General features: G+C 44.9%; 2 protein-coding genes across 3 annotated transcripts; both read left to right on the forward strand.

Annotated features, from left to right (window-relative positions):
• The first annotated feature begins 27,713 nt into the window (after positions 1-27,713).
• Positions 27,714-30,271, forward strand: fgf19 (fibroblast growth factor 19). Its single transcript, XM_078221401.1, has 3 exons — positions 27,714-27,981; positions 29,053-29,156; positions 29,972-30,271. Exons 1-3 carry the CDS (start codon positions 27,714-27,716, stop codon positions 30,269-30,271), a joined length of 672 nt encoding a protein of 223 aa, XP_078077527.1.
• Positions 30,272-57,141: 26,870 nt separating this feature from the next.
• Positions 57,142-69,309, forward strand: lto1 (LTO1 maturation factor of ABCE1). 2 transcript variants are annotated; one of them, XM_078221313.1, is made up of 5 exons: positions 57,142-57,363; positions 61,157-61,262; positions 66,017-66,087; positions 66,575-66,692; positions 68,304-69,309. In XM_078221313.1, the coding sequence occupies exons 1-5, from the start codon at positions 57,170-57,172 to the stop codon at positions 68,367-68,369; spliced, it is 555 nt and encodes a 184-aa protein (XP_078077439.1). In that variant the 5' UTR covers positions 57,142-57,169; the 3' UTR covers positions 68,370-69,309. The 2 variants fall into 2 exon arrangements, with proteins under 2 accessions (XP_078077439.1, XP_078077440.1); XM_078221314.1 differs by having other exon boundaries at positions 57,276-57,363; positions 65,996-66,087; positions 68,304-69,274.
• Positions 69,310-72,089: the final 2,780 nt, after the last annotated feature.

Here is a 72,089-nt window from a genome sequence, read left to right on the forward strand (position 1 = left end):
ACATGTGAATAAATAATCCTCTTTGTTTGAACCCATGGATAGCTTGCTGCTGGTTATTCGATGTGACCATACACCCAGGGGTTAAGAAACATTCACCTTTCCTTTTCCAAAACATATTGAATTTGGACAGTAAGGGAAGCGAATAAGGGTTTCGGTTCTTTCTCATCCCTATCCATAACACAGCCAATGCTGGATTTTATGTGGGGTCTGAATGCAGATGTTAGTCCTGGTCCATGAGATGGTGTGTAACATTCCCAACAAGGTGGCTTTCAATTTGACAAAGCATGGAAGGGTTTACGATTCACAGGTGCATGCATCATCTCACCTAGAGAGAAAAGAATGCTGTGGCAACTTGGTCCCACAGTATTGCAGAACATTTCTCAATGTACATATATCTGTTTAAAGGATATACTGACACTGGAAGGGGTGCAGAGGAGATTTCCTGGGTTGATTCTGGAGTTGAGAAGGTTGGCTTATGAGGAGAGACTGAGTAGACTGGGACTATACTCATTGGAATTCAGAAGAATGAGGAGAGATCTTATAGAAACACATAAGATTATGAAGGGAATAGATAAAATAGAAGCGGGGAGGTTATTTCCACCGGCAGGTGAAACTAGAACTAGGGGGCATGGCCTCAAAATAAGGGGGAGTAGATTTAGGGCAGAGTTGAGGAAGAACTTCCTCACCCAAAGGGTTGTAAATCTGTGGAATTCCTTGCCCAGTGAAGCAGTTGAGTATACCTCACTGAATGTGTTTAAGGCAAGGATAGATAAATTTCTGAACAGTAAAAGAATTAAGGGTTATGGTGAGTGGGCAGGTAAGTGGAGTTGAATCCACAAAAAGATCAGCCATGATCTTATTGAATGGCGGAGCAGGCTCGAGGGGCCAGATGGCCTACTCCTGCTCCTAGTTCTTATATTCTTATGTTCGCATAAAGTTTAAATATTCCCCACATTACCACAGTTGCTATGTAACAGTGATTTACAGATGCTACTGGATGGTTTCTTCCACTTTTTTAGCTTAAGGGGAATATGAGATCCTCAAAGAAGTTAACATATAAAACCCCCCAATAACACAATGACTTTGGAATTATTGCGTGGGATGCCAAGCTATCAACACTTGGGTCTATATGTCTAAAATTTCTCTTCCTGACATTTTAGCAGAGGCATTAACTTATTTATTTTAAGTCACATAGTAGAAAGAGGAATTTCAATTGAACGCATTCAACATTCATCTACCACCAAAACAAATTACTCCAACAACCAAATACCAACTATCTCCACATGAAACACATTTTTAAATTTCTTCTCATGACTAATTTCCAAATTTATCACTGGGAGTTCTAGTCAGTATCACTCCTAGAAATTAAAATTGTAGGTGGGATTTTATGGCCTCGCTGGACCTGAGACTGGAAAATCCTGCCTGAGGTCAACGGACCTTCCCATTGTCTGCCCCTCGCCCGCTCCGATTCCCGCGGCAAGCGGGGATGGTAGAATTCTGGTGCAGATGTCATGAAGTGATATTAGCATCCAGTTTCTTTTTATTGCAAAAGTCACGTTGATTTAATGAGACCTTCACCAAGCAAGTGTGAATGTCTGTTTCCTGTGCCTCTGACAGAATATGGACATGGATATTGAGGTGGTAATGGAAGTGAAGCCTTCACTATCATCATACATTTCAACTGATGGGAACCTCTGGGTGGGATTCTCCCAAAAAGTTCTAAGGGCCCTATTTTACCATTTTGATTCTAAGTGCTGGGTAGACTTGAAACTGGGAGTGTTTCAGATCCGACTTTTAGATCCGTTCTGAGGCGCCCCTGTACGCACTCTGCCCTGAAAAAATATCAGCGAGTCCGAATCACTGCACAAGCCTGTGGGCGGGGCTTAATGCACCCGAAGCCCAGCAGCTCCAATCGGAGCCTCCAACTGCGCATGCGCAGAAAAAAAAATGACAGAATGCTGCTCCCCTGCCACATCCCTCCCGGGCCAGGTAATGCCTCCCTCTGGCCCCACAGAGATTGCCCCTCCTCCCCATCGATCTCAGGCAGAGTGATCCACCCTCCTCTTCCCCCCACTGATCTCAGGCAGAGTGGCAGCAGACCCCCCTCCCCCCTACTGATCTCAGGCAGAGTGGCAGCAGACCCCCCTTCCCCCTCCCACCAACCTCAAGCAGAGAGCCATCGGACCCAACTACCCCTCCCCCCCACCCCCAGCCCCACCGATCTCAAGCAGAGAGCCGTCGGACACTCAACACTTCTCTTTTCACTAACGGGAGTGCCCAAATCGGACTTTTATGGAGCATGTCTGTTTCGCGCTGATTCTGGATGGGCGAAGACGGTGGCAAAGGGGGAAGTGCTGATGAAGTTGGGCGTGCAGCCCATTAAGTCAATTTAAATGCATGAAAATGCATTTAAATGGCCGTCGCGCCCGTTTTGGGCACAGTCCCGATCATGGCCATTTTCGGGCCTTGGTAAAAGAGGAACCGCCGCAGAGGCAGGCGCGGATCACGCTACTTGCCTCACGCCTGACTTTACCAAGCCTGAAAACAGGCGCAACACGATGGTAAAATCGAACCCTAAGTGTCGAATTTGCTGAAAAACTGGAGTAAATCATGCTGGTTTTTTCAGTGGGATTTTCAAAATGAATCTCCCACACTCTGTGCACTGCCGAGTGCACGAGCATGAAACTTATTAAAAAATCAGTGGGATTTGTGGTATTTGGTTGTTAAGAGTAATTCATTTGGTGGAGGATGAATGTTGAATGCATTCAATTGAAATTCCTCTTTCAGCGACGTGAGCCTAAAATAAATAAGGTAATGCCTCTGCTAAAAGGACAGAAAGAGGAACTTTAGACATATAGGCCTATTCCCGCTGGAGAGGCCGGCAGCATAGTGCTGAGCGGGCCATAGTGCATGCGCCGATTTGTTAGTGCCAAGATCCCACACTGCTGGCCTCTCAATCACTGGCCAGCTCGATCGCTGGCTAGGACAGCAATCCCCATCACTGGCTCTGTTAAACCGCCTCCCCCAACCCCACTCCCACCTCCCGATCGGTGCTGGCCCCCCGACTGTGTCTGGGCCAGGCCCGACCACCCCCCACTCCTTTCTCCCAATCCGTCTTGATTCCCCCATCGCCCCTCCGGCAGTCCTGATCTCCCAAGCCCTCCCACCAGTCCCCACGCCGAACCCCCCTCCCCTCCCCAGTCCTGACCACACCCCACAGTCCTGACACTGCCCACCCGCAATCAGGGTCACCCCCCCACAGTCCTGACACCCCCCAGGCAGGCCGACCTCCCACCCCACTCCTCCCCCCTCCGCCCCCCCCACTCTCCCCACCCCGATGGCCAGCCACAATCACTGGCCTCCCTCCCTCTGTCACTGCTGAGTGGCAGCGGGACTCCCCGACCCCACTGATCTCCCCGCCCCCCCTCCCCCCCCCAAAGGCTCCATCCCCATTAGACCCTGCACCCTTGGCACTGCCTTATGCCTGGTGGGCAGTGCCAAGATGCCCCTGGGCATTGCCACTTTGCCTCTTGGACAGTCCAGACCTCCTTCACTTCAGCGGGATCAGGCCACCAGCTCACCGCAAGTGGGAGGCTATTGTAAACCCCGTTGGCGTGAGCCACTCCTGGCAGGGGGGGCATGGAGAGATTCTGGCAGGCCTGGAGACTTTGATCTCGGGCATGCTAATGAGATTAAAATGGTCATTTCCATAATTTATTCAGCTCTGTGCCAATATCTGGCGGGAGGCCTTGGCACCCAGCGGGGAACCCGCTACATGGCCTCTGCTTGAGACTCCCAGCCCACTGTACTGGTAAAGTATCGTCCCCCTGAATTGTGCACATGCGCAGAATAACACAGAAATCCACAAGTTGCTGTCAGTGCTTCCATGCTTCCCCTGCAGTTATTTACCTCTCCAGTTTTGAAGTTAGTACATAAAACAATGTAATGACATGAACTTGGGCTAATTGCTCGCTTTTTATGAACCATTTTTTGCCAGACAGATTTAACATATGTGAGAAAACTGAAGGAGATTCTTCTGGCATTCTGGATATTTACATTGTGTCAGAAGGAGATTTATATGGAATACATTTATTAACGGGGATGTGGGACTCAGCTATCAGATCTTTCCATTTCCTTTCATAGTTATATGAATTCATTTACATTTTGTATTATGTTTTTAAACAGTTTTGTTCACATTTAAATCATATTTGACAGTAATTTTGCTCCCAGTTATATGATGGTTCAAATTTTGCTTTTTATTTAAAAATTTCATTCACTTCCACAGACTTTGTGAATGACTTTTTCATTTATGTCATCTGTATTGGGAATGTTTTAAGAAGTTTCTAAAGACTTCAGAAAGTTTTCCAAAATGTAAATATTTTAAATTCACTTCTCTGTAAAGTCCAGGCTGAGTTTATGGATAGTTACCTGACTTGAAAGATTTGTCAGAAGTTGTGGGCATGTCTTCTCTTGACTCCTCCGCGAGTTCTGACATTTGCAGCCATGTTAAGCAATGTTGCTCACATCTGTGGAAATTGAAATTGTCAACAACCTCTCGGTTATTTCATAAGGGTTTCGACAGAAGCGCGCACAAAGTTAATGCGCGGTTTTCTTTGCGGTCAATGGTGAGTGCTGTTGGCCCATCGCTGACCACAAAATATGCACCACAATTGTGCACGAAACCTTCGCACTCATGCAAATTATGGTTACCTGCCCAAGAAGTGTAAATGGGAAAGAATTCAAGCTGTAAGACATCAAGAGGAAAATATTGTAGATGCTGGGAATCTGAAATCAAACATAAAATACTGGGAATATTCAGTGCATCTGGCAGTATAAGTAGCGAGAAAAACTTTTTCTTTTCATTCTTGAGGTGTGCGTCACTAGCAAAGCCAGCATTTGTTGCCCATCCTTAAATGTCCTTGTGGCTTGCTAGGCCCATTTCGGAGAGCAGCTAAGACTCAACCGCATTGCTGCAGGTCTGGAATCACATGTAGGCCAGACCAGGTAAGGACAGCAGATTTATTTTCCAGGTGAGTTTTTAATGGCAGTTTCAATGATAGTTTCATTATTGAAATTAGTTTTATCTTCCAGATTTCAATTTTAAATTCTAATAGCTACCATGGTGGGGTTTGAACCTTTGTCCCCAGGGTGTTAACCCAGGCCTCTGAATTACGAGTCTATTTACATTATCGCTACACCACTGTCTTCACCCACCAACGTAATGGCCGAAATTCTCTGGCTGTTCATGCCAGCGGGATTCTCCAGTCCCGCTGCAGTGAATGTAGGTTTTGTTGGGTGCCAAATTCTTCGTCCTTGCTTGCAGCAACGGTGGGGCATGAACTTCTGGAAAATTCCAGCCAACACTTCTGATTAAAGGTCATTGACCTGAAATGTCCACTCTGTTTTTTCCTCTCCACAGATGCAGCCTAGCCTGATGAATATTTCCAGCATTTTCTGTTTTGAGACCAGAAGAAGTCCATTTGTGGCAGCAGTACGTGAATTGTATTCCCGCTGTCATACAACCAAGGTCAAAGTCAAGATTTGGGAATATGATTTGCTGTGTTTCATTTTGTATGATGCAGTGTATAAATGCTATTCTACATGGTCGTGCCTCAGGATTGAGATTCCGTAGCAAAGGAAATGAAAGGGAAGAGAAAGAATGACAAGAAGAAAGTGGGGGGAAGGGTGGGGTGTAATTGGGGAAGGGTCAGACCAAAACATTTGCTAGTTTTTAAACAAAACAACATTTAAAAAATTTTGTCCACCAATTTTTCCCTCTTCTGCTGGTTTCTGCATTAACAATGAAACCCATATCTTTCTGAATACCATCTGGTTTCATTTTAAAAAGTAATTTGCTTTACTATTTTCCCACCAATGTGGATAACTTCACATTTCTGCACATTATATTTCTCATGCCCTGCTCTTATTCATTCACTTGATCTGTCTGTGTCCCTGCGCAGCCTCAGAGCTTACTTTCCCTGGTGTCCTTACGAGTATTTGGAAGGGATTATCCAGCCCTTCCCACCAGTGGGATCATCTAGTCCCACCGAAAGCAATCCCACCACCCCCAATTGACCATGGCGGGTTCCCTGGCAGCAGGACTGGGAAGATCCTGCCAGCAAATAAAGGTGAGCTGCTGCCAGTGCTGGAAAACACTCTGCTGGGGGAGGTGGGGGGGGACCCACTTGTGGTCCTGCAAGGTGCCATATAATTGGAAGATATTCCTTTTTTTCTTTCTGTTTACAGAGGGGTGATCTTATGGAGGTCTATAAAATAGTGAGAAGCACAGATCAGTTCGATAGTCAATATCTTTTCCCAAAGAAAGGGGAGTCTAAAACTAGAGGGCATAGGTTTAAGGGGAGAGATACAAAAGTGTCCAGAGGGGCAATCTTTTCACACAGTGGGTGGTGAGTGTCTGGAACAAGCTGCCAGAGGTAGTAGTAGAGGCGGGTACAATTTTGTCTTTTAAGCAGCATTTAGACAGTTACATGGGTAAGATGGGTATAGAGGGATATGGGCCAAACGCGGGCAATTGGGATTAGCTTATGGGTTAAAAAAAATGGATGGCATTTACAAGTTGGCCGAAAGGCCTGTTTCCATGCTGTAAACCACTATGACTCGACTCTATGAAATAAACCATTGAATGCAATGCATTTTCATAAATGGGATTGTGGTCGGTGCAGACTCGATAGGCCCAATGGCCTCTTTCTGCACTGAAGGGTTTCTATGATTCTAAGTATGAGCCCTTTATGTTCAGAGGCTTGGCACATGGGTCTTTTTTTTTGCCATGACGGACCAGCGGCTAATATGTTTTCAATTCAGTGTTCCTCCTCTGAGCGATAAGCTAAGTGTAACAAAATGCCAACGCTGAGGGAAGTCATTCAGACTGATCGCCTGAGATTTTCTATGGTAAGGGGGAAACAAAGCTCGTTATTGCTGACAAATTGCTTTTGACAAATGCTTTTAACTCTTGCTCAGGGTGAAGGGGGCAGCACAACAATGGAAAGTGTATGTAGATTCTGTTACTCGCTGTTGCCTCTGGTACCTGTTGATGGGAGGCTTTACCTTAATTGATGTTAATTGTGCTGCATGCAGTTCTTGCCCTGCAGCAGATGTGGATCAGCAAGCAGCGAGGTTTCCCGAGTGGACATTGGATTGTGCATCAGAAACAAATTACTTTCAATCACTCCAACATAGATAAGAACAGCCACCCAGATGATCAAACAGAACTAATGATGTGATGTAGGTCCTGGTGATAATCTATGGGTCGTGAACGTCAGTACATTAACCCTAACAAATATTTCTAAAATGCAAGATACACATCACCCTGAAAGCTACTGCTGATGATTTCTGCAGCTATTGTCAACTTGGTCTTCTCGTTTAAATTTGGACATTTATTTTATCAATGTTTCTGTCATACATATGCCTTCGCTCCCTAATATCCACAATAAGAAGTCTCACAACACCTGGTTAAAATCCAACAGGTTTATTTGGAATTAGGTCTATATATGCTGTGTTTGTGAACCTACCTCTCCACTCACCTGATGAAGGAGCGGCGCTCCGAAAGCTCGTGATCCCAAATAAACCTGTTGGACTTTAACCTGGTGTTGTGAGACTTATTACTGTACCCACCCCAGTCCAACACTGGCATCTCCACATCATTAATATCAGCAACAGCAATATCACAACTAGAATGTTATAATCAACCTGGATGCAAATATGAGACAATATTTCAATTGACCAAAAAGTTGCCTAATACAATGGCAGGTGAGGATGGAACTAAACCTGCTTGGCAGTATATTCTTGCAGAAAATTAATTGTTCTGGCTTTGACGATGTTTAATGCAAACATGTGTAAAATAGCAGAATGAAGTAGGCCCATTGGTCCCACGAGCCTCCCCCATGTTGTTAAACAATAAAAAATATTTCCACAGCTGCTTCCACCTTGCAACACTCTGAGATCTCTTTCCTCTAAGGGAAGGCGGATGGCCCAGAAGTATTATCGCTACACTATTAATCCAGAAATTCAGCTAATGTTCTGGGGACCCGTGTTCGAATCCCACCACGGCAGATGGTGGAATTTGAATTCAATAAAAATTATCTGGAAATATAATCTACTTATGACCATGAAACCATTGCCAATTGTCGGAAAAGCCCATCTGGTTCGCTAAGGGAAGGAAATCTGCCATCCTTACCTGGTTTGGCCCACATGTGACTCCAGAGCCATGCCAGTGTGGTTGACTCTCAACAACCCTTAGGCAGCTAGGGATGAGCAATAAATGCTGGCCAGCCAGCGACGCCCATATCCCATGAGTGAATAAAAAAACTCCTCCAATTCTGGCCTCTTAATGCATCCCTGGTTTCCTTTGATCCATTGTCAATTGTGCCTTCAGCTGTCTGGGCATTAAGCTCTGGAATTCTGACACTGAACCACCTTGTAACTATTTCCTCCTTTAAGGCACTTCTTTACCTAGCTGGTGGTCACCTGGTCCCAGTATCTTCTTCTGTCAAATTTTGTTTGCTATTCGCCTGTGAAACACCTTGGAATGTTTTATTACACGAATGATACTATATAAATCCGAGTTGTTGTAAATGCATGAAATTGGTTACTCCATTGACAAATCTTTTTTAAAGTTAAAGTTTATTTATTAGTGTGACAAGTAGGCTTACAGTAGCACTGCAATGAAGTTACTGTGAAAATCCCCTAGTTGCCACACTCTGGTGCTTGTACAGGTACGTTGAGGGAGAATTTAGCATGGCCAATGCACCTAATCTGCACATCTTTGGACTGTGGGAGGAAACCGGAGCACCCGGAGGAATCCCACGCAGACACGGGGAGAACGTGCAGAATCCACACAGACAGTGACCCAAGCCAGGAATCGAGCCCGGGTCCCTGGCGCTGTGAGGCAGCAGTTCTAACCACTGTGCCACCGTGCTAACCACTGTGCCACCGTGCTGAATTTTAATCAAATGCAAGTGCTTTGTGGGAATTCATCCCAGTAAGGGCATCAATGTGGAATGAAGGTTCACAGCAACGTGTGTGGCACAAAAAAAACCTTGATGTGTCACAGGTTCATATTTACTGAACGTGTATGTGTTCATACCCTCTATAAGCAGTTATGAGGTTTCGTTTTTAGTCCAGACCTACCTAACCACTGATATTCAGTGAGGATAAATGAACTTCAAAGTAAGCAACAAAAACATTTTTCAGAAACTAAGATACTTCAATAAAATGACAGCAATAAATCTGAAATACTGAGTCACATGTGCACTTAGCAGAAGATGAACTTGAACCAAATAAATGCATTCAGCACATTGGCATAAGGAAAAAATACAGGACTGCCCGTCATCATATGTAACCTATCAACTTCTTTCCCAGGTTCTTTCATGGTTATTCCTAGTCAATGATGGTCCTATATTAACTAAATAGCCTTTTCTCTTGAAAATAGAATAGTTCTTCTGAGCAATCAGTAGTGCATTAGTGAAATACATGGCATAGTTGGCAGGGTTGCACTATGGTTAGCACTGCTGCCTCAGCGCAAGGGACCCAGGTTCAATTACGGCCTTGGGTGACTGTCTGTATGGAGTTTGCACATTCACCCCGTGTCTGCATGGGTTTCCTCCAAGTGCTCCAGTGTCTTCCCACAATCCAAAAATGTTCAGGTTAGGTGATTGGCCAGGGTAAATTGTCCCATAAAGTCCAAAGCTGTGTAGGTTAGGGGGATTAGCGGAGTAAATGCATGGGGGTTACAGGATTAAGGTCTGAGTGGGATTCTCTGTTGGAGAGTTGGTGCAGACTTGATGGGCTGAATGGCCTCTTTCTGCACTGTAAGGAATCGAAGGTAAATCTAAATCTAAGGTACATCAAATTTGACCTCTCATGACATGTGCCTGTCTTCTCTATTGCAACTAAGTTGCAAAATATAGGTGAACCCTAACTTTGCTGTTCAAGTAATAAGTACTCAGTATTCCTCATTGTGCTTTGAAGTGAGGGGCCTCTATCTTTGTGTAAGCAAAAACATTAAAAAGTTTGCAGGAGCATTTGTATAGCTTTCTATTCATTCTGAGTGAAGTCTCTTGGCTTTCATCTGTCAGCTGATCTCTCACAGTCCCAGCACATAATAGAAGCTTACGTACGACAGAAAGAGAAATATTTTCACCTGCGACTATAAAATACATGATAGATGAGATTAAAGAAGGTTTCTGGTCGACTGAGAAACACGATAGAAACCCTTGGCAACCTTATTTTTTTTAAATGATTTTCTAAACCTTTCATTATTCTACATCAAACTGTTGCTATGAAGCCACAAGAGCCACAGACAGCAATTAAATTAAACTTGGAAGAGTTTTTGAAGTTAAATACATCACACATTTCTATGATGCAGTGGTAATAATAAGCTCAAAACAGTAAACTTACCTACATCTTACCCTTAGCATTAGAGATCTTCATTTCCTCGCATGGTGACATTGACCATAATGGTTCCTAGAGTGTGAAATGTATGTCTTCTCCATGATTGCTACCTTAATCACTTTGAGCAAACAAACAGAACGACTTTTTGTAACCCTGTTTATCTTTTTTATTATTATTAATGTTCTGAAGTTACCTTTGGAACTTGAACTTTTACAATCCAGTCATGAACCTGGCTCAACGTGGTCTCCTTGCTTTGCTTCCCATGCTGGTCTTTTACTGCTGCATAACCTTTCTTTCAAAAAGGTCTTTAATTAATCAACAATGAGTCTTTAGTTAGGAAATCTGATTAGGGATCAGTGCGAATCTCACGTCTTCATTATGTTTGACTGGAAGTCTATTCGATCACATATTATACTGAAGCTTGTCGAGTTGAATCATCTTTAGTCGCCGCTGACAAATTCATACAACAGACCATTACCCGCTGGTGCTTGACCCCAGGCTGCTGATAGTGTGTTATCTTTGATAGTGTGTTAACAAGCATGTGTGCAGGTGGCTCCAAAAGGGGATTGATGTGGATGGGGACACTGATCAGAAACCCATTGCCCTTTTCTGTTGTGAAACTCCCAGGAAAACACATAAAAAAAACACAATTGCCTGTCCAGCTGTCAATAGCTTGACATCAGAAATGTCACCCCATCCACAGTGATTTCCACAAAAGTGGAATGATGCTTGCATTTAATGAAAGCTGCACGTTGTACAAAGGTTAATTGGGAGCACTGCAACCCTTTAGGCATTGCCCTGAATGGCAATAAGCTGTGACCTAATGAACAGTTCAAGAGAGTTAAATACTTTTATTTCAGTTGCATATACAAGCAACACACCAATGGAATTTTATTCACCATCCATCAAACTTTCCAAAATAAATTTTAAAAATGTAAACTGTTAGGAATCCACTCAGGAATCAACAAATTATCACCTACATTTATGTTGCTTTATTAATTTTTCTGAACATTAATAATGGATTAGATATGTGAACAGGTATTAATGGGTTAGACATATGGATAATTAATAATAGGTTACCTATGTTGGTTATGTAATAGTGAACTAAATTTGTGGGATGCCAGTGATCACTTATTAAGCTTCAGTTGTAGACTTTGAGCATTTTAAAGTTTATTTACTAAATTTTAAAGTTTATCTATTAGTGTCATAAGTAGGCTTACATTAACAATGCAATGAAGTTACTGTGAAAATCCCCTAGTCGCCACACTCTGGCACCTGTTCAGGTACGTTGAGGGAGAAGGGGCACCACGGTGGCACAATGGTTAGTACTGCTGCCTCACAGCGCCAGGGACCCGGGTTTGATCCCCAGCTTGGGTCACTGTCTGTGTGGAGTTTGCACATTCTCCCCCTGTCTGTATGGGTTTCCTCCAGGTGCTCCGTTGCCCCCCACAGTTCAAAGATGTGCAGGTTGGGTGAATTGGCCAAGCTAAATTCTTCCTCAGTGTACCTGAACAGACGCCGGAGTGTGGCGACTGGGGGATTTTCACAGTAACTTCATTGCAGTGTGAATGTAAGCCTACTTGTGACTCATAAATAAATAAATAAAAGAATTTAGCCTGGCCAATGCACCTAACCAGCACGTCTTTCAGACTGTGGGAGGAAACTGGAGCGCCTGAAGGAAACTCACACAGACACAGGAAGAACGTGCTGACTCCGCACAGACCACGACCCAAGCTGGGAATCGAACCTGGGTCTCTGGTGTTGTGAGACCTGGCTGGCTGTAGAGATTTGCATTCTAATTAGTATTCTGTAACTTGATTTCTGTGTCTGTGCACTGTTGGAGAACAGATATCCACTCCATCTGATGAAGGAGCTGTGCTCCGAAAGCTTATGGTATTTGCTACCAAATAAACCTGTTGGACTTTAACCTGCTGTTGTGAGACTTCTTATTTTGTTGTGAGGCAGCAGTGCTAACCATTGTGCCACCAATTTTAGCCTTTCGATGGTGGCTTTGTTGGTACCAAAATGCCTGTAATCAAATAGTTTGTCACTAACCCCTTTTAAATCTAAGACCCTCTTTGCCATATCAATGATTTTAATCACATTTGCAGCCTAGATTATTCAGGGCATCAGTAATGTTAGTCATACTTCTGTCCCACCTCTAGCCACATTGAGAAGGTGGTGGATACTAGACCACTTTCAAGAATATTAAAATCTAACCACTGGAATAGCACACAAACTAAATCAGAATCAAAAGTGACTGTTTCCCCGAAGGACTGTTGTAAGCCAGTTAGTATTTTAAAATTATGCTTGTTGATGGTAGCCCACAATTACTAAATTTCTTAAATGCAATGCCATATCTGTGCAGCCTGTGATACGAGCTACACTGCACTACACCAGTAACCATTACGCTAAGTTACCTACACCATTACAGAGTATGACCTTTGGTATTAGAACAGCAAATACAGGCAACACTCAATGGTATCTGTGGAGAGAGAAGAATTAATGAGCCTGATTTTAACTCACGCAAAACTCATACATTTATACAGGGTTAAAATTGGGTCCAATGTTTCAAGTTGGCGACCCTTAGTCAGAACCCATGACTTATGGCATGTGTGTTCCAAACAAAATTGAGTTAGCCAATTACTTTGCATTTTGAAACAATATCCAGAACAACTAAAAGTGTGAAGAAATCATGCAAAGGAAAAACTGCCCAAATGTTTTCCTATTTTGTGACAGTGACTGCACCTCAAAAGTATATCATTTGCTTTAAAGCGCTTTGGGGTGTCCTACAGTCGAAAAAGGTAAAAATGCAAGTCTATTCTTAATAGTAGATTTCCAATTGATGAGAAATGGAATAGGAATTTATAAGCTTTCTATTCTGGTTAGATGCATTGGCCATGCTAAATTTCTCCCTCTGTATACCCGAACAGGCATCGGAGTGTGGTGGCTGGACGATTTTCACAGTAACTTCATTGCAGTGTTAATGTAAGCCTACTTGTGACACTAATAAATGAACTTTGAACTTTATTCAGGAGTGCTGCTTTGATTTAACTGCTTCCTAAACAGATTGGTGTTGAAAATGGAAATGTACTGGCAATGTTTCAAAACAATTACAACTTAGCAAAAAATTAGCTAACAACCATTTCATTCCCAAGAAAAAGACAGTTGCCGGAATTTTACCGGCCCACCCACCACGGGAATCAAAGTGGGCGGACCATGGAAAGGTCTGTTGACCTCAGGCAAGATTTTACAGTTTTGGGACGAGCGAGGCCAGAAAATCCTGCCCAGTATGTTAAACAATTGACTTTCGAGACATGAAGCAAGAAGCAAATGAGACAATTGGTCAATATTATACATGATTAAGGTAGCTAGAAAACAAAATGTGACTTCAGCAATGTTGAACAAATTGAGAAAGAAATCAAAATCAAAGGTTGTCGCTCGAATCAACTGCACCACAAAGCACTCAAGAAAGATTGAAAGCGCTAAATGCCTTTTGGAAATTCAAGTACAACATAACTACTGCTTTCTCTTCATCCACCTTGAATGTTACTTTATCAAAAAACTCTAATTGATCAGCTGAACACAATTTCCCTTTCACAAAGCCATGTTGGCTCTGCCTGACCCAATCATGATTATCCAAGTATCCTGCCTTCATCTCCTTAATTGATTCTCGCACTTTACCTGTGACAGGTGTTAGGCTAATTGGCCTAGTTTCCTGCTTTCTGCCTCCCTCCTTTGCTGAATAAATGTGTTGAATCAGCTAATCTACTGGAACCTTTCCAGAATCTAAGGAATTTGGGAAGACTGCAGCCAATACATCTGCTATCTGTGCCACCCCATCTTTTAAGGCCTTAGGATGCAACCTAGGGCCCATTCTGGGTACTTGTCAGCCTTTAAGTTGAATAGTTTTCTTAGCAAAACTTCCGTGATGACTATATTAAGTTCATCCCTTCCTATCATCTCTTGATTTTCAAAAACCTTTTTGGGGAGTTTTCTAAGTCCTCTACCATGAAGGCAGACACAAAAAACCTGTTCAACATTTCCACCATTTCTTTGTTTTCCATTATCCGTTCCCCAGACTCTCTCTCTTGAGGATCAACACAAGGTTCAGTTACTTATTTCCTATTCAAATACTTGTAGAAACTTTTATCATCTGTTTTTACATTACTAGATAGTTTTCTCTCATACTCTACTTTCTGCCCCTTTGTTATCGTATTAGTTATTCTTTGCTGGTTCTTAAAATCTGTCCAATCCTCTGACCATGACTAATTTTTAGAGATTTGGATAGTGTTTTTTCAATTTAATGCTATTCTTAACTTTCTTTAGCCACAGATAATGCATCTTTCTCAAAGAGCCTTTCCTTCTCACTGGGATACTTTTTTCTGAGCGTTATTAAATATCTCCTTATGAGTTTACCATTGCTTCTCTACTGTGTTACTTTTTAGCCGAGTTTTCCAGTTTACCTTAGCCAACTCTGCCTTCAAACTCTCATAGCTTTTAGGTTTAAAACACTAGTCATGGACCCACACTTCTCCATTTCAAACTAAACACGAAATTCTATCATTCTGTGATCACTGTCATCTAGAGGCTCCTTTACCATGAAGTTAATGATTTAATCCGGACTCCTTGTACATTGTAAGAAGTCTCACAACACCAGGTTAAAGTCCAACAGGTTTATTTGGTAGCAAATACCATAAGCTTTCAGAGCACAGCTCCTTCGTCAGATGGAGTGGATATCCACTCCATCTGACGAAGGAGCTGTGCTCCGAAAGGTTATGGTATTTGCTACCAAATAAACCTGTTGGACTTTAACCTGGTGTTGTGAGACTTCTTACTGTGCTTACCCCAGTCCAACGCCGGCATCTCCACATCCTTGTACATTACCAGGTCTAGGATAGCCTGTTCCCTGGTTGGCTCTAGAATGCACTGTTCTAAGAAATTATCCTGAAGACATTCTATGAACTCATTTTCCAGGCTACCTTTGCCAATCGCATTTTCCCAATCTACGTGTAGGTTAAAGTAACCCATAGTCATCGCAGTACCTTTCTTACAAACCCCATTTATTTATCCCTGTTTGCTCTGGGCCTGCAGTGTATCTACTGTTAGGAGGCCCATAAACAGCTTCCACAAGTATCTTTACTATTTCTTACCTCTATCCTAACTAATTCTACATCTTGCGAGATTCTCTGTCCTCCCCTCAGCACTTTTCTCAGTGGTGGGAGGCAATATGCCATTCGCTGGCAGTGAGATCTTCTGGTCCCGCTGTTGTCAATGGGAATTTCCATTGAAGCCACCCCACGCTGCCAGGAAACCCGCAGCAGGGGGGCGGAGAATCCTGCCGGCATGAACAGCTGGAGAATTCTGACTCTTCTCTCAATACTGAACTAAAGCCATCCTTCATTAACAGAGTCACCCCGCCATCTTTTTCCTAGATTCCTGTCACTCTAATACGTCAAAAACCTTTCAACATTCTGGTTCCAGCCCTGGTCAACTTTCAACCATGTCTCAGTAATGCCTATTGGATCATACATATTTATCTAGGGCGGCACGGTAGCACAGTGGTCGGCACTGCTGCTTCACAGCTCCAGGGACCTGGGTTCGATTCCCGGCTCGGGTCACTGTCTGTGTGGAGTTTGCACATTCTCCCTGTGTCTGTGTGGGTTTCCTCTGGGTGCTCCGGTTTCCTCCCACAGTCCAAAGATGTGCAGGTTAGGTTGATTGGCCAAGCTAAATTGCCCCTTAGTGTCCCGGGATGCGTAGGTTAGAGGGATCAGCGAGTAAAATATGTAGGGATACGGGGATAGGGCCTGGGTGGGATTGTTGTCGGTGCAGACTCGATGGACCGAATGGCCTCTTTCTGCACTGTAGGGTTTCTATCTATATCTGACAGTTCATGCCTTTTAGAAATGCTGTGTGCAATCAGGGCCTTAAACCCTTTCTTTGTAACATTCTCAGCTTCATCTGCTGGTACACTCTTTTATATTGTATGTTCTGTCTCTTCCTGTCACACTCTGGGACTCAGTAGTCAAATTGGTACTTTGTTGTTTCCCTTTACTTGACTTTATTTCCTCTCACATGATCCCTTCCCCCTCCGCGCCCACTACCCCCCCTCCCCCCACTCCCCCACCCCCAATTTAGTGTAATGCTCTAATTTCTACCCCAGTTATAGGATTCGCTAGAACACTGGTCCCAACAGGATTCATCAATCTTTGAACCACACATTCATTTCTCTAATCTTATTTATCCTATACCAGTTTGCTCGTGGTTTAGGTGATAATCTAGAGATCATCACCCTTAAGGTGCTGCTTTTTAATTTAGCACCAAGCTGCTTATACTCCCTATACAGTACCTCTTTCATCATCTTATCTTTATCATTGGTATCTAGACAGACCATGACCACTGGACCCTCTCCTTCCCACTGCCAAGTTCCTCTCTAGACCAGAGCAGGTGTCCTTCGCCCTGGTACCGGGGCAAGTAACATGCCGTCTGGACTCACACTCTCAACCACTGAGAACAGTATCTTTCCTCCTGAATATACTGTCTCCTATCACTTTCACATTCCTCTTTGCTCCCCCCACTTGAATGGCATCCTTCACCACTGTGTCATGATTAGTCTGCCCATCCACTTTGCAGTCCTCCTCATCCACACAGGTAACAAACACCTAGTTTGTACCTGTTGAACAAAGCCAGGTGCTAAAGCTCCCCCATCATGACATGCTGGTTCCCCTTAACTGCCTGATCTCAGTCACATCTTTCTGTCCCTGACCACTGACAAAATATGAGGTTCTGCCTAGCCTAAGGGGTGTGACTATCTCCTGGAACAAAGTGTTCATGTAACTCTCCCCCTCTCTGAAAGCCTGCAATGTCCAGAACTCAGACTCCAGCTCAACAACCTGGAGTTGAAGTTGCCTAAGCTGCAGGCACTTACTGCAGATATGGTTGCCTGGGATTGCAGTGCATTCCATAGATTCCCACATGCTCTAAGCTGCTGGAGTTTTCAAAATCACTACCGCCATCAGAGTCCAAAGCCACTGACGTTATGGCTGCCAACAGTAACTAGCACACTCCAAAATTCAACTCTTGTCACCAGCGTTCATTACACATGTAACCCCCTGCTGATCACTATAAGGGGCTACTATTTAACTGTTCGATTTACAGGATCCTGAATTCCTAGCAGTTGATGGTGAGCTGGCTAAATTTCCTGTTTACCCATAAATGCCAGTACAGGCTTGCATGGAAAGGATTTGAGTATGTTTAGCGCGGTGCCTCCAAAAATGTTATTGAGATAAACCTTATAATGAGAAAAGGTTTGGAACAACAAGGTAAACGGAATAACAAAAAAATTTAATAACAAATATAATTAGCAGATATAAACAAGTAAAGAATCCCAACTGAAGATTTTCCAATTAACAGTTTCAACCTGAGAAATGTTCAGAATATCACCAAGCACTTTGAATTTTAAACGTTGGGGCCCATCCGTTGGTGCACATCTGAAGAAAACCACATTCTGTTACCGTTCCTGTCTGATAGTACTCACTTAACCCCGACACACACACAGTCCAGACGGGTCTACGAGAGGGAAGATGATGGAGCAAGCACACGAGGCAGAGGTGCCGCAAGCTATCTGTGTAGTAACGCAGATCCCGTGCACTGAAGGCTGTCCTCCTCGGCAGTCATGAAAAACCAAGCAGTTCTACCGGAGAAAGATTCACTTCGAACTGACTTTTTACTGCCTCTGAAAAGCTTCTCTTCAAAAAACGTGGCTGTCCCTCTTCTGCACACTCCCTCCTCAGCTCTGCAGCTGCTTCACTTCCTGGCGCCTTTTTTTTTCTCCCACCCCCAGAGCAATCCCATTGGCCCAGCCCACATCACTCAACCAACAGCATCCTGTTCACAGCACCCGCCCGGCAAACAGGACACTGAAACCCACAAGGGACAAAGAACACTGGTAAATGTCTTCCCCACAAATTTTCCTCAGTCCCTTACACACACATGCCAGGAAACTACCTGCAAAGCAACAACAGCAGTCACACAAACAGAGTTATGAGTCAAACCATGTTTCCATTATGGCACTGCTTACCTACACTGGAGAGAGTGTCTTGCTGCTGGCAAACAGTGAAAAGCTTGTGGAAAACTCAAGCACTTTGCTTATGTTTGTCATCAAAATCAACTAAGACCAATCACAGAATCCTACAGTGCAGAAGGAGGCCATTTGGCCCATCAAGTCTGCTCTGCACCGACCACAATCCCACCCAGGCCCTATCCCTGCAACCCCACATATTTACACTGCTAGTCCACCTAGCATTTAAGGGGCAATTTAGCATGGCCAATCAACCTAACGCGGGAGGAAACTGGAGTACCTGGAGGAAACCCATGCAGACACGTGCAATCTCCACACAGAAAACCACCCCAGGTGGGAATTGAACCTGGGTCCCTGGGGCTATGAGGCATCAGTGCGAACCATTGTGCCACTGTGTTGCCCTGTGCTAACCACCGCACCACCACCAGAATGGTGCCTCGTATGTGAATCACAGCAAAAAGATGAATGTAGCCGATGTGGAGGTGAATGACCCTGAATATACTTTTGTGATCTCTCTCAGACGCAGCAACTAGCCACCTGTGACAGTCACCATTGTCCACACAGGCGGAGATGCCCATATTGCTATAGGAGCATCTGTCAATATCATGGGAGACAAAGCATTCAACAAACTTCAGGAGCACCCTATTCTTTGCAAACCAAGAAATACAAAAGATTTTCTTTGCCACAGTAACAAATGCTGAAAATTCTTGGGGCTTTTGAAACAGATATGACATAGAATTCGAATGACTCATTCAAAGACACTCAGATGAATGCTGCATTCCACATTGTATCTGGAGAATGTATATGTTTATCAGTTTCCACACAGTAACAGATCTACACATGATTGATTTGATTTATTATTGTCACATGTATTAGTGTACAGTGAAAAGTATTGTTTCTTGTGCGCTATACAGGCAAAGCATACCGTTCGTAGAGAAGGAAAGGAGAGAGTGCAGAATGTAGTGTTACAGTCATTACTTGGGTGTAGAGAAAGATCAACTTAGTGCGAGGTAGGTCCATTCAAAAGTCTGATAGCAAAAGGGAAGAAGCTGTTCTTGAGTCGGCTGGTACGTGACCTCAGAATTTTGTATCTTTTTCCCAATGAAAAAAGATGGAAGAGAGAATGTCCGGGGTGCATGGGGTCCTTAATTATGCTGGCTGCTTTGCCAAGGCAGCGGGAAGTGTAGACAGAGTCAATGATGGGAGGCTGTTTTGCGTGATGGACTGGGCTTCTTGCGGTCTTGGGCAGAGCAGGAGCCATACCAAGCTGTGATACAACTGAAAACGAGCAGTTACATACATGATTCCTACGCACAGTGGCATTCTCAAATTGTATGCTGCCCACTTCACTGGTATTAGATAACTAAAAGATGTTCATGCAAGTTCTCTGCAAGACTTGAAAGCACGCTAATATTAGTGATGTTATTCTCCCACTGTCTCCCTGAAAGTGAGCTCCAGAGCTGCCTAACAATGTTTCAAACAATGTAACCTCACCTTGAACAAAGACAAGTGCTTGTTCAATGAAAGCAGAATCAAATTATTTCATTGTGTGTTCAGTGGTGAAGAAGTATCATCTTATCCATGGAAAGTAGAAGCTATTGCAAATCCTACAAACATGTAGGAAGTCCTGAGTCTGTTAGGACTCATTGCTTACTGTAGTTGCTTCATATTTGCCCCTCCCCTTATGTGGTCTGACAAAAGAGATCTCTAAGTGGGAGTGGAGGCAATCACACAAAGAGGCTGCATACCAGATCACACAAGAGTGGTCAGCAAGTTCTACCATGCCTATTTCAGTCTTGAGAAAACCACCCAGCTAGTTGTGGATGCAAGCCCAGTTGGCTTAGGTGCAGTTCTCATGCAGAAAGACAAGGCCGGTAACCCATCAACCATTGTGATAACAAGTTGACCACTAATGCCAATTGAGCAACGTTATCCACAAACAGGGAGAGAAGCACTTCCAATCCCCCTGGGTATCTTACATTTTCACTTCTGCGTGTATGGAAACGAGCCTGAAGTAATAAAACATCATAGATCTCTAGTAAACTTGTTTAACAATCCACATTCAAACTACCCAGTGAATAGAGAATTGGATACTCAAATGACAAGAGTACGAGTTCCATGTTGAGTATAAGCCAAGCAAACTGAACCCTATGAACTATCTTTCTCGATATCAATTGCCGACAGTCAGTTCTTCTAGTCGGGAGCATCTTAACTACATAAGGCGAAACATGGTGCTCAAGTTTCAATGACTAAATGACATCAAAGCAGCAACAAAACAAGATGAAGCATTGCAACTATGTTTGATGACTAGGAAAGATGTGATTGAGAGAGCATCTATAAATTAAACCGCTCACACTTAATAGCGTCTTTCCAATGTTCGAAGTGAGCGCAGCGTTACACCCAAATCTGGTCTCATGTTACACAGTAAGAAGTTTAACAACACCAGGTTAAAGTCCAACAGGTTTATTTGGTAGCAAAAGCCACACCTGTGGCTTTTGCTACCAAATAAACCTGTTGGACTTTAACCTGGTGTTGTTAAACTTCTTACTGTGTTTACCCCAGTCCAACGCCGGCATCTCCACCTCATGTTACACACAGAGAGAATACATGTCAATACTGCACATGAAGGTCAGCAGGGAATTGTCAAAACCAAACAACTCCTTCGGGAAAAGGTATAGTTCCCCAGGAACTGACCGTACGGCTGAACACAAAATCACTTAGAGTTTGCCATGTCCAACAACCACAATGTCAAGTCTTTGTGACCCTCACAAGATGTCTGAACTACCTCCAGGTACATGGACTGAGGTTAGAGTTGATTTCACAGATTTACCTGCTGGTGAACACCTGCTTTGTTGTCACTGATGACTACAGCGGATTCTGAGTTGAAGAAATGGTTTCATCCACTTCAGTGAAGGGAGTCACCCTAAAACTTGACCAGATTTTTGCTTTGTTTGGAATCCCTCAAATGGTGAGAAGTGACAATGGACACCTTCCATCAGATATTAAGTCAATAATTTAGCAAACTATTTGGACTTTACTTATCAAAAACATCACACCAGGCTGACCAAAAGCTAATGGAAAGGTCAAAAGATTTTTGTGTACCTTGAATAGAGTGATGGGTATAGCTATAGCTGAGAATTAGTCCTGGAACCAAGAGTTCGAACCATGGGACCATAGAATCCCTACAGTGCAGAAAGAGGCCATCCAGCCCATCAAATCTGCACCAACTCTCCTGAAGAACATCCCACCTAGGCCCTCTCCTCTATCCCCGCACATTTACCATGGCTAATCTATCTAATCTATACATCTTTGGACACTAAGGGGCAATTTAGCATGACCATTTCACCTAACCTGCACATCTTTGGACAGTGGGAGAAAACCGGAGCACCTGGAGGAAACCTACGCAGACGCGGGGAGAATGTGTAAACTCCACACAGTCACTCAAGGCTGGAATTGAACCCGGGGTCCCTGGTGCTGTGAGGCAGCAGTGCTAACCACTGTGCCATGGTGCTTTCTTTTCAATTACTGAGCAACTCCTCACTTGGTTAGTGGAAAACTTCCAGTTCCACTAATTTTGCAAATCCAAAGCAGATGTCAGAGCAGCTTTCTTGAAGGTCAACCCATGGAAAGCAACTGGCCCAGATGGGGTACCCGGACGTGCACTCAGATCCTGCGTGGATCAGCTGGCGGAGGTATTCACAAACATCTTCAACCTCTCTTTACAACAATCTGAGGTCCCGATCTGCTTCAAGAAGACGACCATCATCCCGGTACCTAAGAAAAACCAAGCAACGTGCCTTAATGACTATCGGCTGGTGGCGCTGACATCCATCATTATGAAGTGCTTCGAAAGGTTAGTTATGGCATGAATCAATTTCAGCCTCCCGGACTACCTGGATTCACTACAGTTTGCCTACTGCCGCAACAGGTCCACAGCAGATGCCATTTCCCTGGCCCTGCACTCAACCCTGGAACACCTAGATAACAAGGACACCTATGTCAGAGTCCTATTTATTGTCTACAGCTCAGCCTTCAACACTATTATTCCCACAAAACACATCTCCAAACTCCGTGGCCTGGGCCTCGGCACCTCCCTCTGTGACTGGACCCTGAACTTCCAAACTCACAGACCATAATCAGTAAGGATAGGCAACACCTCCTCCATGATAATCCTCAACACCGGTGCCCCACAAGGCTGTATTCTCAGTCCCCTACTATACTCATTGTACACCAATGACTGCGGCCAAATTCCCTTCCAATTCAATTTTCAAGTTTGCTGATGACACCACCGTAGTGGGTCGGATCTCAAACAATGGTGAGACAGAGTGCAGGAATGAGATAGAGAATCTGGTGAACTGGTGTGGCAACAATAATCTCTCTCTCAATGTCAACAAAACGAAGGAGATTGTCATCGACTTCAGGAAGCGTAAAGGAGAACATGCTCCTGTCTACATCAATGGAGACGAAGTAGAAAGGGTCGAGAGCTTCAAGATTTTAGGTGTCCAGATCACCAACAACCTGTCCTGGTCCCCCCATGTCGACACTATAGTTAAGAAAGACCACCAACGCCTCGGAAGACTAAGGAAATTTGACATGTCAGCTACGACTCTCACCAACTTTTACAGATGCACCATAGAAAGCATTTTTTCTGGTTGTATCACAGCTTGGTATGGCTCCTGCTCTGCCCAAGACCGCAAGAAACTACAAAAGGTCGTGAATGTAGCTCAATCCAGCACGCAAACCAGCCTCCCATCCATTGACTCTATCTACACTTCCCAATGCTTTGGCAAAGCAGCCAGCATAATTAAGGACCACATGCACCCCAGACATTCTCTCTTCCACCTTCTTCCTTCGGGAAAAAGATACAAAAGTCTGAGGTCACATATCAACTGACTTAAGAACAGCTTCTTCCCTGCTGCTGTCAGACTTTTGAATGGATTTACCTTGCATTAAGTTGATCTTTCTCTACACCCTAGCTATGACTGTAACACTACATTCTGCACTCTCTCCTTTCCTTCTCTATGAACGGTATGTTTTGTCTGTATAGTGTGCAAGAAACAATACTTTTCACTATATGCTAATACATGTGACAATAATAAATCAAATCAAATCATTTACTAAGAAAGGGAGAAATGTAGTGTATTGAGAATGGTAATATGCATTCTGTCCACTTAAGGCAGTAACCATTTCCAGGAGAGGGTGTCTAATAGAAGCATAATGTCTTTTAATATCATGTATCCTCCTGATCCTGAATGCTATAGGCCTGAAGCCTGCAGCCACTCTTTTTTGTAATTCTGTATTTTGCATTTTATTTCTGCTTCACTCTTGAGTTTAAGCCTATCGAGGATACTGAAAGTCTTTTGCATTTTCTTACTTGGTAGATATTGATTTGAACCCAGTTATGATTGTGCATTAATTAATCAATAATAATCAGTAGTGTGATCTTCTTACTAGACCTTGGGGGAAATTTCCCGTTCCGCCTGCCACGGGAATTGGAATGGGTGGGGGGGGGGGGTGGACTATACAAAGGTCCATTGATCTCAGACGGAAGTTTCTGGTTTTGGGTGAGCGTGACTGGGAAATTCCGCACCTGTATGTGCCATACAGCTTCTATTTCGGTTATATCTTTGTTTTCCATTTTCAAGGTATAATATTAAAATATATTGTCTTCTGTTTATCAGAGGTACTGTTCGACTGCATTCAGTGACTGTTAGATTACAGGCCAAGTCACTGAGTAATCTTACCTGCTGTGATCATCTGAAACATTAGAAGATGAAGTTTGATTGACGGAAATAACACCTGATTGATAGCAGACGAGAAGACACCATCACAGGACGGTATGGTGGCACAGTGGTTAGCACTGTTGCCTAACAGTGCCAGGGACCCGAGTTCAATTCCGGCCTTGGGTGACTGTCTGTGTGGAATTTGCACATTCTCCCCATGTCTGCATGGGTTTCCTCTGGGTGCTCCGATTTCCTGCCATATTCTGAAAGATGTGCTGTTTACATGTATTGGCCATGTTAAATTTCCCCATAGTGTCCTAATTGTCAACTGGGATTAAATTCTCTAATCCTGGACGGGGGTTTCCTTCCATAACATTCTGATTCAGAGGCAGGAATGCTGCGGTACACTGACACAATTTGGGTGGCAGGGTGGCACAGTGTTAAGCACTGCTGCCTCACAACGCCAGGGACCCGGGTTCAATTCCGGCCTCAGGTCACTGTCTGTGTGGAGTTTAGAGACTGATAGCCAAGTTCCGCACATATGAGGACGGTCTCAAACGGGATCTTGGGTTCATGTCACACTATCTGTAACCCCCACGACTTACCTGGGCGTGCAAAATCTCACTAACTGTCCTGGCTGGAGACAATACACATCTCTTTAACCTGTGCTTAACCCTCTCTCCACTCACATTGTCTGTACCTTTAAGACTTGATTACCTGTAAAGACTCGCATTCCAACCATTATTTTGTAAATTGAGTTTGTGTCTTTATATGCCCCGTTTGTGAACTGAAATCCCACTCAACTGATGAAGGAGCAGCACTCCGAAAGCTAGTGGCTTGTGCTACCAAATAAACCTGTTGGACTTTAACCTGGTGTTGTGAGACTTCTTATTGTGTGGAGTTTGCACATTCTTCCCATGTTTTCTGCATGGGTTTCCTGCGGCTTCCTCCCACAGTCCAAAAGATGTGCAGGTTAGGTGGATTTACCAAGGTAAATTGCCCCTTAGTTTCAGGGGCACTAGCAGGATACATATGTGGTGTTACAGGTGGGATTGTTGTTGGTGCAGGCTCGATGGGCCAAATAGCCTCTTTCTGCACTGTAGGGATTCTGTGATACTATGACAAGTAGACAGAGTAATTCTGTCTTCAACCTATGTCCATATTTCTAATCGAGAAATTTTTATGGAACCAGGAGCAGGAATCCTGGCTGATTCTCTTATGCTTAATGTAGAGATTCTATGATTCTATGAATTTCAGCTCAGATAATCTGTCATTTTCACAGCTCAAAATTAGATTGAACGGTGGATGAATGAAAAAGCACATGGGAACAGAGTGGCTAAATGCGATCAAAGCTGTTTGCTTGCTTAATTCTGACATAGATTAGTTGAGTAGAGTGGTGTCTTTTTGCATTGTGACTGTGATGAAATTTCTATGCCCCATCGAGGTTCAAACATGAAGCATGGCCACATGTACCTGGTCATGGAACTGCACCTCGGCAAGCGGTTTAAAGGGAGATGAGGTAAAGTTGGAGATAAATATGTTTTAAATCAGTGCAAGTGAGATGTTTTGGTCAAGCTGAAGTTGTCTAATGCAAACATGTCATATTAGATGATAATGTGTTTGTCATGCATCCTAGGCAGAACATGTTCAAAGTACCAATAAAGTCTGCCCAGATTATCAATAAACTCTTCTGAAACCAGAAGTAGTGGGGGATTTAGGGGAGGTTTGTTTGTGATAGGGAAGGTTGCTGGAGGGAAGATATCCTGAGATAGGAATCTTAGTCTGCAAACGTGTCGATCTTCAAAAGCATGAATTTATATGGAGAGAGAGAGAGAGAAGCCTAGACAATTGCCTAGGCTGACCAGGTTTCCAAAAAGTGAACAAAGCTGGGGCAGAGGAGGGAACTAATGATGGATGTGAGACAGAACTCAGGAGGGAATACGAGGGAGAAGAACTGAGTGGGCAGGGGAGAGGCACAGATTTTGGAGACAGATGCACAGAGTGGTCAAGCGGAAGGGAAGGAGAAAATGAATGGCATGGAGTGAACAAGATGATCTATGTAAACAGAGAAGGCTGCCAGCAAGATAAAAGAGGCTCCAACAAAGAGACAGAGACTAAGAAAATCAAAACAAAGAGGAGAAAAAGCAAAGAGACCAGGAATCAAAGAGAAAAGGCAAAAAAAAATCAAAGAGGAATGCAGAAAAATCAAAGGTAACTGAGAGACAGGGGACAGAGAAAAAAGAATGAGCTGAAACCATATAGTATGACTTTGCTTTTCTTCACATTTGCTTGTGTTCACTGGGGTGGGATTTTTTTTTCTCTATGCACTCAATTTGGATAAAAATCTCTGTTTAAAGTTTCCCCTCAGTGTATTCAATCTTTGAGTGTGCATAAAACATGCATGAAATGTCCCATCCCCCCCCCCCCCCCCCCCCACCAAAAAGAGGAAAGTACAGTTTGGATGTTCAGGAGATGGTGGGAGGTGAAGGGGGGGGGGGGGGGGGCGGCGGGGGGGAGTTGTTGGGATGAAGCAGCAATTCAGTCCACAGGAAAAGCTTGGATCAGAATCTATGAACATTGCTACATGTGTAACAATACGATGAAAAGCACAACAACCAAGAGGTCGTTGCCTCTTAACCTGTTTGCAACTTTCAGCACTTTTAGTCAGAGGTTTTTTTTATTCCACTGTCTGGGTGTCTTGACTGCTTCTGTATGTTATGACACACCGCCCTCAACAGGCTGGGTGCAGAATCTGACATTAAGTTTTTAAAAAAGCGTTTCACAAAAGTGCTCACCCAGGCATGTTTACATTATTCTGCACAAAGCAACGAAGCCCACTGATTTATAGGCGGCATCGGGAAAGGTTTGCAATTGATTTCTGTATTATTTTGAAAGGAAGAAAATATCACATTGCATGGAGTTTGTCTTTATAATGTTAATTCATTCCCGTTAAGTGAACGATTCTGTTTCTTTCTCTGCGTGAATTAAAGTTTCACAGTGCCTCTCATCCAATAATGACCGTGAAAAAAAATCTTATTATTGCAGTGTCCGGTTGTGATTTTCATGGGGTCCGTGCCAAAACAAAATCAACATACAAACTGATCATTGTTGTAATGGGATTAGCTGTTTGATTCTGGCAAATGCCTGGAATTGTTGCAGAGTGTTTTTATACCGTTACTCTAAAGAAAAAGTCATTGTAGTGTTAAAACAGTTTGTTCAAGGTTGGGATATCCCTAAGCACTCCATGATGCAATGTGTAACGACGCTTGAGTGGGCGGGCATATACAAAAAAAATACTATTATGACTGAGTTTCAAATAATTCTTTTGGGAGCAGGCGTATCGATTTTACTGATAACGGTGGAAACCTTTAAAAGGCTGAGTCCCAGGTCTCTTAATCAGTGCATTAGGGGGGAAGAGAGAGATCAGGGAAACCGGGTTCGTCTACTTAGTCCATCACAGAATTCTCTTGGCTGCACTTTCCCCGGGGAGGAAGAGGATGTCTCTCGACCTGATGGACCGGCTCAAGATGTGGGTGGCGGTGCGCCGGCTGTGTTTCGCCCTGGTGCTGGCCCTGCTGCCCTGTACCAGGCTGGGGCACGCCAGGCCCTCGCCAGACGCGGGGCCACACGTGAACTCCGGCTGGGATCAGACCATCAGGTTCATGCACTTGTACACCGAGCAGGGCACCGGCAGCCTTGCCAGCTACCACCTGCAGATCAATGATGATGGCACAGTGGACGGCAGCGGCGAACGGAGCGCACACAGTAAGCAGACTGAGGGGCGGGGAACAAAACTTGGGGAGAGTTAGCAACAAGAACAGAGGGTGGTGGTGGTGGGGGGCTACTCAGCAGCTAGGCAACATCTATCAGGAGAGAAACAAAGCTAACAAAGTCCACAGACTCTCCAGAAGTGAAAGGAGGGAGTGTAGAAATTGCAACAAAAAGTAGCAACTCCAAGAACAAAACTTTTTTGTTGCAGTTTCTACACTCTCCCTCATTTGTCTGTGAACTCCCAACGTGAACTCTGTTTCTCTCCTGACAGATACTGCCGGTCCTTGTTTCAGATCCCAGCATCCGCAAGCGTTTTGCTGGTTAGCAATGTTTGTTAGAGAGTTAGCAATCTGGGATAGCACGGGGGCGGTAGTTTTTACATCTCTGTGAATATATATTTTTTACATAAACAAAAACGCAGACTGGCGGGGGAGCAATATTTACCATTTTCAACCTCAAGCAAGATTGGGTGAGACTTGACTTCAGGTGGTCCGGGCTGTGTAAGGAGCGGGGGAACTGGTGTGGGTCAGACAAGTACAACCGCTTCGATCTGAACTCAGATATTTACATTGCCACCTGGCCCCAGGCGGAGGCTACACGTGACGGTGTAAGGTTTTTTTAAAGCATTTTTTCAAATGACCATTTGCAACTAACTGAGTTTTATAAAGGGAGAGAGATAGAGAGCAATGTGGGAGTCATGCAGCAATGTGACTGCTCCCCTGTGGTCAATGTCTTTGCAAAGTCTCACTCAAGTTGTTCTTTGAAATTTGTGGATGAAATAGTCTCCCCCACACACAGTAATAGGCAGCACCACGGTAATTGTGTGTGTGTGTTTCTCATGTTTAATGGTTCTATATGTTAACTTGAAATTGCAAGGGGTGGAGAAGATTTTCTCCCCCCCCCCCCCCCCCCAAGAGAAAATATTTTTCTTGCCTCGTTCTTTAGTGATTTGGAACCTCTTGAACACTCAAATTAAAGCCCGCTAAAATGATGCAGCAAGTGTAGCAATGATCAGCAGTGAAGGGACTTGAACCCATTGTTAACCCTGTTGCCTTTGCGTTCCAGGCCTCCTGGAGATAAGGGCAGTGGCTCCGGGAGTGGTGGCGATCAAAGGCTATCACAGCGGCCGCTATCTGTGCATGGAGAGAGAAGGCAGGCTGCTCGGCTCGGTAAGTTCTCACCGGAAACCCCCGGCTCTCAGCTTCCCTTTATCTGACCATTTTAAAAATACAGCGACTGCATCTCCACTGCAGATAAGCAACTGTGTGCTGTCTGTGCGTGCATCTGTGTGTCAGTGTGTTAGTGTGCCTGTGTCAGTTTGCGTGTGTCTGTCATTGTGTGACTGTGTGTTTGTGTATCAGTTTGTGTGTGCCTGTGTCAGTGTGTGACTTTGTGTGTGTCAGTGTGTGACTTTGTGTGTCAGTGTGTATGCGTTGGTGTGTGTGTGTGTCAGTGTGTGTGTCAGTGTATATCTGTGTTAGTGTGCGTGTATGTGCGTATCAGTGTGTTTGTCAGTATCTGTGACAGTGTGTGTCTGTCTGTGTCTGTCAGTGTGAGCGCATTTGTTTGTCAGTCTCTGCTTGTGTCAACCTGTGTCAGCCTGTCTGTGTCAGTGTGTGTGTGTCAGTGTGTCTGTGTATCAATGTGTGTGTCAGTCGGTCTGTGTGTCAGTGTATGTTTGTGTGCCAGCCTGTCTGTGTGTCAGTGTGTGTGCGTTGGGGGAGGGATGCTCATGTTAACAGTGATTTCACCAATTACCTAATGGTCGGGTGCAATGCCTCCTTATCTGAGCATGCTAGCACCAGCAGCAGGTCTATTGTGGGTTATTGACCTCAGAGTTCACTGACCTGCAGATCCACATGGCAGCCCCTGGGCGCCAGTGTTGTCAGCTGTCAGTGTGAAGAATAATGAAAACACATCGGCTAATCACTCTCTTTTTATTCCCTTCTCTCCCCCCCCCCCCCTTTCCCTTTTATTTCTTCAGCTATCTTACAACGAAGCTGATTGCTCATTTAATGAGCGCTTGCTGTCCGGCACCTACAACTTGTACTGGTCGGAGAAGTATGGAGCTGCCGTGTCCTTAAGCAGCCGGAGGCAGCGAGCCCACTCCAGAGGGAGGGCATTCCCTCCCCTCTCTCAGTTCCTGCCCATGCGGAACACGCAGCCTCTCCGGCCGCTTCCCGCTGACCATTCCAGGGAAACTCCTGAACTCGACTCGCTGCCCGCTTCAGTTGTTCAGACCAACAGCATGGATCCTCTGGATTTCACATACGAAGCCAGATGAAGACAATTTCTTTCGACCTGTGATTGCAATTGCACTTTTTTTGACTAATTGTTTGACTGCTTCCTACTCGGCTACCTAGCCCTGCTGAAGAGGACACAGTGCCTGATTATGAGGTCTCTGTCACTTCCGAGTTTAACTTTTTTTAAATGCAGGCAACCTCATTTTAGAAAGAATTTGCAGTATGAATATTGGACAAGTGAAGTACTGAATGAGTGCAAGCACTGGGCCTGCAATGTTACAGATATCATAGAATCCCTACAGTGCAGAAGGAGGCCATTTGGCCCATTGAGTCAGTGCTGACTCTCCGAAAGGGCATCTCGCTCATAGAACATAGAACATAGAACATTACAGCGCAGAACAGGCCCTTCGGCCCACGATGTTGCACCGACCAGTTAAAAAAAAAAACTGTGACCCTCCAACCTAAACCAATTTCTTTTCGTCCATGAACCTATCTACGGATCTCTTAAACGCCCCCAAACTAGGCGCATTTACTACTGATGCTGGCAGGGCATTCCAATCCCTCACCACCCTCTGGGTAAAGAACCTACCCCTGACATCGGTTCTATAACTACCCCCCCTCAATTTAAAGCCATGCCCCCTCGTGCTGGATTTCTCCATCAGGCCCACCATCCCCGCTGCCCGATCCCCGTAACCCCGTGCACTTACCATGGCTAATCCACCTGACCTATACATGTAAAGTGTAACTCTACTTTATGGGTGGCACAGTGGTTAGCACTGCTGCCTCACAGCGCCAAGGACCCGGGTTCAATTCCGGCCTCGGGTGACTGTGTGGAGTCCGCACGTTCTCCTCGTACCTGCGTGGGTTTCCTCCGGCTGCTCCGGTTTCCTCCCACAGTCCAAAAATGTCTGGGTTAGATTGATTGTAAGAAGTTTAACAACACCAGGTTAAAGTCCAACAGGTTTATTTGGTAGCAAAAGCCACACAAGCTTTCGGAGCTTGATTGGCCATGCTAATGCTCCCTCAGGGAGCCTAGCAGGGTAAATGCATGGGGTTACGGGGATAGGGCCTGGGTAGGATTGTTGGATGCAGGCTCAATGGGCTGAATGGCCTCCTTCTGCACTATAGGGACTCTATGATACTGGGAAAAGGGATGCAGCAAATAGGAAATCAGATAAAAGGTTCAATGTAACGGGGTGGTGGAGAGATGCAGTAACCCCTTTTTTGTAAGATTGAAGATTAAAGGTAACTCCCCCATTTTGTAGGATGTTGCTAGAAGGGTCAGTGTACACCTGCACTGTTAGATTGAGGATAAAGGGTACTATATAGAAATCCTATAATAGGAAGAGGAATAATGGCTTCAGTTTAAATCTCCTACAAGGAAGGGGTAGAGAGCAATTTAAACTATCTCTTTTATGAGAGGAGCCAGAGAATGGAGTTTAGACCTGAGGAGTGGGAGTCGAAGGCACAGTTTAAACCCCTGTCACAGAAGGAAGGTTGGAAGAGGAAATTGAAGATGTTTCTAAAAGATGGGGAGTTCAGCTTAAATTCAGTTAAAATCCCATCGGTTAGTTAAAATAACCTTTCTGAGGGAAAATATTCAGGAGAGATTGTGCAGTTTAAAGTGCTGTGGGGAGAGAGGGCTCTTAAAGTTGCAATTTAATTCACATTCCTGGGAAAAGCACGGAATAATTTAAAAAAACCAGACTTTACAAACTGGAATTGTAGTATACGGGCGGCATGGTTAGCACCACTGCCTCACAGCTCCAGGGACTTGGGTTCGATTCCCGGCTTGGATCACTGTCTGTGTGGAGTTTACATCTTCTCCCTGTGTCTGCGTGGGTTTCCTCCGGGTACTCCAGTTTCCTCCCACAGTCCAAAGATGTGTGGGTTAGGTGCATTGGCTATGCTAAATTGCCCCGGGATGCGTAGGTAAGAGGAATTAGCAGGGTAAATATTTGGGGTTACGGAGATAGGGCCTAGATGGGATTGTTGTCGCTGCAGACTTGATGGGCTGAATGGCCTCCTTCTGCAGAGTAGGGATTCTATGGATTCTATGATCTGATATTGCAAACTTATAAGTTGTCCTGTTGAATTTGAAGGAGCTTTGTATGGAGGAAATTATTTGCAAACTTAGCCAAACAAGCACTTGACCATTTCTAAGGTATTTATAATTAACTTATTATATATACAGTGGTTCCCTCTATTTTGTTACTATATTTATGTACATATATTTATACATTTTTTTCAGTTTTGTGTAATTCAGTTTAAAGGAACCTGTGTTCTTAGAAGGCTAATTACCTTTGCTTGATTGATTAATAAATAAAAGCAAATTACTTGAAGTTACATGTGAAGGTTTGTGCTTAGTGCACAGCTTAAGTAGAGTCCATCTCTGGTGTCTGCCAATTAAATGAATCAACCAGTTATTTTTCATAAATTTCATTTGATTCTTCTATTTTGTGACTAAAAGGAGCTTTTCAGTAAGAAATTATGTACCATTTCGTGAATTAAAATAAAGTGTACATAAAATTCCATAATTTTGTGTGCATTCCTTTACTTACACACTTGTCACGCACCACCTTGGAAATATATCACCATTGCTTCACTGTCACTGGGTCAAATCTGGGACTCCCTCCTCAACAATGCAATGGGTGTACCTTCACCATATAGACAGCAGGCTCACTGCCACATACTCTGGGACAATTATCGATAGGCAATACATGCTGATCTATCTGGCAGTGTCCATACCCAATTAAATAAAGGATTGCATAGGATCATTGCCACAGAAACAGTCCAACCAGTCCTTGTTCGTGTTTATGCTCCACTTGAGCCTCCCCCCTCTCCCATATTTCCTCAACCAATTCTATCATTATAACCCTCTACTCCCTTCTCCCTCACATGCTTGTCCAGCTCCCCCTTTAAATGCATCTATAATATTTGCTTCAACCACTCTCTGGGGTAGCGAGTTCCACATTCCCATCATTTTTCAGGTAAGGAAGTTTCTTTTGAATTTCCCATTTTCTTAGAAAACATGGAAAATAGTGACTATTTTGTATTAATGGTCTCTAGTTATGCTCTTTCACACAAAGGAAACATTCTCTCTGTATCCATTCTATCATAACCTTTCATGACTTTAAAGACCTTTATTAGGTTAACCTTCAGCTTTCCTATTTCAAGACAAAAGAGACCCAGCCTGTCAATACGTTACCTGATATGTATACTATGTATATGTCCAAATGCGTAAGCCGTGACAATATTCAGATTTGGGTGACAAGTGGCAAGTAATATTCTCACTACACAAATGCCAGGCAATGATCACTTCCAACAAGGGAATCTAATCATCGCCCCTTGACATTCAATGGCATTACGATCGCTGAATCCCACACTACTATCTACATCTGGGGGTTACCATTGACCAGAAACTGAACTGGACTAGCCATATAAATACTGTGGCTACCAGAACAGGTCAAAGGCTAGAAATCCTATGGCAAGTAACTCACCTCCTGACTTCTCAAAGTCAGGAGTGTGATAGAATACTCTCCACTTGCCTGGATGAGTGCAGCTCCAACAATACTCAACAACCTCGACACCATCCAGAACAAAACAACTTGGTTGATTGCTACCCATTTCACAAACATTCAATCCACCACTGACCTTCAGTGGCAGCAGTGTGTACCATCTACAAGATGAGCTGCAGGAACTGACCAAGGTTCCTTCGGCAGCACCTTCCAAACCCACAACCACTACCATCTAGAAGGACAAGTGAAGCAGGTACCTGGGAACACCACCTCCTGGAAGTTCTCCTCCAAGTCACTCACCATCCTGACTTGGAAATATATCGCCGTTTCTTCATTGTCGCTGGGTTAAAATCCTGGAATTCCCTCCCTAACAGCACTGTGGGTCTACCTATATCTCAGGCACTGCAGCGGTTCAAGAAGGCAGCTCACCAATACCTTCTCAAGGGCAAATGGGGATGGGCAATAAATGTTGGCCCAACCTGTGACACCCATATCCCATAAATGAATAATAAAAACAATACCCATACAGTTCTGGATAAGAATGAATGAATAAAATGAAACATTTTTTCGTTAATTACTTCGAAGAAAAATACAGGTAATCCCTTTTCCATTAAAACATTTGTCCTGGTTCCTTCCTTTCATTTTTCTCCATAAGCACTTTTCTGTTAAACAACAGAATAAACAGACATCAGATTAAGTCTTCTTTCAGACTTTCTCAACTTTATCAAATACAATGTGATTACTTGATTCAATATTATTTCTTAGCTAGTTCACCTTAGATGACAGAGTCTAGTGGATTTCCCGTCCACTTGTGATGGATGACCTGTTGCTTCTAAACATTTGCTCACTATCCCTTACGGTAAAATGCGAAAACAATCTTATCTTTTGTGTTTTAACTCATCAACACAATAAGAATGCTTCTCAGGAGTTCTGTCCTTGGGAGGTCAAAGGGGTTCAGTGGCTGGAAACATTCGGGAAACCCTGGACTAGATGCTTGGTCCACGTTACATTAACCTAGTTAGAGGAGACCGTGTTTCAGGGCAGCAGTTGGCCAAATAGTGGAGAATATTGACAACATGAGGCTAGGAATACTGCGGTGAGTAACTCACCTCCTGACTCCCCAAAGCTTATCCACCATCTACAAGGCACAAGTGAGGAGTATGATGGAATACTCCCTACTTGCCTGGATGGGTGCAGCTCCAACAACACTCAAGAAGCTGACATCATCCAGGATAAAGCAGCCCACTTGATTGGCATCACATCTACAAACATTCAATCCCTCCACCACCGACGCTCAGTAGCAGCAGTGTGTACTATCCACAAGATGCACTGCAGCAATTCACCAAAGATCCTTAGACAGCACCTTCCAAACCCACGACCACTTCCATCTAGAAGGACAAGGGCAGCAGATACTTGGGAACACCACCACCTGCAAATTCCCCTCCAAGCCACTCACCATCCTGACTTGGAAATATATCACCATTCCTTCGCAGTCTCCGGGTCAAAATCTTGGAATTCCCTCCCTAATGTCATTATGGGTCAACCCACACAACATGGACTGCAGCGATTCAAGAAGGTAGCTCACCACCACGTTCTCAAGGGCAACTAGGAATGGGCAATGAATGCTGGCCAGCCAGTGATGCCCATGTCCCACAAATCAGCCCATCATCTGAACCACTCAGCCAAATTTCACCTCCCCTTCACCTCGTGATATTTTCAGCTCAATGGAGCCATTATAGGACAAATATCAGAAAAAAAAGCAAGTTACTGCAGATGCAGAATAGGAACAATCAAAAAATAAGATTGACAACTCCTCTGGCCTGTACCATCATGTTTTTCAAACTGTGCTGAATGTTCCCAACCAATAAATGTACAATGAGACCTGGCCTCCATTCCTGACTGACTCAGCTGTAACACTGCTCCTTCCAAAACCCACCAACAAACCAGTGACCTACAGGATATAAACAGAAAGTTCCAATTGGACTCAAAGGGTCATTTATCTGCTATCATTTACATTACTGAGAACATTTGGCAGATATCTTGCTTGTATTTCTCATTTATTTGGAGATTTTGAATAGTTCGGGGATTATTTTGCTTGCAGGAGCCAGGCACCCTTGAGGAATCTAAAGAAAATGTACTGGGAGCACTCTTTTTTTGCTTGATCATAGACATGATAATGTCACCCTCCCTCAGTCATGCACTAGGGTGTCAGCCTAGACATTGTGTTCTAGAGTGGTCCTTGAACTCACAACCTTCTGACTCAAAGGCAAGAGTGCTACCCACTGACCCACAGCTGGCACCTACCAAGAGCCGAACAGAGGTGACAGGTGCAAGACCCACATAGAGATCCATCTGCAGGAAGACACGAGACAGGGTGCATTGGCTGAAAGTTACAAGTAGCCCATTGGAATGCACGTGGCGGGGGGTGGGGGGGTGTGTGGAGGGGTGGGTGCAGGGTGGCACAAGGTGCAAAACACTGGAGCCCATGTTCTAATGGGGCCCAAGATCATTGTCTGACAGCTTGTCAATTGGTCTACACATTGAAAGGTCTGCTTTTGGTTCCGGGGCGTGAGGATAGTCCCGTCTGATCCATTGGTCGACCTGCAAGAGAAGGGATATGGCATCAGTGCATTACAGAGGATATGAAAGGAACATTGATTATTCCATTTTAAGTTTGTTTATTAGTGTCACAAGTAAGCTTACATTAAAACTGCAATGAAGTTACTGTGAAAGTCCCTTTGTTGCCACACTCCGGCGCCTGTTCGGGTACACGTAGGGAGAATTTAGCAAGGCCAATACCCCTAACCATCACATCTTTCGGACTGTGGGAGGAAACCGGAGCACCCGGAGGAAACCCATGTAGACACGGTGAGAACGTGCAGACTCCGCACAGACAGTGACCCAAGCCGGGAATCGAATCTGGGTCCCTGGCGCTGTGAGGCAGCAGCGCTAACCACTGTGCCACCGTGCCGCCCCACTTGAGACTTGAGGAATGACAGCATGTGTGTTGAGGATTGTCAAATTTTTCTGCTTCCCCCACTTCACCAGCAGCACAGGTACAATCTTCCTCCTCCCCAACCACCTTGAGGGCTCGCTCCTCAAAACAACAGAGGGTTCTGAACTTGGGCATGACTCCAGCTGGCTGTACCCATTCATGCTTGTTGTTGTTGAGTTTGTCCTGCAATGACACAGATAGGGAAACTGTAGGTGGGAGTGTTGACATTTAAGATGGTGATGAGGCATGGCAGGTGTGGGGCTTAGGTGGGAGCTGATGTGTGAGGAGCATAGCAGTTACTGGGGGAACGTGGTGATTGTCGAAGGGAGGGGCGGATTCTGGTACCTGGTGTTGGGAAAGGCCAAGATGGTTGAGTGAGAGAAAGGGATGTGGGTGCGAGGGGTGTGCGAGGGTCCAGTGGGACACTGAGGGTGCTTCACTTACCTTGGCTGAGCGTAGGAGATCATTCAGCCTTGGGTCACTGTCTGTGTGGAGTTTGCACATTCTCTCCATGTCTGCGTGGGTTTCCTCCGGGTGCTCTGGTTTCCTCCCACAATCCAAAGATGTGCAAGTTAGGTTGATTGGCCGTGGTTAAATTGCCCCTGTCAGGGGATTAGCAGGGTAAATACATGGGGATAGGGCCTGGGTGGGATTGTTGTTAGTGTTTGATGGGTCAAATGGCCTCTTTTTGCACTGTAGGGATTCTATGATTCTTTTTTAAAGTTTTAAAGTTTATTTAAACACAAGGAAGGCTTCTATTAACACTGCAATGAAGTTACTGTGAAATTCCCCTTGTCGCCACAGTCCGGCGCCTGTTCGGGTCAGTGCACCTAACTTCTATGACAAGTAGACAGAATAATTCTGTCTTCAACCTATGTCCATATTTCTAGTCGAGGAATTTTTAAAGGAACCAGGAGCAGGAACCCTGGCTGATTTTCCCATGCTCAATGCAGAGACCTTACAGTCAATTGTAATGTCGTCATTGTTGTCTTAGCTGAAGTTAGAGGTTTCAGTCCATTGGGTCTGAATGGTTTTGAGATTAAGAACCTTAGCTCTGTTCGAAGTGGACATCCTAACTTTGATGTACCTCAGTACATAAATGCTCTGAAAACATGAACACATTGTCATCAATGAAACATTGGATATCAAACCCAAAAGCCGACGGTATTCGTCCTTCAGAACGGTTTAGGAACAGTAGGAAGTAATCTGTAAATGAGGGTGTGTGATAGTGAAAGAGAAGATAAATGTGCTGTGTTGGGGTGCTGTTACAATAAAAACTCTTTTGAAAAATGGAATTATGAATCATTTTTAGTTGCTCTTCTGTGAATTACACCTATATATTTTCTGTAGTAAACCAGACATACTTTGCCTATTTGATTGGCAGTAATACAACAACACACTTATCCTAGTTCGGCATCTTATCATGATATTGCAATAACAATTTATAATCTAAAGGTAACTTTCATGGCAACAAACAGCTACTAGTATTACATGACCTCCTGATAATCAGCGATTCCCAACCCTGTAACTTTCACAAGATGGTACCAAGCAAGATAAAGCTGCAGCTTCCTATCCTTGAGCCAGTGCTGCACATTCTTTGATGTTGTTTTCTGTTAATAATTTGTGACAGGCAGTACAAACGTACATGTTATTACTCAGGGGTGGACTTTTACATCATTATTAATTGCCTCAGCTGCCCCAGTAAATGAATTTACGACAAAAACATCAAACATACGCAAGTTTCCTTTTGCAGAACACATCCAGCATCGCCACCCTCACGGAGTGGAAATTTTCTGAAACAGCATGAGGTGTGACTTATGCCATGAGTCAAACATTTGCATCCTTCTTGCGCTAAAATGTTCTAGTAAATCGATCCAGCTTCATCCCATCAAGATCAATGAGCAAGTGGGGACTTTATTATCGCCCAGTCAAACTAGTGATTTGATTTTTGATTTGAGTTATTATTGTCACATGTATTGGCTTACAGTGAAAAGTATTGTTTCTTGCGCTATACAGACAAACATACCATTCACAGAAGAAAAGGAGAGGGTGCAGAATGTAGTGTTACAGTCATAGCTAGGGTGTAGAGGAAGATCAACTTAATATAAGGTAGATCCATTCAAAAGTCTGATGGCACCAGGGAAGAAGCTGTTCTTGAGTCGGTTGGTACGCGTCCTCAGATTTTTGTATCTTTTTCCTGAAAGAAGAAAGTGGAAGAGATTATGCCCAGGTGTGCGGGGTCCTTGATTATGCTGGCTGCTTTTCCAAGGCAGCAGGAAGTGTGAACAGAGGCAACACATGGGAGGCTGGTTTACGTGATGGGCTGGGTTACGTTCGCAAACCAGTCACAAAGCAAGCTACAATTTGCCTTTTACTTAGAACCGTTAAGCATGTAAATTGTCCCAAGACAGCAAATAAAATTTGACACCAAACCACATAAGGAAGTATTAGAGTGGGTGACCAAAGCTTTGAAGAGATTAAAATGGCATCCAGGATGGGTTTCTGGCAGGATTCCTGCTGCCAAGAGGGAGTCTGCCAGCACCTATAGGGGAATTCCTGGTGGAACTGTGTTGGGACCATAGCTGTGGCTCCCAAAGAGGTTGAACGCCAAGTTAATGGGGTGGAAGAGCCATGGAGATGAACAACAAAAATGGTTGTGTTGAGTGGGAAAGACGGAAGAGAGGGGCAGAGGGACTTGCTACTTCTAAGGACGCAACACCAAGTATTTTGAATGCAACAGAGGGAAGACAGTAAACAGGTAGCAGAAATGTCCCTGGACTAGTAATCCCAAAACTCAGACTGATGTTCTGGGGACATGGGTTCAAATCTCAACATGGTAGCTACTGGGATTTAAATTTGATGAATGGAATCTGAAATTAAAAGCTAGTTTCAGTAATGGTGACCATGAAACTCATTTTCTTTTTATTAAAGGGATGCAGGCTTTACAGGCTAAGCTAGTATTTATTGCCCATCCTTAATTGTCCTGAGAAGGTGGTGGTGAGTTGCCTTCTTGAACCGCTGCAGTCCATGTAGTGTAGGTACACCCACAGTGCTGTTATGGAGGGACTTCCAGGATTTTAACCCAGCGACAATGAAGGAACATCAATATATTTCCAATTCAGGATGGTGGGTGACTTGGAGGGGAATTTGCAGGTGGCAGAGTTCCCCTGCATCTTCTGTCCTTCTTCATGGTGGTGGTCGTGGGTTAAGAAGATGCTTCCTGCAGGGCATCTTGTAGATGGTACACATGACTGTTTAAACTTTATTGTTTATTAGTGTCACAAGTAGGCTAACATTAACACTGCAATGAAGTTACTGTGAAAATTCCCTAGTTGCCACACTCCAGCGCCTGTTCGGGTACACTGAGGGAGAATTTAGCATGGCCAATGCATCTAACCAGCACGTCTTTCTGACTGTGGGAGGAAACCGGAGCACCCGGAGGAAACCCATGCAGACACGGGGAGAACATGCAGACTCTGCACAGACAGTGATCCAGGACGAGAATTGAACCTGGGTCTCTGGCGCTGTGAGGCAGCTGTGCCACCATGCTGCCCCACATTGCCACCGTGCATAAGCAGTGGAGGGAGCGAATGTTCATGAAAGGGGTGCCAATCAAAGGGGCTGCTTAGTTCTGGATGTTTTTGAGCTTCTTGAGTGTTGTTGGAACAGCACTCATCCAGGCAAGGGGAAGTTATTCTATTACACTCCTGACTTGTGCTCTGTAGATGGTGTACAGGCTTTGGGGAGTTAGGAGGTGAGTTACCCCACCGCACGATTCAGTGCCTCTGACTGGCTCTTGTAGCCATAGTATTTACAGGCTAGTCCAGTTGAGTTTTTGGTCAATGGAACCCTCAGGACATTGATAGTGATAGATTCAGTGATGGTAATACCATTGAATGTCAAGGGGCAATCGTTAGATTGTCTCCTTTGGAGATGGTCATTGTTTGGCACTTGTATGGAATGAATGTTGCTTACCACTTGTCAGCCCAAGCTTGGATATTGTCCAGGTTTGGCTGCATTTTTACATGGACTGCTTCAGTATCTGAAGAATCATGAATATTGTGCAATCATCAGTGAACATCCCCACTTCTGACCTCATGATGATGGAAGGAAGGTCATTGATGAAGTAATTCCTGCGCCTAGAACACTCCTGTGAGGAATTCCTGCAATGATGTCCTGGAACTGAAACAATTAAAGCATCAATAACCATACCTTCCTTTGTGCTAGGTACAGCTCCAAAAAGTGGAGAGTTTTCCCCCAGATTCCCATTGAGTCCAGTTTTGCTTGAAATCCTTGATGCCATAATAGGTCAAATGCTGCTTTGATGTCAAGTGCAGTCACGCTCATCACACCTCTGGAGTTTAGCTCTTTTGGCCATGTTTGAATCAAGGTTGTAATGAAATCAGGAGCTGAAGTCAGGAGGCGAAACCCAAACTGTGCCTCAGTGAGTAGGTCATTGCTGAGTAAGTGCTGCTTGAATGCATTGTTGATGAACCCTTGTATAACTTTATTGAAGATCAAGAATAGACATCAGATATCAGAGGGACGTTTTTTACACAGAGGGTGGTGGGGGCCTGGAATGCGCTGCCAAGTAGGGTGGTGGAGGCAGGCACGCTGACATCGTTTAAGACAGACGGGGCAGTAATTGGCCAGGTTATTTTTGTCCAGCTTTTTGTGCACAGGATATACCTGGGCAATTTTCCACATTGCCAGGTACATACCAGTGTTGTTGATGTGCTGTGACAGCTTGGATAGGGTTCTGGAGCACAAGTCTTCAGTCCAATTGTTGTAAAAACCATCTGGTCCACTAATGTCCTTTAGGGAAGGAAATCAGCCATCCATAAGTGGTCTGGTCTATATCTGACTTCAATCACAGCATTATGGTTGACTCTTAACTACCCCCTGAAATGGATGAGCAAGCCACTTAGTTCTAGGGTAGTTAGGGATGGACAACATATCTTGGCCTTGTGAGCGATGCCTACATCCCACAAAATCTTTTTTAAAATGTGCCCTTTGGAGAGTCATGATGTGGAGATGCCCATTGTCTGTATGGTCTGTACCTTCAAGACTTGATTAGCTGTAAAGACTCACATTCCAATCATTATTCATGTAAATTGAGTTTGTGTCTTTGTGCCCTGTTTGTGATCAGAACTCCCACCCACCTGATGAAGGAACAGCCTGTTCCGAAAGCTAGTGGCTTTTGCTACCAAATAACCCTTTGGAGAGTCACAGAGGGTGGCTGTTGGTTTATTTAAGAATGACACAAGCTTGGAACAATGTTGATACAAAAATAGAGGAGTACAATGGAAATTGGTGGGGTGGAGGGCGCTGTATTGGGGTTGGAGATTGAATCCAGTGATGTGTTGTAATAGGCATTGGATACAGGACCGAATGTATCATACCACGGGGAAGAATTGAAGCCTGGGGAAACTTGAAAGTGGGTTGGAGGTGAGGCGAGGGAGGGGTATTGGTGAAAAAGGACCTGAGAGGTCATAAACAAACCACATGAAATGGAAATAATGTGCTCACATTCAGAGTGGCAATAAGAATGGATACATGAATGATTACAGAGAATACAGGTTTCTTAAACACCCAGTGATTGGGATCAATAATAATATAAACAGGTAATTCAAGAGGATACTGAGTTCAAGTCTCAGATCCAGTGGTGGGATGAGATTGTCGATGGGGTTAAGTTAACTTTGAGAATTGATGAAGCAATATTTATTTTTTGTGACTGTTGCAGAAAGAGAGGAACTGTGTAAGGGGTGATGTAATGGTAAACATATTGTTGGAGGTTTGAACCAATTGATTGGCACAAGTTTGCAAAGCTTGATATAGGGCTCCTGTCGAGGTGAATGGTAGCCTGAGGTATTAGGAGCGTGCAGCACAGGAGTAAGGAGCAAAACCCAACAACAGAGGCGGCACAGTGGTTAGTACTGCTGCCTCACAGTGCCAGGGACCTGGGTTTGATTCCCGGCTTGGGTCACTGTCTGTGTGCAGTTTACACATTCTCCCTGAGTCTGCGTGGGTTTCCTCCGGGTGCTCCGGTTTCCTTCCACAGTCCAAAGATATGCAGGTTAGGTTGATTGGCCATGCTAAATTGCCACTTAGTGTCAGGGGGACTAACTAGGATAAATGTGAGAGGTTATGGAGATCGGGCCTGGGTGGGATTGTGGTTGGTGCAGACACGATGGGCCGAATGGCCTCCTTCTGCATTGTAGGATTCTATGATTCCATGAACAGAGGTTTGTGAACAGCCTCTATTGTACCTCCAATGAGATGCATCTCAGCCCCTGGACAATGTTCATCAAACATCCATCTTGTCAGCGTAGGATTGTGGAATTTTAGTCCACTCTTTTCTTAGCCAAGACCAGCCATCACTGCAGCCTCCTCAGGAATGGCTAAGCTCTCTTTCCCTCTCCATTCCTCCAGTACCCTCACTGTCTGCGGCCCCCAGAAGCTATTTCTAAATTACCTTTCCCGTTCAAGTCAAAGTTTCTAAATTGCTAGTTTGGAAAGAAAGGACAAAGGGCAGGGTGTGAAAGGGAGGGGCTGTGCTCAGAAAGTGAGAGAGAAGACTCCTCATTACTATCTTCCGCTGTGAATGATCTAGAGAAGGAATGTTCAGGATTGTGTAGGCGCAGATGGATAATCAAGTGGATTTCGCTTGGGGCTAACCTCCTTGGGGGCGGCACGCTGGCATAGTGGTTAGCACTGCTGCCTCACAGCGCCAGGGACCTGAGTTCAATTCCGACCTCGGGTCACTGTCTGTGCACGTTCTCCCCATGTTTGCGTGGCTTTCCTCACAGCTTTGACAAAGGGTCATCTGTACTCAAAACGTCAGCTCTTTTCTCTCCTTACAGATGCTGCCAGACCTGCTGAGATTTTCCAGCATTTTCTCTTCTGGTTTCAGATTCCAACATCTGCAGTAATTTTCTTTTATCCAGGGGATTGGAGCTGTTCTCTTAACTTGTCTTTCCTTCTCAGTCAATTGAACCTTCTCTGGCTCTCAGTGATAGTCTCAGCTATGATGTTGGTCACCCAATTCAGTTTTCCCAACATTTAGTCAGAGAGTTTTCCTGTTCCTCCACCACTGTTCATTTGATTTGATTTGATTTATTATTGTCACATGTATTAGTATACAGTGAAAAGTATTGTTTCTTGCGCACTATGCAGACAAAACATATCATTCATAGAGAAGGGAAGAAGAGAGGGCAGAATGTAGTGTTACAGTCATAGCTAGGGTGTAGAGAAAAATCAACTTAGTGTGAGGTAGGTCCATTCAAAAGTCTGATGGCAGCAGGGAAGAAGCTGTTTTTGAGTCGTTTGGTACGTGACCTCATACTTTTGTATCTTTTTCCCAACGGAAGATGGTGGAAGAGAGAATGTCCGGGGTGCGTGGGGTCCTTGATTATGCTGGCTGCTTTTCTGAGGCAGCAGGAAGTGTAGACAGAGTCAATGGATGGGAGGGTGGTTTGCGTGATGGACTGTTCTTCGTTCACGACCCATTGTAGTTTCTTGCAGTCTTGGCCAGAGCAGGAGCCATACCAAGCTGTGATACAACCAGAAAGGATGCTCATCATACAGATTGATTGGGTTGAGAGAGGTGGTGCGAAGGTAGAGTGGGGGGACGGGGGGGGGGGGGGGGGGGGGGGGGGAGGGGCGGTGGGAGGTCATCGGTGTAAAAATGGAGCATGACATACTTAGGCTGATGGGGAAATAACAAAAAACATTCACACCACACAAGAGCCAGGCAATGACCATTTACAGCAAGAAAGAATCTAACCACCACCCCTTGACGTTCAATGGCAATGACATCTATACGATCAACATCTTGGGGGCAACCACTGAGCAGAAAATGAACTGGATCAGCCCTATAAATACTGTGCTTTCAAGTGCAGGTCAGAGGTTGGGAATTCTGCAGCAAGGAACTCTCTTCCTGTAGTTTCTTGAAGAGAGGATGATGATGATAGATTTGAAGATGGGCGAGATGGTGCCTGAGGTGAGGGAGCATAGGCTAATATGGGGGCCAAGTAGGGAAATTGGGTGATTGGCAGTTTGCTGGAAGTAGGGCAGAGGGAGCTGGGGATACGTCACATGGATAAAACATGATTGAATCATAGAATCCCTACAGTGCAGAAGGAGGCCATTTGGCCCATCGAGTCTGCACCAACCACAATCCCACCCAGGCCTTATCCCCATAACACCACTTACTTACCCTGCTAGTCCCCCCGACACTAAGAGGCAATTTGAAGAGGACATGGAGGGAGATAGGTGAGATCCTAGAGAAATGTGGGTCCAGGGATACCCAGAATCCAAGGACTATGTGATCATCCCGAAAGGATTCTGCACTATTTTCAGTTCTCCCTCCCTCCCTCTCTCTCTCGTGGTGTTTCTCTCACTCACCAGCACAGCACTTAGTTTTCCACATGTTGCTCAGGAGGATAAGAATTGCCTGTAAATTGGACATGTTGCCGGACAGAATGAATCCTTTACCATTCCACAACTTCCAAGCACATTGACATGGCAAAGCCTGTCCACCATCTACAAAGGACAAGTCAGGAATGTGATGGAATATTGGCCTTTGTTTCAAAGGGAATGGAGTATAAAACTAGAGAAATCTTGCTGAAACTATACAAGGCATTAGTTAGCCCACACCTGGATTACTGCAAACAGTTTTGGTTCCCTTATCTAAACAAAGATATACTGGCATTAGAAACAGTCCAGAGAAGGTTCACTAGGTTGATCTAGGGTATGGGGGGATTTTCTTATGAGGAAAGGTTGAGTAGGTTGGGCCTATGGCTTTATTGAGACATATAGGATTCTCAGGAGGCTTGACAGGATAAATGCTGAGAGGTTGTTTTCCCTTGGGGGAGAGTCTAAGACCAGAGGACATAATCACAGGGTGAAGGGTTGCCCATTTAAGACAGAGATGAAGAGGAATTTGTTCTTTCAGAGGGTAGTGAATCTGTGGAATTCTTTACTGCAGAGGGCTTTAGAGGCTGGGTCACTAAGTATGTTCAAGACTGAGATAGACAGATTTTTAATCAGTAAGGGAATGGAGGGTTATGAGGATAAGGTGGGAAAGTGGAGTTGTGGATTATCACATCAAAACCGAAAGTATTCAAGGAGCGAAATGCGCTCAATGAAAAGTAATCATTAAAGTTTTTTTTTTGCATTTCAATTAATGCGTTTAACTTACTTTGTTTTCAGTTTTGCTTTCTACTGTGGGAGGGTCGGAATTCTGTAGAATTTCACAATATATTATAGGGTTCCTTAACCAAAAAAGTAAAAGTTGAAAATCACTGGGCCAGAAGAAAGGAGGGGAAATACAGCGGGAAAGATGGTGTCGATTTTGGCAACAAAGAATTTCAGGAGCACCTGGCACCTGTGAGTAGCACGGTGGCACAGTGGTTGGCATGGTTGTCTCACAGTGCCAGGGACCCGAGATCGCTTCCAGCCTTGGGTCACTGTCTGTGTGGAGTCTGTACATTCTCCCTGTATCTGCGTGGGTTTCCTCCAAGTGCTCCGGTTTCCTCCCAGGTGCAGGTTAGGTGGATTGGCTAAATTGTCCCTCAATGTTTCAAGATGTGTAGGATTAGCAGGGTAAATACGTGGAATGACGGGGATAGGGCCTGGGTGGGATTGTTTCGGTGCAGGTTCGATGGGCTGAATGGCCTCCTTCTGCACTGCAGGGATTCTATGATTTAGCTGGAGGTGAAAATGGAAGAGCCAGAAGACTGATTGTGATAGACACCAGCATTCCAGAATGTTCCTGGAATGGTGAGCAGTTTTGGCAAAAGAGAGTTAGGCCAGACAGTGCATTATGTGGTCGAGTTAGTTGTCATCAACAAGTAGGGAGATGATGGCCTAGTGGTATTATTGCTAAACTATTAATTCAGAAACTCTAATGAACAGCTAACGTTCTGGGGACCCAGGTTCAAATCTCACCACGGCAGATGGTGGAATTTGAGTTCAATAAAAATGATCTGGAATTAAAAGTCGAATGATGACCATGAAACTATTGTTGATTGTCGGGAAAAACCCACCTGGTTCACTAATGACTTTCAGGGAAAGAAATCTGCCGTCCTTACCTGGTCTGGCCTACATGTGACTCCAGAGCCACAGCAATGTGGTTGACTCTCAACTGCCCTCGGGCAACCAGGGATGGGCAATAAATGCTGGCCAGCCAGCGATGCCCATGTTCCATGAATGAATTTTTAAAAAAGGCAGGATAGATTTTCTTCCTCTGGGCTTATGATGTGGATTATCTTCTCCCAAGGATGCGCAGTTAAAAATCACAATGATAATAAGTGGAAAATGACGAGCTGCACCTATGGATTTTCCTGCATACACTTCCGTTGGGATGAGAGGCTACATCAGAACCAGAGAAATGAAAAGTGTATTTTTGCAGTTTCTCGATGCTCTATATATCTCCAATTTTTGTCAGATAACTTGTGAAAATTGCCTAAACTTTGTCCAAATTGACAAGATTTCATGCAGTCAGATTTTGCTTTTCCAATTTTATTCTCATCGTTCTTGGATGTATCAGGAAATACAACACTCAGACGGTTGCAAAATCTATAATAAGATTTTCTCTCCCAAATACTACATTCCAAATTAAAATGCTGATGGGGTTAGTGTTGAATTGTTCTATTTATGGGAGAGCAGCGCCATCTCCTGGCAGACACAATGCCATTGGTTTTTCTTGCCGCGTTCTGCAGAGAGAAATGCAGACAACATTTTAAGTTGAATATGACTCTTCTTCAGAATGTTTCTTCAATCATATTTGACTCAAAACAGCTCCTCACAGATGCCGCCAGACCTCCTGATTTCCGGCACCTTCTGCTTTTATTTCAGGTATCCAACATTCACAGTATTTTGCTTTTATCATTTAATCATAGAATTCCTGCAGTGCAGGTGGCCATTTATCCAATTGAGTCTGCACTGACTCTCTGACAGAATACCTTAACAAGACTCCCTCCCCTGCCCTAACCCCCATGCATTTACCATGGCCAATCCATCTAACCTACACATCTTTGGACCGTGGGAGGAAACTGGAGCACCCGGAGGAAATCCACGCAGACACAGGGGAAAATGTGCAAACTCCACGCAGACAGTGACCCAAGCCGGGAATTGAACCTGGGTCCCTGGCACTGTGAGGCAGCAGTGCTAGCCACTTTGCCGCCCAGGTGCCAAGGTGATGAAAGGAGTGAATGCTGAAGGTGGTGGATGGAGTGGAAATCTGTGGGGCTGCTTTGCCCTGGATGGTGCTGAGCTTTTTGAATGTTGCTGGAGCTGCATTCATCCGGGCAAGTCTCGAGTGTTCAGTCGCATTCCTGACTTGCCCCTTGTAGGTGGTGGACTGGCTTTGGGGAATTCGGAAGTGAATTTCTAAAAATACAAGAAATGGGAGCAGGAGTAGACTGTAAGACCCGTCGTGCCTGCTCTGCCATTTAATATGATAATGGCTGATCTTGAGATTCAACTCCATTTTCCTCCCCATTCTCCATACCCCTTAATTCCCTGAGAGACCAGAGACCTACCAGAGACCTGTCTATCCCAGTCTTAAATATATTCAATGATGGAACATCCACAACCCTCTGGGGCAGAGAATTCCAAAGATTCACAACCTTTTGAGTGAAGTAATTTCTTCTCATCTCAGTCCAAAATGATTGGCCCCTTATCCTGAGACTGTGTTGCTGTGTTTTAGATTCCCCAACCTGCAGAAAAAAAACCTCTCAACATCCTCTCAACCCCCTTCAGAATTCTGTGGTGGCAATCAGACCATCTCTCATTCTTCTAAACTTCAGGGAATGTAGGCCCAAGTTAGCTAACCTTTCATCATAGGACAATTCCTCAACCCAGGGACCAATTTGGTGACTCGTCACTGTACTGTCTCCAATGCAAGTGTATCAAAGAACAAAGAAAGTATCCTTTCTTAAATGTGGAGACCAAAACTGCACATGTCTGAACAGAATTGTAGCAGGGCAAAACCCAGGGAGTGTGGGCTGCAGCAGGAGAGGAATGTGTGGAAAGGGTTAAGCAGACAGCACTGTAGTATTCACACTCACTGCAGGCAGACAGGGCAAAATACAAATCACTACATCTCAGATGGCACTAAAACAGTCACACCCCAGATGAGATCGCTCCAAGGTTACAACAACCATATGAGAATTGATATCAATTATCAAGGCTCCAAAAGATCTAGAGGAACCATTGTGCCTCTGAAAACTTAACCAAATATCCAGGAGAAGGGACAATTAATACCCCATCAAAATCAGTTTGATAAACACAACACTTTGATATTGTAAACAGGTAGACAGATGTCCAGAAAATTATTAAAAACTAAAGCACACAAGATAATGGAACCATATAATGTAATCAAAAACAGAACTGTAACCAATTCAAAGTAACAATATGATGACCTGATGTAAATGTAACACTTTGTAATGGAAAGAAAGGGGTATAAGAATCTGTAAGAGCCAGTGCTCAGTAGAGTAGCTCGGAAGCAAGCTGTAGTTACAGCCACGAGTTCTGCTCTCCCTCACGCATGTTGAATAAAGCCATTTTTGTTGATATTTTATACGGTCTCTGAAGACTCAGTTCATCCATTCCCTCCTACAGAATTCCTAGCCTCTGACCTGCTCTTGTAACCACAGTATTTATATGGCTAGTCCAGTTCAGTTTCTGGTCAATGGTAACCCCCAGGATGTTGATAGTGGGTGATTCAGTGATGGTAACACCATTGAATGTCAAGGGGTGATTGTTAGATTCTCTCTTGTTGGCAGTGGTCATTGCTTGGCACTTGCATGGTATGAATGTTACTTGCTACATATCATCCTAAGCTCCGAAAGACTGTTCATCATCTACAAAGCACAAGTCAGAAATGTGATGGAATACTCTCCACTTACCTAGATGAGTGTAGCTCCAAACACTCACAAAGCTGAACACCATCCAGGACAAAGCAGCCCACTTTATTGCTACCCCTTGCACATTCAATCCCTCCACCATCGATGAACAGTGGCAGCAGTGTATACCATCTACAAGCTGCACTGCAAGAACTCACCAAGGCTCCGAAGGCAGCACCTTCCAAACCTACAACCACTACCATCTAGAAAGACAAAGGCAGCAGACACCTGGGAACACCACCACCTCGAAGTCATTCATCATTCTGACTTGGAATTATATCACCATTCCTTCACTGTCGCTGAGTCAAAATCATGCATCTCCATCCCTAACAGCACTGTGACAGCAGCAGAAGGTTCAATTGAAAGGAAGGCTAAGAGGGGAGTTGAGGAAAATCTTTTTCACTCAGTGGGTGGTGGGAATGTGGAACTCACTGCCTGAAGGGGCCATTGAGTCAGAAATTCTCACAATATTTTTAATATATAGCTATTCACTTGCTCTTCCGTAACCTCCAAGCTAAGCACTGGAAGATGGCATTAGTGTAATCAGATCTTTGTTGACCAGCATGGATACGATGGGCTGAATGGTCCCCTTCTTTTCAGTAAATGTCTGTGCTGTAAATATCAGCCTTTCAAGAAGACAGCTCACCACCACCTTTTCAAGGGCAATTAGGGATGGGCAATAAATGCTGGCTTAGCCAGCGACACCCACATTCTGTAAATGATTTTTTTTTTTAAATGTAAAAGGTATATGTAGGCAAACCAGGTAAGGAGCAGATTTCCTTCCCTAAAGGACATTTGTGAACCAGATTGAACAGAGAACATAGAACAGTACAGGCCCTTCGGCCCTCGATGTTGTGCCGAGCTTTATCTGAAACCAAGATCAAGCTATCCCACTCCCTATCATCCTGGTGTGCTCCATGTGCCTATCCAATAACCGCTTGAAAGTTCCTAAAGTGTCCGACTCCACTATCACAGCAGGCAGTCCATCCCACACCCCAACCCCTCTCTGAGTAAAGAACCTACCTCGGACATCCCTCCTATATAAGATTAGGGCCAGTCAAGGACAGTAGTGGGAAGTTGTGCGTGGAGCCTGAAGAGATAGGAGAGGCGCTAAATGAATATTTTTCGTCAGTATTCACGCAGGAAAAAGACAATGTTGTCGAGGAGAATACTGAGATACAGGCTATTGGACGAGACGGGATTGAGGTTAATAAGGAGGAGGTGTTAGCAATTCTGGAAAGTGTGAAAATAGATAAGTCCCCTGGGCCGGATGGGATTCATCCCAAGATTCTCTGGGAGGCTAGGGAGGAGATTGCAGAGCCTTTGGCTTTAAGCTTTATGTCGTCATTGTCTATAGAAATAGTGCCAGAAGACTGGCGGATGGCAAATGTTGTCCCCTTGTTCAAGAAGGGAAGTAGAGACAACCCTGGTAATTATAGACCAGTGTGCCTTACTTCTGTTGTGGGCAAAGTTTTGGAAAGGATTATGAGAGATAGGATTTATAATCATCTAGAAAGGAATAATTTGATTAGGGATAGTCAACACGGTTTTGTCAAGGGTAGGTCGTGCCTCACAAACCTTATTGAGTTCTTTGAGAAGGTGACCAAAGAGGTGGATGAGGGTAAAGCAGTTGATGTGGTGTATATGGATTTCAGTGAAGCGTTTGATAAGGTTCCCCATGGTAAGCAATTGCAGAAGATACGGAGCCATGGGATTGAGGGTGATTTAGGGGTTTGGATCAGGAACTGGCTAGCTGTAAGAAGACAGAGGGTGGTGGTTGATGGGAAATGTTCATCCTGGAGTTCAGTTACTAGTGGTGTACCGCAAGGATCTGTTTTGGGGCCACTGCTGTTTGTCATTTTTATAAATGACCTGGATGAGGGCGTAGAAGGATGGGTTAGTAAATTTGCGGATGACACTAAAGTCGGTGGAGTTGTGGACAATGCGGAAGGTTGTTGCAGATTACAGAGGGACATAGATAAGCTGCAGAGCTGGGCTGAGAGGTGGCAAATGCAGTTCAATGCGGAAAAGTGTGAGGTGATTCACTTTGGAATGAGTAACAGGATTACAGCGTACTGGGCTAATGATAAGATACTTGGTAGTGTGGATGAACAGAGAGATCTCGGTGTCCATGTGCATAGATCCCTGAAAGTTGGCACCTAGGTTGATAGGGTTGTTAAGAAGGCATAGGGAGTGTTAGCTTTTATTGGTAGAGGGATTGAGTTTCGGAGCCAGGAGGTCATATTGCAGCTGTACAAAACTCTGGTGCGGCCGCACTTGGAGTATTGCGTACAGTTCTGGTCACCGCATTATAGGATGTGGAAGCATTGGAAAGGGTGAAGAGGAAATTTACTAGGATGTTGCCTGGTATGGTGGGAAGGTCTTATGAGGAAAGGCTGAGGGACTTGAGGTTGTTTTCGTTAGAGAGAAGGTTAAGAGGTGACTTAATAGAGGCATACAACAAGATGATCAGAGGATTAGATAGGGTGGATAGTAAGAGCCTTTTTCCTCGGATGGTGATAGCTAGCACGAGGGGACATAGCTTTAAATTGTCGGGTGATAGATATAGGACAGATGTCAGAGGTAGGTTCTTCACTCAGAGAGTGGTAAGGGCGTGGAATGCCCTGCCTGTAGCAGTAGTGGACTCGCCAACATTAAGGGCATTTAAATGGTCATTGGATAAACATATGGATGATATGGGAATAGTGTAGATTAGATGGGCTTTAGATTGGTTTCACTGGTCGGCGCAACATGGAGGGCCGAAGGGCCTGTACTGTGCTGTAATGTTCTATGTTCTATATCTCCCACCATGAACCTTATAGTTACACCCCCTAGTAACAGCTACATCCACCCGAGGAAATAGTCTCTGAACATCCACTCTATCTATTCCCCTCATCATCTTATAAACCCCTATTAAGTCGCCTCTCATCCTCCTCCGCTCTAAAGAGAAAAGCCCTGGCTCCCTCAACCTTTCCTCATAAGACCTACCCTCCAAACCAGGCAGCATCATGGTAAATCTCCTTTGCACTCTTTCCAATGCTTCCACGTCCTTCTTATAGTGAGGTGACCAGAACTGCACACAATATTCCAAATGTGGTCTCACCAAGGTCCTGTACAGTTGCAGCATAACCCCATGGCTCTTAAACTCAAACCCCCTGTTAATAAACGCTGACACACTATAGGCCTTCTTCACGGCTCTATCCACTTCAGTGGCAACCTTCAGAGATCTGTGGATATGAACCCCAAGATCTCTCTGTTCCTCCACATTCCTCAGAACCCTGCCGTTGACCCTGTAATCCGCATTCAAATTTGTCCTACCAAAATAAATCACCTCGCACTTATCAGGGTTAAACTCCATCTGCCATTTTTCGGCCCAGCTCTGTATCCTATCAATGTCTCTTTGCAGCCTACAACAGCCCTCCACCTCATCCACTACTCCACCAATCTTGGTGTCATCAGCAAATTTACTGACCCACCCTTCAGCCCCCTCCTCCAAGTCATTGATAAAAATCACAAATAGCAGAGGACCCAGCACTGATCCCTGTGGTACACCGCTGGTAACTGGTCTCCAGTCTGAAAATTTTCCATCCACCATCACCCTCTGTCTTCTATGAGATAGCCAGTTACTTATCCAATCGGCCAAATTTCCCTCTATCCCACACCTCCTTACTTTCTTCATGAGCCGACCATGGGGAACCTTATCAAATCCATGTATACGACATCAACTGCTCTACCTTCATCTACACACTTAGTTACCTCCTCAAAGAATTCAATCAAATTTGAACGAATCCGTGTTGACTATCCCGGATTAAGGTGCATCTTTCCAAATGGTCATAAATCCTATCCCTCAGGACCTTTTCCATTAACTTACCAACCACCGAAGTGAGACTAACCAGCCTATAATTGCCAGGGTCATTCCTATTTCCTTTCTTGAACAGAGGAACAACATTCGCCACTCTCCAGTCCTCTGGCACTATCCCCGTGGACAGTGAGGACCCAAAGATCAAAGCCACAGGCTCTGCAATCTCATCCCTTGCCTCCCAAAGAATCCTAGGATATATTCCATCTGGCCCAGGAGACTTATCGACCCTCAGGTTTTTCAAAATTGCTAATACATCTTCCCTCAGAACATCTACCTCCAGCCTATCAGCCTGTATCTCACACCGATCCTCAAAAACATGGCCCCTCTCCTTGGTGAACACTGAAGAAAAGTATTCATTCATCGCCTCTCCTATCTCTTCTGACTCCATGCACAAGTTTCCACTACTATCCTTGACCGGCCCTAACCTCACCCTGGTCATTCTTTTATTTCTCACATAAGAGTAAAAAGCCTTGGGGTTTTCCTTGATCCGACCCGCCAAGGACTTCTCATGCCCCCTCCTAGCTCTCCTAAGCCCTTTTTTTAGCTCATAACTTGCTACCTTGTACCCCTCAAGCGATCCAACTGAACCTTGTTTTCTCATCCTTACATACGCTTCCTTTTTCCTCTTGACAAGACATTCAACCTCTTTTGTGAACCATGGTTCCCTCACTCGGCCATTTCCTCCCTGCCTGACAGGGACATACCTATCAAGGACACGCAGTATTTATTCCTTGAGCATGCTCCACTTTTCATTTGTGCCTTTCCCTGACAGTTTCTGTTCCCATCTTATGCTCCCTAATTCTTGCCTAATCGCGTCATTATAACCCCTCCCCCAATTATAAACCTTGCCCTGCCGTATGGCCCTATCCCTCTCCATTGCAATAATGAAAGACACCGAATTGTGGTCACTATCTCCAAAGTGCTCTCCCACAAACAAATCTAACACTTGGCCCGGTTCATTACCCAGTACCATGTCCAATGTGGCCCCACCTCTTGTCGGCCTATCCACATATTGTGTCAGGAAACCCTCCTGCTCACACTGTCCAAAAACTGCCCCATCCGAACTGTTCAACCTATTAAGGTTCCAATCAATATTTGGAAAGTTAAAGTCACCCATGACAACACCCTGTGACCTCCACACCTATCCATAATCTGCTTTGCAATTTCTTCCTCCACATCTCTATTACTATTTGGGGGCCTATAGAAAATCCTAACAACGTGACCGCTCCTTCCCTATTTCTAACTTCAGCCCATATTACCTCAGTTGGCAGATCCCCCTCGAACTGCCTTTCTGCAGCCGTTAAATTATCCTTGATTAACAATGCTACTCCTCCACCTCTTTTACTGTCTTTCCTACTCTTACTGAAACATCTATACCCCGGAACTTCCAACAACCATTCCTGTCCCTGTTCTAACCATGTCTCCGTAATGGCCACAACATTGTAGTCCCAAGTACTAATCCACGCTCCAAGTTCACCTACCTTATTCCGGATGCTCCTTGCATTGAAGTAGACACACTTCAACTCACCTTCCTGTCTGCCGGTCCACTCCTGCGACCTTGATGCCCTCCTCAGTACCTCACTACACTCAACACTGGCTTCTGGACTACAGCTCGTTTTCCCATCCCAAAAAATTGTTTTTTACAACAATCAACAATGGTTTCATGGTCATCATTACTGAGTCTAGCTTTTCTGAAAAACTATCCAGCTTTATTAATTGAATTTATTTTCCACCCGCATTTAATCTTGTGTCACCAGAGCTTTAACCTGTGTCTCTGGATTACTAGTCCATTAATATCACCAATCTACCACCATCTCCCCAGTGAGAGTCAAATGAGGGGCATGAATAAAAGCAGAAAAAACTTCATCTGGCACAAATGGACAGGCTATCGTCCGGTAGCTCTGATATCTATCAGTATGAAGTGCTTTGAAAGGTTAGTCATGGCACAAATCAATCCCTGCCTCCCAGTTTGCCTAGATCCACTACAGTTCACCTATCGCCGCAACAGGTCCACAGCAGATGCCATCTCCGTGGCCCGACGCTCAACCCTGGAACACCTAGATAACAAAGACACTTAGGTCAGACTTCTGTTCATAGACTAAAGCTCAGCCTTTAACACCATTATTCCTATGAGACTCATCTCCAAATTTTGTGGCCTGGGGCTCAGCTCCTCCCTCTGCAGCTGGATCCTAGACTTCCTAACCCACGGACCACAATCAGTAAGGATAGGCAACAATACCTCCTCCATGATCATTCTCAACAGTGGTGCTCCGCAAGGCTGTGTCCTCAGCCTCCTACTATACTCCTTATACACCTCTGACTGTATGGCCAAATTCCCCTCCAACTCAATTTTCAAGTTTGCTGATGACATCACAGTTGTGGGTCAGATCTCAAACAATGACGAGACAGGGTATAGAAGAGATGGAGAATCTGGTGAACTGGTGTGATGATAATAATCTCTCCCTCAATGTCAACAAAATGAAGGAGATAGTCATCAACTTCAGGAAGCGTAGTGGAGAACATGCCCCTGTCTATATCAATGGGGACGAAGTAGAAATCATCGAAAGCTTCAGGTTTTTAGGTGTCCAGATCACTAACAACCCATCCTGGTCCCTCCATGCGGATGCGATAGTTAAGAAAGCCCACCAACGCCTCTACTTTCTCAGGAGGCTAAGGAAATTTGGCATGTCCGCTACAACTCTCACTGACTTCTATAGATGCACCATAGAAAGCATTCTTTCTGGTTGGAACACAGCTTACTGATTGTGATCTGTGAGTTAGGAAGTTTAGGATCCAGTCGCAGAGGGAGGTGATGAGGCCCAGGCCACAGAGTTTGGAGATGGATTTCGTGGGAATAAGTGTTGAAGGCTGAGCTGTAGTTAATCAATAGGAGTCTGACATAGGTGTCTTTGTTATCTAGGTGTTCCAAGGTTGAGTACAGGGCCAGGGAAATGGTGTCTGCTGTGGACCTGTTGCAGCGGTAGGCAAACTGTAATGGATCCAGGTAATCCGGGAGCTTCCCATCCATTGACTCTGTCTACACTTCCCACTGCTTCGGAAAAGCAGCCAGCATAATCAAGGACCCCATGCACCCTGGACTCTTCCACCCTCTTCCGTCAGGAAAAAGATACAAAAGTCTGAGGTCACGTACCAACCAATTCAAGAACAGCTTCTTCCCTGCTGCCGTCAGACTTTTGAATGGACTTACCTTGCACTAAGTTGATCTTTCTCTACACCCTAGCTATGACTGTAACACTACATTCTGTACTCTCTCATTTCCTTCTCTATGAACGGTATGCTCTGTCTAGCGGGCAAGAAACAATACTTTTCACTGTACGATAATACATGTGACAATAATAAATCAACTCATTTACTCTACTGATTTGATGCAGTCTCTTAAAAATTGTATGTTCTTAGCTGCACCGGGAGACAGACTGAAGAGGGAACTGTCTCTTTAAATTTCAGCTGTGGGCGCTTTAAGAGAGTTCAGCTCCATGGTAAAACGCATGCGTCGGGATTGGCTCTGACTTTGGTGCGCATGCCCTAGGAGTGCCCCCGGCTTTACTACGCATGCGCTGGTATACCGGGCTTCACTGCGCATGCGCTGACATTGCCTCCCAGGCTTCACTGCGCATGCCTCGGGATTGACGCTCATGCTTTCGGGCGCATGCGTCTTGGCTTTAGTGCGCATGCCTCGGGATTGGCTCCCAGACTTTCGAGCGCATGCGCCGGTGTTGACTTCCAGCTTTCAGTGCGCATGCTCCGGTCCCTCAATGGCTTCGGACGTTGACAGTTCTGGACTCGGCGGCGATGACATGTTTGACTCTATTCTCCTGGCCGATGACAAGTAAAACTATCTCTGCTTTCCTTTCCAAGTACCGGCTCGCTAAGTCGGTGGCGCGTTTGTGGGCGGCACTCCCCGGTGGGCGCTCCATCGCCATGTTAACGGTGGGCAAGGGAGCGACAAGGCGCCTGCGCCTGGCCTTGCCCCTCATCCAGGGACTGGTCCAGGTGCTGCTCTACTGCTCCTCCTAGCGGTGCTGCTGCTCCACTGCTCCTCCTTGCGGTGCTGCTGCTCCACTGCTCCTCCTAGCGGCGCTGCTGCTCCACTGCTCCTCATCGCGGCGCTGCTGCTCCACTGCTCCTCCAAGCAGTACTGCTCCTCCTAGCGGTGCTGCTGCTCCACTGCTCCCAGCGATGCTGTTGCTCCACTGCCCCTCCTAGCGGTGCCGCTCCACTGCCCCTCCTCGCGGTGCTGCTCCACTGCTCCTCCTAGCGGTACTGCTCCTCCTCGGGGTGCTGCTCCACTGCACCTCCTAGCGGCGCTGCTGCTCCACTGCTCCTCTTAGCGGTACTGCTCCTCCTAGCGGTGCTGCTGCTCCACTGCTCCCAGTGGTGCTGCTCCACTGCTCCTCCTAGCGGTGCTGCTGCTCCATGGCTCCTCCTAGCGGTGCTGCTGCTCCACTGCTCCTCTTAGCGGTACTGCTCCTCCTAGCGGTGCTGCTGCTCCACTGCTCCCAGTGGTGCTGCTCCACTGCTCCTCCTAGCGGTGCTGCTGCTCCACTGCCCCTCCTAGCGGTGCCGCTCCACTGCCCCTCCGAGCAGTGCTGCTGCTCCACTGCCCCTCCGAGCAGTGCTGCTCCACTGCTCCTCCTAGCGGTGCTGCTGCTGCGCTGCAGCTCCTAGCGGTGCTCCTGCTGCTGGCGGTGGTCCCCCTGGTACTGTACCTGGTGCTGCTGTTCCTCTGCTTGTACAGGTCCTCTGGTTCTGCTTGTGACCCTGGTTCTCTGCTAGTTCTGGTGTCACTCCTGCTTTTGATGCTGGGCAATGGGAAAGCAGACACCCACAGCTTTCTAACTCCTCCTAAATTTTAAACATATGCTGTGCTTCAGTGGTTTTGTGCATTACTGTTTTTACTGAGCATGTCCTTAGCACGTGGGGTGGAACGGTGGTTAACACTGCTGCATCACAGCGCCACGGACCTGGGTTCAATTCCGGCCTTGGGTCACTGTCTGTGTGGAGTTCGCACATTCTCCCCGTGTCTGCGTGGGTTTCCTCTGGGTGCTCTGGTTTCCTCCCACAGTCCAAAATGTGCGGGTTAGGTGGATTGGTCATGCTAAATTGCCCCTGAATGTCCCAAGATGTCTGGGTTAAATGGATTAGTCACGGTAAATGTGTGGGGTTACAGGGATAGGGTAATATATTCTGTCAGCGAGTCAGTGTAATGATTCTATGTTGGTACTAATTCAGTATGTGGAGATGCCGGCGTTGGACTGGAGTAAACACAGTAAGAAGCCTAACAACACCAGGTTAAAGTCCAAAAGGTTTATTTGGCAGCAAAAGCCACTAGCTTTCGGAACAGGCTGTCCCTTCAGGTAGGAACTCCCACCCACCTGACGAAGGGACAGCCTGTTCCGAAAGCTAGTGGCTTTTGCTACCAAATAAACCTGTTGGACTTTAACCTGGTGTTGTAAGACTTCTTACTAATTCAGTAAGCATACTTGGCACATTTGCATTGTATCAATGTGCCTTTTTTCACTGGTAATACTGTTTTCAGTCGGCATAGACTTGGCACAAATCTGACAAGATTGGACAGAATATAAGGAACGGTAAAGGATGACTAAAAGATTAATAAGGAGGGAAAATTAAAGCACTAGAAAAAAACTAGCCAGAAATATAAAAACAGACAATAAGAGTTTCTATTTTAAAATGGTTAACAAAGTGAGCATTGGTCTTATAGCATGTGAGTCTGGAGAATTGATGGAAAACAAATAGGTGGCAGATGAATTGAACAGGTTTTCACTATAGAGGATACAAATAACATTCCAGAAGCAGCGATAAACCAAGAAATGGAAGGGAGCGAGGAACTCAGGAAAACCGCAATCACCAGAGAAGTGGTACTGAGTAAGCTGTTGGAGCAGCGGGCTGACAAGAGCCAAGGTCCTGATGGACTTCATCCTAGGGTCTTAAAAGAAGTGTCGAGTGAGATAGCTGACGCATTCATTTTGATTGTCCAAAGCGCCCTAGTTTCGGGGAAGGTCCAATTAGATTACAAGATAGCAAATGTAACTCCATTATTTAAAAAGGGAGGAAGACGGAAAGTGGGAAACTACAGGCCAGTTTGCTTAATGTCTATCGTAGAGAAAATGTTACAAGTTATTAAAGAAATTATAGTGGGACACTTGGATAAGCTCAAGGAAGTCAGGCTGTGTCAAAGTGGTTTTGTAAAAAGGAAATCATGTTTAATCATTTTATTGGAGTTCTTTGCGGAATTAACCTGTGCTGTATATAAAGGGGAGCTGGTAGACGGGGGCGGCACGGTAGCACAGTGGTTAGCACTCCTGCTTCACAGCTCCAGGGACCTGGGTTCGATTCCCGGCTTGGGTCACTGTCTGTGTGGAGTTTGCACATTCTCCTCGTGTCTGAGTGGGTTTCCTCCGAGTGCTCCGGTTTCCTCCCACAGTCCAAAGATGTGCGGGTTAGATTGATTGGCCATGCTAAAATTGCCCCTTAGTGTCCTGAGATGCGTAGGTTAGAGGGATTAGTGGGTAAAATATGTAGGGGTATGAGGGTAGGGCCTGGGTGGGATTGTGGTCGGTGCAGACTCGATGGGCCGAATGGCCTCTTTCTGTACTGTAGGGTTTCTATGATTTCTATGAGATGTACTGGACTTGGGAGAAGGCAGATCTAGATATTTTTGTGTTGAGAGAGGGGATGTGGAGACTTGGAACAGTTTGATGTGGGATCTTCTTCTGATACCTGATCCTGTGGAAGAAGAGCATAGAAGTATAATTTAAGTAAGTATACTGGGAATACATTTCTAAAATCTCTATTTTGAAATGAAATGATGACAGTGGGATGATTTTAAAACTGAGCTGATTGATTTTTTTTCACATGTCAAAGAAAAGTACAGCACAGGAACAGTTCCTGTGGCCCTCCAACCCTGTGCCAATCATGGTACCCTAACTAAACTAAAACAAAACTTCTGCCCTTACTCGGTCCGTATCCCTCTATTCCCTCCCTATTCATCTACCCATCCAGATGCCTCTTAAATGTCGCTCATGTGCCTGCTTCCATCACCACCTCTGGCGGCGTGTTCTAGGCACCCATCACTCCCTGCATGAAAACCTTCCCCCGCACATCTTCTTTAAACTCCCCCCTCTCACCTTGAACCTGTTCCCCCTTGTAATTGACACTTCCACCTTGTCTATGCCTCTCATAATTTTGTAGACCTCGATCAGGTCTCCCCTCAGATTCTGTCTTTCCAGTGAAAACAATCCCAGTTTTTTCAACCTCTCCTCATAGTCAACACCCTCAAGACCAGGCAGTATCTTGGTGAACATTACTTGCACTCTCTCTAAAGCTTCCATGGTTCTTCTGATAGTGTGGTAACCAGAACTGCGCGCAGTACTCCAAATGCAGCCGAACCAAGGTTTTATATAGCTGCAACATGATTTCCCAACTCGTACTCAATGTCCCGGCCGATGAAGGCAGGCATGCCGTGTGCCTTCCTCAATTCAGTCTGATGGGTGGTTGGTTCAGCAGGCAGAACGTACTTGGCTGAAGTAGGCAATGGTTTGGCAATTGTTTTTGAACTCCTTCACATTGAAACCCATCTAATGTTTGCTTCCTGATGACAGATTTCGTGGGAAAGGTTATCAGGAAGGGTTCACTGAAGGAGGTCACTTGGGAGAGACTGAGGGCCGACGCTATGGATTAGCCAATGGTGCCAAGATTGGATCGGAGGTAAATATGTGTGAACAGTTGTGGGTACAATTATGATGATAGCTTAATGCGTTAAAATTATATACAATTAAAACAGACGGTTATAAGAACATAAGAACTAGGAGCAGGAGTAGGCCATCTGGCCCCTCGAGCCTGCTCCGCCATTCAATAAGATCATGGGACTGTGGGACTTTGGTTATGGGACTTCGTTGTACAAATTGATTGCCACATTTCCTACATTGTCCCAGTGACTACACTTCAATAGTCCAGTACTTCATTGGTTATAAAGGTACTAGATAAATACCGTTCCTTCTATGAGGAGAAACTTGATTTGTTCCCACTGGAATGACAGAGGTTGAGGGGCGACCTGATAGAAGTCTACAAGATTATGAGGGGCATGGACAGAGTGTATATTCAGAAGCTTTTTCCCAGGGGGCATAGGTTTAAGGTGCGAGGGGCAAGATTTAAAGGAGATGTATGAGGCAAGTTTTTTACAGTAAGAAGTTTAACAACACCAGGTTAAACTCCAACAGGTTTATTTGGTAGCAAAAGCCACACAAGCTTGTGTGGCTTTTGCTACCAAATAAACCTGTTGGACTTTAACCTGGTGTTGTTAAACTTCTTACTGTGTTTACCCCAGTCCAACGCCGGCATCTCCACATCATGGCAAGTTTTTTACACAGAGAGCAGTGGGCACCTGGAATTCGCTGCTGGGGGAAGTAGTGGAAGCAGATACGATAGTGACTTTTAAGGGCATCTTGACAAATACATGACGAGGATGGGAATAGATTGATACGGTCCCCAGAAGGGTAGGGGGTTTTAGTTCAGGTGGGCAGCATGGTCGGTGCAGGCTTGGAGGACCAAAGGGTCTGTTCCTGTGCTGTAATTTTTTTAAATCTTTGTCTCCATTCCAGAAGGAGCTGACTCATACTGGGATGTTATTCCATAGGCTTTATGTGTCTTCTCGTAGCTCACAAAAGTGCACATTCTACATGGGAAGCTGTGTTGACAAGTAATTAAGTTGTGAACTCTGCCCAGTTCTGCCCCCACCTATTTCTTTGCATGCTCGGAAAGGTCAGCGGATAGCAATCAGGAGTAATAACACCAGCAGGGAATGTATGTCTACTCTGATTAGCTACCTAGCTTATCACAGTCCCAGGATTCAAATTTGAACCGACTGGTCCTTTGTGACACGGTCGCACGTGGACTCAGAGTCTGCAGTCAGCAAACATTTCATTATGGTTACAGCTGCCCACTGACTATTTTTGTGGGCTTTTGAACAGCAAAGCACCCTTTTACAGACAGCAGTGCCTTACTACACCTAATCAGATTGAAGAATCCTCTGACACGGGCAAAGTCTAGTTCATGAAATTCAAATTTGAATATTGAATTCAATGTGAAATCATGTACAAGAAGCAAAATGAAGAGTGGGAAAGAGAGGTGGGGTTCGGAGAAATTTTTTAAAAAGCTTTGAAAAATGTTTAATTTTTATATTTTCAATTCTGATTGAAGTCTGAAGGAATGAGACTCCACGCTTATAAAAGCGCATTTTCTGTCACAGAGATTGTTAAGTAATTAAAATTTATCACACTTGTTAAAAAATGGGCAGTACAGTGGCACAGTGGTTAGCACTGCAGTCTCACAGCGCCAGTGGGTTCGATTCCTGTCTGTGTGGAGTCTGCACGTTCTCCCCGTATCTGTGTGGGTTTCCTCCCACTGTCTGAAAGACATGCTGGTTCGGTGCATCGGCCATGCTAAATTCTCCCTCAGTGTACCCGAACAGGCGCCGGAGTGTGGCGACTAGGGGATTTTCACAGTGACTTCATTGCAGTGTTAATGAAAGCCTACTTGTGACATAAATACAAATTCACTTCCACCTGAATGGACAAGCTCTAACTTTACTGGCCTGTTTAGTGGGCAGGAATAGCAACTACTCCCCATCCCACCCCCCGCCGTGTTTAATGTCAAGTTTTACACTGAAATGCTGATGTCGTGCAGCTTTTGGGGGAGGAAACCAGCCAGAAACATCCTTGTTTTTGTGTTGATTTGTGCACGTGTAGAGGTTGCTGTCCGATTTACTCTACAATGACAATGTGTGCTGTTAACGTTAGCCTCACATTGATTCTCAATGCAAAAGCCAGGTTATTGTCTTCACCAATCAAGAGGATAGTCTGATGAATTGTTCACAACACAATAGACATTCTTGCTTTGACAGCATGTCACAATTGTGAGCAATCATCAGTTTTGAATTGGCGATCTTGTTTTCTTTGCACAGATTGGCATTCAGATTTAAAAGAGTGTCTGTTCTACGTTTAATGGTTTCAATCCAAAATAGCTGGGGGATTGAAAGGCCAGATGCTATTATAGTCCGTTCTAGTGGTCTGTCTAAGTGAAGAATCCTGCTGTTTTTGGAAACTACGTGCATGGTGTTCTGGTGGAGGAGGATGCAGGGTTGTGGTGCAGTGATATAACTGAGGACAGGAAGGTTCTGTTTGACGCCTTTGGTGGAGGAGATCAATAATTTTGTCGCTTTGAACGTTTTTGCAATATATCCAAAACTTGACCTCATTTATTTCGATTGTAGAAAGTTCTTGGATTGGGAGCTTTAGATCACTGATTCTATTCCTTTAAAAAGCTTCGTTATGGCCTGTGATGTTGTTTGGTTCTTGGCCATGTTGATAATGTGTAAGATGGAAATAACTAATTCTCAAATGTCACCAAAAATGTAGCCTTGTTTTTTTTGAAACGGTTGCTTGCTTTTTTTTTAAAGTTGTTTTTTGTAGTATTATCACTGTAATACATATCTTTAAATTTCATATTTTGATCAGCTGAAATGGTGCTTGGCAGAACTGTTAAAGTATAAATTGCTGGGTTAATATTGGAATATCTTCTGTTGAAACATCAATTGAATTTATCGAGCACCTTTAACATGGTAAGGCACTTTACAGGAGCATTATTTGACACTGAGCCACCATAAAGAGATATTAGGCTGGATGATAAAAAGCTTGGTCAAAGAGGTATGTTTCAAGGAGCCATTTAGAGGACAAAATAGTTTTAAAACCAGGGGACATCATCTCAGGATAAGGGTAGCCATTTAGGACTGAGCTGAAGTGAAATTTCTTCACTCAGAAGGTTGTGAATCTTTAGAATTCTCTACCCTCGAGGACTTGCTCCATCACTGAGCAAGTTCAAGACAGAAATCAATAGATTTCTGGCGACCAGTGACATCAAGGGATACGGAGATAATGCCAGTTGCCCTCACTGGGGCAGGTGATCAGCCATGATAAAATTGAATAATGAGGCAGACTCAATGGGCCAAATAGCCTACCCTTGCTCTCATGTTAGGCAGGGTCTTCCAATACTCGGGGCCTTGAACAGCTGAAGGCATAACCTTAGTGATTGATTAAAATAGGGGATGTTCAAAAGCCCAGAACTGAGTGAAGCACAGATGTCTTAAGGGTCTGGAAGAGATTACAAATCTGGGGGTTGTGACTTGACACGGTGATGCAAAAGCCAACGGAGGGATATAAAAACACGGATGAGAATTTCAATAAGTCAATGAGGATAGGAGTGATGGGTGAAAGGGACTTGCTACATGTTAGTAAAGGAGCAGCAGAGTTTTGGCTAACCTCAAGTTTATGGAGGATAGAATATAGAAAGCTAGCTTGGAGCGTGTTGGAATTGTGTAGAGGTAACAGAGGCATGGATGAGGGTTTCAGCAGCAGATGACTTGAGGCAGGGCAGAGTTGGACAGTGTTACCGAGGCGGAAGTAGACAGTCTTAAGTGGTGACGTGGATACATGTTTGCCACCAAGCTTGCGAACAGTCACGAGCGTGAATATCATTAAAAATCAGTGGGCGGGGCCTATTCCCACCCAGGCAGCATAGCGCTAAGCAGGCCACTGCACATGCGCTGACCTGTCAGCGCCGAAATCGGCACATGCACAGTAGCCCCACACAGCCGGCCTCCCAATTGCTGGCCAGCTCAATCGCACCCCCCACCCCCACCGTAGTCCCGCTCTTCCCCACCCACCCACCTCCCCCTGCCCCTCAGCAGCTTGGCCCATTCCGATTGCTGGCCTCCCTCCTTTCCCCCACCGATCCTGTCTGCAGAATGACTGTGGGACCCCACCCCCACCCTCATAGGCATTGCCCCATGCCCAATGGACAGTGCCAGGGCACCCCCTGGGCATTGGCACTTTGCCTCTTGGGCAGTGCCAGGGGGCACACCCTACTGCCTGATCCTCTGCAGGGGGGCTCCAATTGCCCCCCCCCCCTTTCACTGCAGCGGGGTCGGGCCACTAGTTCACTGTTAGTGAACCTACTGTAAACGCCACTGGAATGAAACACTCTGGTGGGGTGGGAGATGCTAGTGGGCCCAGAGACTTCAGTCCTGGGCCTGCTAATGATATTTTTAAAATATGGAAATACCTATCGAAATAGTCTTGACACCTCACCGCCGATTTCCAGCACGGAGCTATCAAGGGCAGGAACGCATGCGCGAATCCCATGCATCGGCTGCCGTGAGATTCTCCCGGCCCACTGCGTTAAAAAATGAGCCCAGCAGGATGAGAGAATCCCCCCCCCCCCTAAATATTGCTGTTTATGGGAGCTTGCTGTGTGCCAATTGGTTGCCACGTTTCATAGATTACAACAGTGGCTATACCTAGAAACTCAGTGGCTGTAAAGATGGGATGTTCTGAGGTCATGATGCTACATAATTGCATTTCTTGAGTTTCATCCTTTTATTTCAGATCATTTTTAATTTTGTGCAGGTTGCCTTTTACAGAGGTTTTGCCTTTACCTGGAAGTGCCTTCTTCAGGAAAACCAAGATGCCAAAAACAGGTATACAGACATATGTCAAGTGATGCTGATTCTTGTGTGGATGGTTAAAAATCCTGCCCTAGGTGCACCTCCAATTGCTCACTGACAGAATCCCTACAGTGCAGAAGGAGGCCATTCGGCCCATTGAAGCTGCACTGCCAACAATCCCATTGTAGTTAGTTTACACACATTTAATGTTGGTCCAGAGGGTTTTAGACTTTGCATTAATGTTAACATGGTGTTGTGTTAAAATCTGAAATCTGGAGTAAGACTCTGTCCTTCAGTCAGAACCATAACTCTCTTCCAACAGCATTTACACTATAACTGCAGGATTAGTGTGAAATAAACCTGCCGTTTGTGGTGTAAATACACTCTAAACTAAAATCTTCAGGTATTCCTCTAGTGTTAGAGGTGAAATTCATAAAAGAAACTGCTTCTAACCCTCTGAATTTCATGATCTTGGATTTTGCTGTCCCTTTTTTAAAAAAGACTTCTTGTATTATTGCAGTAAAAGGCTGAAAGCCCTGAACACTTTGCTGGAGATGGTTCATAGGTTTCCTTATGAAGACCCTACCTATGACAAATTACAGGAGGACCTGGAGAAGATGCGAGCCAAGTTTAAACAGGTTTGAGCAGTTACTAGATTACAATCAGCATGGTCACTTTAAGAAATGTTGAGAGATCTATACATGCAAACTGTAATGACCTCGATGAAGCTGGCCTCTTCGGAGTATGAGCTCCCTGATTGAGGTCATAATTGCCTGTGTCCCTTTGTTAATTTGATTTCGTTTATTTGGTTGGCCAAAAAGATTGGTCATAATTGCCTGCCCAATCAAGGAGCCTCACATGTATATCAACATGGGCGTGTCAGGTCTTCTGGCATTCTAAATTCTGACTGTTGTACCAGAAGCACTCTCGGAATGGAATAGAGTTTGTAAATAAAGGGAATCTGGTGAAGGGACACTGGCTTCTGAGGAGTTATTTCACACACTTTTGACCTTGTGTGACCAGTGAACTATGGTGCTTATTGTTGTACGGAAATGAGTGCAGATTGACTTTTTTTTTTGTTGGACAGGGAGGTATTGTCACAATTGAGCTCCAACCTGTTGCTGCTTGATATCCACACATAACAATCATTGTAGCAGCAAGTTGTTGAATATCAGCCAGGAGTGACAACATTGTCCCCTTTTCCTTCCCCTGCAGCTCCTGGTCAGTTGAAAGAGCCACAACCAGGTATTAACCCTGGGATTTGCGCAGTTTACATGGCCCACTGTATTGTGCAATCCTCATCAAATCTTTGCGAGTACCTCTGTTAGCAAAAGTAAATATTTAATGGGTATATAAACAGATAACATTTAATCATAATGTAACTGCATTAAATATCTTGAATATAAGAACATAAGAACTAGGAGCAGGAGTTGGCCATCTGGCCCCTGCTCCAGCATTCAATAAGCTCATGGCTGATCTATTCTTGCACTCAGCTCCATCTACCCGCCTGCTCACCATAATCTTAATTCCTTTACTGTTCAAAAATCGATCTACCTTTGCCTTAAAAACGTTCAGCGAGGTAGCCTCAACTGCTTCACTGGGCAGGGAATTCCACAGATTCACAACCCTTTGCGTGAAAAAGTTCCTCCTCAAAAGAAAAAAAACCAGCCCAAAGCATTTTGTATCATGGAAATATAACCTTATCATAAAATGGTCTTGCACAGCTACCATTCAGCCCATGATGCCTGTACTGTGTCACTGTACTGGTGCCTTGGGAGAACTTGGGATTATTTATTAAATAATTGAACGTAAGTGTTTAATATCTTGCAGTATGAAGCATTCTTCTTTTTTACGGGGTAGACTCTTTTTCAGAGTTGAAACTAAAACCATACATTATGTTATAAAATAAAAACACAATATGCTGGAAAATCTCAGCAGGTCTGACAGCATCTGGGGAGAGAGAAACAAGTTTCAAATCTGTATGACTTCTTCGGAGCTGAAGAGAGGTAGAAATGTGATAAGAGTTTTTTCACAGCCATATATTATGTTGCAGCTTATCAGTCAGAATTTCCACCTGAATAAATATATCTGAGATTTTAATGTTTTCATTGTTCCCGTCCTACATTTAGATGACGAGCCTTTTTGAAAAGACTGCTTAACTATAAAAAAACAACGCCCTCTATGCACTCAGTTTGAGCGGTGCAATAAAGTGCTGAAATAAGAAGCTTTGTTTTATTCTTTTGTTTCAGATTTGCTCTCTGCTGAATGTCCAGCCTGCTTTTCAAAATGCGAGAGCAGCAGGGATGTCCTTCTGAAGCAGATCATTATGACTGACCTTCACAACACTGTTTACAGTTGACCGAAAGGAGCCCAGCTCCGCGTGTCTGAAGTTATCGCTACAAGCAAGTATGGAGGAAGGAACTGGATAAAGTGAAATTCTCTCAAAGTGGAGACATTTCATGACTGCAGATTTTTAAAGTGATGCATTTGCTGCTGAAAGGACAGATTAATTCCACTTTCCTTTGACTGTCCTTTCTTAATTTTTTTGAAGAATCACTTCTAATGTGACCTGAACTCACTACTGCAAAACTACAGGACTTTAGATTTCTGCTGGGAGCTTGAATTTGGTGAACTTCCAGTGTTTTATCAGTTTGAATCAATTTCCTCAGGGACACTTGTACTGAAATTTCTCCGTAAATTGCTTTTATATAGCTGATTATTTCAGAAAATTACAGCACAATTCATTCTCAATAACAATGTTGAGGTAAGGAGATGGTTTAATTGATGTCGGTTTGAGGGATAAATATTGGACTTGCTTTTCTTCAAAATATTGCTGTGGGGTCTTTTTATATCCACTTGAGGGGGCAGGTTTGGTCTCGATTTAATATTTCGTCCACAAGACGCCCTCTCTGACCATTCAGCACTCCCTGAGTACTGCACTGGACCATCAGGCTGGATTATGTGCTCAAATCTCTAGAATGAGATTTGACCCGAGGCTGACAACACATAGTAGCTGTGTTTTGTTTTTTTGAGCTACATGGAATCTGGCGGATCATATAAATACCAATTTTAGTGGTTGCTGACAAAACTAAATTATTTATTGTAGTTGTAGGAACATTCAAAATTTCATGGTTAAAATGGCTGTGAGTTTTAAAATTGTAATCGTTTGTACTGAATTGAAATCTTATTTTGAAATTTGTTCATTTAATAAACCAAGATTAAAAATCAATGCTAATGTTTCTTCAGTTACCCATCACATCAAATTCTTTCATTAGTTTTCTTTCTGAACTTTGTGGGTTGTACTGACTTTTTTTCCAAGCAGTGTGCTGTATTTTTCTGACTCCTTCCTTCCTTCCTACTCTCCAGTTTTCCTGCACCTGCTCGTGGAAGCCACCTTGTCTGAGTGAAGATGCCCTCAGCTGCACCTCGCATGTGTTTGTAAATTCTTTCTCCCTGGATGTGCAGTCAGTCCATTCATCCACAAACCACCTTGGGGAGAGGTGGGACTCATTCACTTCTGCCTGGTTTATGGAATAGGGTCTTCAGTCAGCCTGTCAGACCCATCGTAACTCCAAAACATTAAGTGATTGTTTCAATGGAAGCTAGCAATACAAATGAAGCTGTAATGGAAATATGACATTACTTAACTATATCTCATGGCTTAACTTTATCTCGTGGCTCAATTTTAAAAAAAAATCATTCCAGGCCTGTACCTCACTAAAACTGGTCACTGCAGGAAGGATAGTCCCATGACCACAAGTGTTCTATGCCAAAAGAGATCCAGTTGCATTGAATTGACATATTAAGCACAAACTCAGATGGTGATTGGGGGTAAGACTGAATTCCAGTGTAGTTTTTTATTTAAAACTAGTGAAAAAGATCGCAGGAACTAAAATTGCGCGAGATGCAACCTTTGCTTGAAATTCCACAATTTATTTGTGCTGATTTGGGGTAAATTGCGCTGAAACATTCAGCATATCCCTGTGGAACAATACAGGGTTAACATGGTCATGTGCTGGTGCCAGCCTCAGGAGGGTTGGTTGACTCTCTACCTCCTTGGGAGTTGCCTGAGGGCAAACAACCAGCCAGGAGTTTGAAAGGTTCTTGTTTCATGCCAGGTCCTTCCTCCCTCTCTCTCCCTCTCTCCCTCTCTCCCTCCCCCTCTTTCTCTCTCCCTCTCTCCCTCCCTCCCTCTCTCCCTCCCTCTCTGAAGTGGTGAGAAAAAAAAAATGGGCGGCACGGTAGCACAGTGGTTAGCACTGCTGCTTTACAGCTCCAGGAACCCAGGTTTGATTCCCGGCTTGGGTCACTGTCTGTGTGGAGTTTGCACATTCTCCTCGTGTCTGCGTGGGTTTCCTCCGGGTGCTCCGGTTTCCTCCCACAGTCCAAAGATGTGCGGGTTAGGTTGACTGGCCATGCTAAAATTGCCCCTTAGTGTCCTGAGATGCGTAGGTTAGAGGGATTAGTGGGTAAAATATGTAGGGATATGGGGGTAGGTCCTGGGTGGGATTGTGGTCGGTGCAGACTCAATGGGCCGAATGGCCTCTTTCTGTACTGTAGGGTTTCTATGATTCTATGAAATGGTGTAAATCACAGTTGTGTTTTCAGTGCAACTTCAGACTCGAAGTGCCCACAATAGGCCCCACTACCTTGGCCCAGCCCCCTTTCCCCCTAGGCCCTGCCCTCTTGCCCAAAGCCTGGTGGACAGTGCTGAGGTGCCCCTGGGCATGGGCATTTTGTCCCTTGGGCAGTGCCAGCGGGCACAAGTGGGCAGTGCTGGGGGTACAAGCTGGCACTGTCAGGGTGCCCATGCCTAGGGGGCACCACCGCCCGACGCCTTGGAGGCCCCCGATTGTCCCCTCTTCACTCCGACGTGGTCTCCCACTAGTTCCCCGCAAGTGGGGAGCTACTCTCAACCCCGCCGGAGTGAAATACTCCTGGCGGGGTGGGAGATGCCATCGGGTCTGGAGAATTCCGTGCCAGGCCCGATAATGACATTTAAAATACATTAAAAACAGATTTAAATCACTTACCTGTCTTCCTGCCAGTTTCCAGCGCGGTCCCGACTGCGCCTGCCCTCCGGCATTGGGAACGCATGCACGAATCCCATGAAATGGCCGACGCGCATCTTCCAACCTGACGTCCCAAAAAATGTGCGTGTCGGGATGGGAATGTATTTGGCAATTTGCAAATGTGTTGGAGTAGAAACTCAACAGAGAACAATACTTCTCAAAAAGATACCATTTCTGATACAATGGGCCGGATTTTATGGCCTCACTCATCCCAAAACCATAAAATCCCACCCGAGGTCAACAGACCTTCCCCTCGCCTGCTCCAATTCCCTTGGCAGGCAGGGCGGTAAAATTCCAGCCAATGGGTGGAATTTTCTGGTCCTGCCCGCCACAGGAATCGTAGTGGGCAGGGGGTGGGGTGGACCAGCAAAGGTCCCTTGACCTCGGGCAGGATTTTCCAGTTTTAGGGCGAGCATGGTCAGAAAATCCAGCCCTAAGTGTGTTTACTGATTTTGCTCAAAGCAGAAAATCTACCCCAAATGCTAAATTGGTTAAGACTGGCCCGGACATGTTCGCAGGGCCAGTGATTGGGCCGTGGGGGCTCGGAGGGGCAGCATTGCAGGGGTCACAGGGCTGACCAGCAATCGAGCTGGCCAGCAATTGGGAGTCCGGCAGCGCAGGGCTACTGCTCATGCGCCAATCTCGGTGCTGACAGATCAGCGCATGCGCAGTGGCTCACTCAGCGCTATGCTGCCGGCCTCTCCAGCGGGATAGGCCCCTCCCACTGATTTCAGCATGATTCATGCCTGTGCACTCTGCAGTGCACAGAGTGTGGGAGATTCATTTTGAAACAGCGGGATTTACTTCAGTTTTTACACAAATTCAACACTTAGAATCTTTTTGGGAGAATTGCCTCCTTAATATTTTTAAAAGTCAGTATCGGGGGACCATGGACCAACCAGATTATCATTAAAAACAAGTGACACCCTTTCCAGCAATGTGATTCGATTCTGAACTGGCCTC

Source organism: Mustelus asterias, chromosome 9 (genome assembly GCF_964213995.1).
Source record: "Mustelus asterias chromosome 9, sMusAst1.hap1.1, whole genome shotgun sequence".
In the NCBI taxonomy this organism is placed as follows: Eukaryota; Metazoa; Chordata; class Chondrichthyes; order Carcharhiniformes; family Triakidae; genus Mustelus; species Mustelus asterias.

Bases quoted from the DNA above. Each gene is read 5' to 3' on its own strand.
- fgf19 (XM_078221401.1), top strand. From the start codon at position 27,714: ATGTCTCTCGACCTGATGGACCGGCTCAAGATGTGGGTGGCGGTGCGC. The intron at 27,982-29,052 runs GTAAGCAGACTG...TTTGCGTTCCAG, and splicing joins CGGCGAACGGAGCGCACACA to GCCTCCTGGAGATAAGGGCA. The intron at 29,157-29,971 runs GTAAGTTCTCAC...TTATTTCTTCAG, and splicing joins AAGGCAGGCTGCTCGGCTCG to CTATCTTACAACGAAGCTGA.
- lto1 (XM_078221313.1), top strand. From the start codon at position 57,170: ATGCTTTCGGGCGCATGCGTCTTGGCTTTAGTGCGCATGCCTCGGGAT. The intron at 66,088-66,574 runs GTATACAGACAT...GTATTATTGCAG, and splicing joins AACCAAGATGCCAAAAACAG to TAAAAGGCTGAAAGCCCTGA. The intron at 66,693-68,303 runs GTTTGAGCAGTT...CTTTTGTTTCAG, and splicing joins TGCGAGCCAAGTTTAAACAG to ATTTGCTCTCTGCTGAATGT.